This window comes from Pelodiscus sinensis, chromosome 19 (assembly GCF_052426305.1).
Source record: "Pelodiscus sinensis isolate ZL-2025 chromosome 19, ASM5242630v1, whole genome shotgun sequence".
Lineage (NCBI taxonomy): Eukaryota > Metazoa > Chordata > Testudines > Trionychidae > Pelodiscus > Pelodiscus sinensis.
The window spans coordinates 21,231,962-21,285,122 of NC_143070.1; the positions used below are offsets into that span (position 1 = coordinate 21,231,962).

Below are 53,161 nucleotides of genomic sequence, written 5' to 3' on the forward strand. Positions count from 1 at the left end.
TGGGAGTCAGTGTAGATAGTAGCAGATGCTCCTGCAGCAATATGACAAGCCCTTGTGAGAGCCGTTAATTCCGCTACCTGTGCGGAAGAAACAGCAGGCAGAGGGGCAGATTCTATGACATCCCAGACAGTACAAACTGCATAGCCTGCTACTAAAACTCCACTAGAATTATAAAAGCAAGAACTGTTTGTATACAGTATAAAATCAGGGTTATCCAAAGGCATTTCAGACAGGTCTGGTCTTGGAGAGGTGACGGCTTGCACAACTTGCAAACAGTCATGAGGCTCCCCCTCATGGGGTGCAGGGAGCAGTGTAGCGGGATTTAAAGAGTCACAGCGAATTACAGAGACATTGGGAGAAGCAAAGAGAAGCCGTTCATATTTAACAAGATGGGCATTAGAAAGGTGCTGGGTTTTTCCCTTTTAAAAGTAATGCTGACACCGAATGAGGAACAGCCAGTGTTAATGGAGATTGTAAAACCAAAGGTTCTGCTTGCTCTAAAATCCATGCTGCTGCCGCAATGGCACGGAGGCACGGTGGAAATAAGGCCGCAACAGGGTCAAGATAAGTGCTGTAATAAGGGCAGTATTTATCACCATGTTTCTGCACTAGTACACCCAAAGCACATCCTTCTTTTTCATGACAGAACAAAGTGAAATGACGGGAGTAATCGGGCAAGCCCAGAGCTGGAGCAGAAGCTAGTGCTTGTTTCAGAGACGAGAATGCAGTGTCTTGCTGAGATCCCCACGGTATAGGGGAAGGGGTCGCATTACAGGTGAGCTCCTGGAGCGGTTTGGCTAGCTGAGAAAAGTTAGGAATCCATTGTCTGCAGTAGCCAGCCATACCGAGGAAAGAGCGGACTTGGGAGGGGGTAGTGGGTTTAGGGGAAGAAAGGATTGCCTGGATTCTATCAGCAGAGAGGTGACGGCTCCCTGCCGAGAGGTCATGGCCCAAATACCGAACCCTGGGCTTGCAGAGCTGAAGTTTTCATTTAGACACTTTATGACCCTTATCAGCTAAAGCAGTGAGAAGTACAACAGAATCTGTTCTGCAGGCCTCAAGGGAAGTGCTACAAAGAAGCAAATCATCTACCTATTGAATAAGAGTAGAGCCAGAAGGGAATGTAATGTCAGAGAGATCCTGCCATAGAATTTGTGAAAAGTAGGTGAGAGAATCTCTAAACCCTTGTGGCAGAACGGTCCAACAGTATTGCTGTCCTTTATAAGTAAAAGCAGTAAGATATTGGCAATCAGGGTGGAGGGGAACACTGAAAAAAGCGGAGGAGAGATCAACGACGGTAAAATGGGTGGAATCAGGTGGGATAGAGGAGAGAATAGTGGTCGGGTTAGGCACAACAGGAAATTGAGAAATGACAATAGCGTTGATAGCTCGAAGGTCCTGGACGAAACGATAGGTGTCTCTTCCTGGTTTCTTTATAGGCAGTATAGGAGTATTACACTCACTTGTACAGCGAACAAGAACACCTTGTGCCAAGAGATCAGAAATAACAGGCTGAATTCCTGCCTCAGCTGCAGGATTCAGTGGGTATTGAGTAATACGGGGCAGACGCTTAGTTTTGTCAACAGAAATGTAAACGGGATCTACTGATATCCTGCCCACTTCATTTGGGGTGCTGGCCCACAAACAGTTGGGGACCTGGGACAAAAGATCAGCATCTGAATCAGGAATTAAGGGAAATAGTACGGTGTCAGGACCCTGCAGCAGGTCCTCCACCTCCTGTCGGGTCTGTGCAGGCACTTCAAGATAAACCCCATCAGAAGTACAGAAAATAGTACAACACAATCTGTACAATAAATCTCTTCCTAATAGATTCACAGGGGAAGTAGGACTTGTCGTACCTCGGTGTTCTGTACCTCGGTACCTTCGGTGGTCTGGACTGTCAGTGTCAGCGTCGTCTGGTCAGGGTTGTCCTGGCGCGCTCCTGACAGGACCTCTACTCCGTTGTTAAACTTTCAGCTGCGTGCGTAACAATCGGTACTCCCTTTATCTAGAGTGTTAGACCCCGTGCACTTAGGTCAACACAAGAGATCTCTGAGAGGCCCCGGAAACCACAGATGCAGGCAAGGTTTGAAATCAATCGAGCAGGTTTATTGTCAAATGCGAAGCTCTACCAGTTGGTAACAGAGATCAGTACAATGTTACACCACTGGGCACTGTGAAAGTAGAAAGAATTATACTGTAAAAAAAAGATGAATTGTGCTGTAATAACTGAATAAGTTGAAGGAATTCTGTTTGTCTTTTTAAGAGAAAGAAGAAAAGTATGTTAATGTTGATTGTAGGTATGCAGATCAAGGTGCTAGCCAATTTGGGCCTGAGTTTAACAGGAAAAGAAACATTAAGTGTTAGGAAACAATTCCAGATAATCAGGGAGATATAGCCAGGAGATTGCTGTGTGCTTAATATTGAAATGAAAAGTACTTGAGTAGCCTCACACTAATTATGTGAAGTTTTGCCCCCCTTTTAATCCTGTTAATTTTGGCTTCCTTTTAACTGTATAAAATCAAGGGGTTTAAACCTTGTAGGGTACTCACATTTTCTCCATGCATTTTAGCAAAGCTTTGCTGAAATAAACAGAGCAGTCTGCCAAATCTGTGAGTCCTGTCTGACTTTGACAGCACTATGGCCCGCGTTGACAAGGTACCAACACCGGGCAGGCCTATTGCCATATAACAGATATTAACAGCAGTTAGTCAAAGTTAAGCTACTGTGCACTCTGTAAGTTTAGGCAATGACACCTGCCGTTCAGGCGCCTAGTGCACCCCCCCCAAGGTCGGCCGGAGAGCACCCTCTGCGGTGTCCTTTTATAGACAGGTACAAACAACTTACATCATTTCTTTACGCACCAGGTTACCACCCTCTGTTGCCTAGTTACCACCCCTCACCTTACGGAAGGGGGGCTTACTTACTATCCTTCATGCTGTCAATTTCGACCCGGTCCTGAACCTAGGTCGGTATGTGCATTAGTTTTTAGGGAGTTTTTGTACCAAGACATTTCTATTAAGATGTTCCAATACTCCCCTTTGGCTCACAGTCTGTACCCAGTGCCTCCCTGTGTCCTTCCATGCTCGACCTAACTTACACAATCGCACAGTTATCAATAGGGCCTCTTTCTTGGCTCCTGTTACTGAACCAAAGTCTTGCTCACTAGATTGCAGGCCTGTTGCTGTTTTCATGTTACAGGCCTCTTATTTAGGCCTGCTGACTCCATGTTACTGAGCCTCAATTTACTACATTCCCCCACTTTTTGTCCTTTTATGGGGAGGATGTTTACCCATCGTCCCGGAAAAGCATAATGCATGAACTCAAGGTGACCCAGTGGGCTAAACACTGTCATGTGGACACCTTTGTTGTACCGTTCACACACTCATGCCCCATCTGTCCCTTAGTCTGCACATTCCCTCCTACGACTGATGGACAGATTATATTTTCCCAATCTGTTAGGTCTCTTATGGTGGGCCTGGGAATGTTAGGCCCGAGACCACAATTGGTGGGGTTTTTTGTACGAGGGTTTAGCTAATTAACTTCTTAATGATTTACTGATTACATAGATAACATATATATGTGTACAAGTCTGCTCTCTACACACTACTATATATCATTTTAAGTAAACATCAACAAATATACTATATTTTCTAATCCCTTCACCTTGATTACTTCATCACTATGGCCACACCTTCAATGATACCATTCTTACTCTGCAAGATGTCGTCGTATGGCATTATTCATAGCCACTTCCATTCCTCTCTTGACTCTCCTTTGCAAATTCATATCTTTAACCCGATTACACATGTAACAGCACATTCCCAATAGAACTACAACTGTTACGGCCTGGGTTACCATTAATAGTAGGCTTAATGTTCTAACTATTGGATGGAGAGTCACCTCTTCTGGTATTGCCCACCAAGGTGTTTCCAGTTCTTTTTGTACCTCATCTATTTCCTCACTCTGCTGTTGTATCAATTTAGCAATGGGTATCAAAGCTTCCTTATTTCGGCTTACTAACTCATGGATATCTAGTTGCAAGTGTTCCACTGGGGGAAATAGTTGGGTTAATAAGTTTTTTATAGCTCCAGGTGGAGCAATGGTTTTGTTGATAGTATCTATTTTGCTGGTTGGCCAGAAAGCATGGGGGCCTACTTGCATCGTGCCCACAACAGGCACACAAAACCCCGTATCCTCTGCAAAGCAAATATTTCTAGGAATAGTGAAGTTGGAGTACCCCAGGGCACATACTAGGTCATGGACTCGAACCACTTCAGCCACTAGCTCCTTATGGACTAATCTAGCCCATCCATCCTGTGTGTTATTATTTCTGCTTGTGGCATAGCATTCACACAGCCACCATCCCTTATGCTTTGTGCAGCAAGCTTGATTAATTTCCAAGCCTCCTTCCGTTACCAAACGCACAGTGGGATAGTGCTGTATGTAGGTGTCATTGACAAAAGTGCACACACTATTTGCATAGTAAACCTTCATCGGGTCCTGTGTCCACCGTGGGACTGCCATCATGAGGTGTACTGTTTTATCCTCCTCATGGTCAATTCTGGGTACTTTATCAAATTTAGCCAACTTTAAAAAGGCTGGGACTATTTCATGGATCCCTTGCTTTTGTATTTGTTTGAGGATGGTGATGCGATCTAAAATCCGTGGCCAATTTTGTAACTGCACTTGCAGTAAACTTTCCTTAATTATTTCTAGTATGCGGTCGCCATAGGCCACACATGCAACCGTCAATGAAACATCATTGTTTTGGATACTATTAATGATTGACACAATAGTATTGTTAAGGTGATTGAATCCTTGTGCAATGAGGTGCATGTTATCAATAGTAATGGCGTGTTGTTCTAACAGCAAACTACTGATACCTCCACCTGTTTTTACTGCCTGACCAATTCCATTTACCACAGGACTTAGGAGAAAGGAATGAAATAGGTCCTAGTACCAGAGGCACGGGTTTAGAAACAGGGCGAGGCACGACTTTATTAGAAATACCAACTGCATTAACAACCTAGTTAGAAATGGGAATAGAGAAAGAAGACGCTTGGAGGGTGGACCTGCTAGCACCTGTGTCCATTAAAGCCTGGGTGTTTTGTCCAGCAACCTGGCAAATGAGGGTGCCATCAGAATTTAGGGGAATAAGCAGAGACAAAAGGGTGAAGTTGCAATCCTCCTTTGGGCACCCCTATTGACTCTCAGCCGTTGCCAATGTAAACTGACCCTGCGGGGGTCTGAAAGCTAAAGGCTCTGGCTGCCTGGGGCGGTTCGAGCACTGACTTTTCCAGTGTCCTGGCTGTTTGCAATAGTGACAAGTGTTTGCATTTATCCTGGGGTTGCCACAGCCGGCAGAATTTCCAGACCAGGGTGAGCCCCGTGACTGTCGTTCTATGGGACGCTCCCGACCCCTGCCTGTTTTAGTAGGCAGTGATTGCAGAACCATAAGCTTAGGTTCTTTGTCCTGCTTAGCCTTTATGCACTGTCTGCAGTGGTTTGCCACTGCCAGAAGCTCCTCTAAGGGTTTAGTTTCCCATCAAATAGTTATCTGTTTTAACAGGGTCTGGATAGCTGGATCCAGTCCAGTAACAAAAGCGGCACCCAGCGCCTGCTTGGCAGTGTCAGCTGGGTTTTCAATGCCAGAGTGCCTTTCAAACACTTTAGTAAGCCTTTCCAAATAGGCACCTGGTGATTCATTTTCTTCCTGTTTGCAGGTGCTAATTTTAACCCAATTTGGAAGTTTGTTAAAGACTTGAAGGATACTATCAAGCAGTCCATTTCTAGCTCGGGTGAGAGCTTCTTCATTAGCTGCTAAATCTGGGTCTCCTGAAATAGGTCCAGGTGGCCAGCCTGCCTTCTTTAAAATCTTTTTACGCTTATCATGAGGCAGAATCACCCTCAAAAGCAGATCAAGGTCTTGCCAGTTAGGATCATAAGATCGTATTACTAGTGCCAATTCTGTTTTAAATTTTACCAGGTCCTCTTCTACTGAGGGAAAATCTTTGGCCATGGCATGTAATTCGGTTTTGGTCCAGGGTTGGTAAACCCGCATACACCCTCCTTGTGGGTTTGGGACTTCCCGTAAAGGATAAGCGGCGACGGGGCTATTATTCCCCACCTCAATACGTGTTACTGATAGTTGTCCCTTAGGAGTTGCTGGCTGGAGGAGAATAGTGCTTCCCCCAGAAATCTGATATGTAATGGGGAACACCCCTGTTCCCTGTTTTTCCTTCTCAGTCACAGCCTGGCTTCCTGAAGCTACTTGGAGCTTGGGAGCTGGAGGTGGGGCTGGGAATGGCGGGGGATTCCATGCGGGGCACAGGACATCATTCATGTCATGCTGTGAATCGGGGTTTGGGAGACAAGGATACAATTGCCCAATAGGTGGTGCACTAGGTTTAGTTATCACTGCTTTTGATTGAGTGCCAGCCTCTTTCAGCAGTTTAATCTGTGTTTGCAGTTTTTCCTGAGTATCTTTGAAGCTTCTTAATTGAGATTCTTTCTGCCTTTTAAAAGTTTCTTCATACCATGGTAGATAGGCAGACCATTGCAGATCGGGAGTTTTCGCTCCACAACCCTCAAGAGCCTCCCTTAAATGTAAAATTTTAGTTACATCAAAAGTCCCTTTCAATGGGAATTGCAATTTTGGGTCATTTTGAGTATACAAATTCCACTTATCTAGAAACTTGCAAGTATTTTTCCCTTAGTGGGTATACATAAAGAAAGCTGGACTGTCCTTAGAAGGCATTGGAATTCCTGTAGACTGACCTACCCCCATTTTCTGCACGCGCTTAAACAGATTCTGTAAGGCACCGAACTAAAAGTCCGCCTGCTTACACCTTCTGCGAGTCACCGAATTAAGAGAAATCCGCCTGCTTGCACTGGTCCCCCCCCTTTTGTTGCAAGGCACTGGACTCAAGGTCCACCTGGCTCACAGGGGTTTCCGGCACCCGTCCCAGCCTGGCAGAACACCACGTCCTGGTGCCTGGAGACAACCTGGTGGAATGGGGTACTATGGCCTGGGGTTAGCCTCAGAGGTCGGTACTACGCGCACAAATAACAGAGAGAGACAACAAAGCTTCCCCACAGTTCCGTGTGCCGAGAGAGAGTAATGGCACCACACCAGCTTTTAGTGTCCGAACACAAAGGGTCCAGTGCATGGCTGCCTCACTAGAGACACTGGTGTGCCCTTCTGGAACTGTGACACATAAGACAGGCCTAATAAACAAAGACAGACACAGACAAACAAAATGTTAGCCGCTCCACAAAATTGAATTCCGTAGCCCCCCTTACCCTAATGGCCGGCCGTCACTCCAAATCCCAAGCCTTCACCAGGACATTTCGTAACAGGTATCCCCTTTACCTTCTATTGAGCGCTCTGAGAGGTTTGGAAGTGGAGTGCCAGTCCATCCATACAGGCAAGTGGCGCGTTAGGAATCTCGGTGGGACCTCCAAATTGTCGAAGCAAAAACACGCTCCTCTCTGGTTAGGCGGCTAACAACTGATAGCTTTATTGATCAGTAAAGCAAAGTGAGCCAAACGTGGTCCCAGCAAAGTCGGGCCCAGTAAAGTTGCTTAATACAATCAATCCTAGTATCTTTATACCCTTAACCAAACAGTCTGACGTCAGGGCATCCAATTACAGAAATAATCAATTAAACTAGGAAAAACAAAGCCTTATCAACAAGATGGCGGACAGGTACGAGGGAGTACCTCTCCTCTCTGAACCAGCCCAATTAACACATTCCAATAGCACATCTGTCTTGGCCTGGCGCATGGGGTGATAGAAAGTTCACTCTGGCCTATGTGCAAAGACAAAAAGCTGAAATGGTTTCTGTTATACAAGATGGCTTCTAGCTAAACATAAAATAGCTTCTACAGCTTCTACACAAGTAACATTTGACATTTTAGTGTACCATTAACTTTTATTATCACTAGACATTATTATTTATTGATGTTGTGGTAGAAGAGCTAATGTCCTTTCTAAAGATGAATCAACGTAAAGGCTGACAAAGATTGTGGGGATGGGGTACAGCATGTAACTAGAATGGCTGTGATACTGCCTTGGCAAAATAAGGTTCTATGTACAAATCATCCAAAACAGGTCAGTACAAATCATCCAAACTCCCCATAGGTAAGACGGGGAATGGCTGTGAGATAAAAATAAGTACAGGCAGTCCCCGAGTTACGTGGATCCGACTTATGTCAGATCCGCAGTTACGAACGGGGTTTGCTCTGCGTCTCCCTGGTCTGCTGGAGACCAGCAGACCAGGGAGACGGGGAGCAAAGTCTCCGAGGACGCCGGCAGCAGGACAGCCACAGCGCGTCTGGGGTGTCCCGCTGCCAGCGTACTCCGCGGCTTTGCTCCATGTCTCCCTGGTCTGCTGGTCTGCTGGAGCAAAGCCTCTGAGGACACCGGCAGCGGGACCGCGGTGCGTCTCGGTCCGCCACCCGCGTCTCCCTGGTCTGCTTGGGGGGCGGGCGCAGCTAGTATGCCCCCCCACAGCAGACCAGGCTTTTCTCCGGATGCCTGTGGTAGAGCAGCTGGGGCGCTGCCAGTTGGTCCCACAGCGCCGCTCTAGGCGCTACTGGACCAACTCAGCAGCACCCCAGCTGCTCTGCCCCAGGCGTTCCCCAAGTTGCTCTGCCCCGGGCTTCCTGGAATCAGCCGCTGATCAGTTTCAGCAGCAGCTGACTTGGGGATGCCTGGGGTTCTTAAGTTGAATCTGTATGTAAGTCAGAACTGGTGGTCAGTTTCAGCAGCGGCTGAATCTGGACGCCAGTTCTGACTTACATACAGATTCAACTTAAGAACAAACCTACAGTCCCTATCTTGTACGTAACCCGGGGACTGCCTGTAATGCAACTAGAAATATGATTTCAAAGTTAAACTGACACAAATGCTAATGGGTCACTAATTCATCTAGTTTTAGCAATTTTTAAAATTTTTCTTATAATGCTTATACGTTTGATGCACTTAAAACAATGGTGAGCTGTCTAAATGTCCCTGTTATGGTACATTAACTTTTCGTCCCATTGTGATTAGCAAAACTGGAAACATACTGTTACTTGGCCTTGACTCTCAAAATCCTAGCTCTGTAATATTTCGTTTTTGGCTACCAATGGCTGGACATACAAAATAGCTACAGCAATGTCAGAGGTTTAATTTTCCCACAATAATGACAGCTTACATTGCTTAACAGCCTTTAATAAGTGACCTCGTCAAAGGTTCTTTGAAAGTTGAAATAAACTGTAGCCACCAAGAGGAACATTAGCCATCAAGTCTGACACCCTCTGTGACACAAGATATTACACTTAGCCCAGATACCCAGGCACAAAACTCTGTTTCCCCACAGCATGTTTAATAGAAAGTCACCCAGCATGGAGTTGAAGACATCAAGAGATGGAAAATCCACGACTTCCTGTGGCCATTGGTTTCTGTGGCTCATCATCATTTCTAACAAACATTTGTGCCTCCTGTGTAGCCTGAAACTGTCTGGCTTCAGCTTTCAGTTATTGATTCTCACTGAGCTGTATCCAGTAGATAAGTGGTTTCAACCTTTTCAATACCCCAGGTCGGCAAACCCGTTCACAAATTTTTGGCAGATGGGCAATATTTTATTTGCATATTTGTATTGAAATAAATATGCAAATGAAATGTTGCCAATGCATAATGAATCAGTTTGCCTAGATTGTCTTTAATTTTTTTTTTATTTTAGTGTTGCCAGTCTTTCTAAAAGCACACCAAAAGGCTGAAAATAAACTTCAGCTAGCAATGTAGGAGAAAAATTGGATGATTAAGTACGATTCAAGTCAGCTGCTAAATGGTAGTCATCCAATCTTTCTCCTACATTGCTAGTTAAACACTTTGGCTACGTCTAGACTGGCATGATTTTCCGCAAATGCTTTTAATGGAAAAGTTTTCCGTTAAAAGCATTTGCTGAAAAGAGCATCTAGATTGGCATGGACGCTTTTCCGCAAAAGCACTTTTTGCAGAAAAGCGTCCGTGCCAATATAGACGCGCTTTTCCACAAAAAAACCCTGATTGCCATTTTCACCATCGGGGCTTTTTTGTGCAAAACAAATCTGAGATGTCTACACTGGCCTTTTTGCGCAAAAGCTTTGGGCAAAAGGATTTTGCCCCAACGAGAGCAGCATAGTATTTCCGCAAGAAGCACTGATTTCACACAGTAGGAAGTCAGTGTTCTTGCGGAAATTCAAGTGGCCAGTGTAGACAGCTGGCAAGTTTTTCTGCAAAAGCAGCTGCTTTAGTGGAAAAACTTGCCAGTCTAGACACAGCCTTTATTTTCAGACTTTTGGTGTGCTTTTAGAAAGACTGTTTCAAAAAACTTTTTTAAAATTGTCATTTTGTTGGGGGGGGGGGGCAGCCTGTTAGGAAGCTGCGAGCCAGGGTTGGGGGGAATGCGGCCTAGCAAGGGGGAGGAGGGAACTGGTGAAGAGGGGAGACTGTAAGCCAGAGCTGCCAAGGGGCGGCCTGCCCGGAAACCCAGGGGAGCCAGGATAGGGGCAGGGGCTGGAACGCTGGATGCAGCTGGCCCCGCACACGCGGCTCCCGTGCTGCTACCCCGTGCTCGGTCCGGCTGCGGAGGCAGCAGCGTGTGAGCGTCAGGCCCGCACCGGGAGGCGGGCGGAGACACTAAGCCTCCAGCCCCGCCCCCAGCAGCACCCGGCGTGGGGAGTCGCTGTCTCCTGACCCCGCCCGGCCCGGGTGCTGGTGCTGCGGGGAGGCTCCTGCAGGGCCCGGGACGCTCAGTGTCACTCCGCCCGGTCTGTGCGCGGCTGGGGAACGGGGCTTGGCGGCGGGGAACATGCGCCTGTTCCGCCCACTCCCCGCACGGGCCCCCTGTTGCTGCAAGTCCCGGCCCGACACAGAACCGCTTCGCGTCCGTGTGTCGGTTTGCTTGGGGCCCGGCCGGGCGGGGGCGTAGCCAGGCAACTCCGGGTCTAAGCTAAACCCCTGGCGGTGATCCGAGACCCGAGTCACAGACCGCCTGCGTAGGTCTGACCCCCCCCCCGCCGGGTTTTCATTGTGTCCCTGCCCCTGCTCAGGCCCGCCCCGTCCACTGCGACTTGGCCGCGCGCAAGCCGAGGGAGAGAGACGCTCCTCCCCCGCGGTCACTGCGCGTGCGCCGGGCGCCCTGAGGTGCGCATTCCGAGGAAGCTGTTGGAGCCGTTACTTGGTGCGCGGCTCGTTCTGAGAAGCGCGGGGTAGCGGGGTCGGAGGAGCCGAGCCGGTGCGGTGCCTGATGGGCGGAGGCGATAAATCGGCGGGGGAGGTTTTCCCCGGGGACCCAAATCACGGGCCGCGTGGGGGGAGGGAGAGTAGAGGCCACGTGTGGAGAGCTGCTCCCAGGATAAAAGTGCGGCGGGCGGGGGAGTGGCGGTGACTTGTTTCCCGGGCTCTAGTGCGCTGGGGATGCAGGGCGGGTCGCGGGTCTTTCTCCGCAGGGGCCGCGTAACCTTTGTTTGTGGCGGGAAGCTGATGCATGAAATTTCAGGGGGTAAAGTCTGTGCAGGAGCCAAACCGCCCGTTTTTGGGTGGGGAGATCCCACAACTGGCTGCAGGGCCCAGAGAGGAGTTAAAGAGCAAAACTTGGGCAAGCAGCAGGGTTAAAGAGGATCTGGACCCTGCCAGGAAAAAATACCGTCCTATGTGTCCTATGGACATTTCCAGTGTTTGTAAAAATATGTGAGAGGGGTCAGGGAGAAAACCCTCTTCCAGGATGAGGGGGGGGGGGTGGCAGCACCCACTTCCCAGGGCTGTGTTGGTGGCCAGTGTCTGGAGAAGGTGCCTCTTCCTTTCCTGATGGGTGGGCATTGCCTAAGGGGGTGAGATTGAGTGGCTGATGGCTGCCTGGGAGAGCTGTTGTTTTGCTTCCTGCCCAGCCCTCTAGTTAATGAACAGACATCATGGGCTAAAGGGACAGGGCTGGATTTAAGCCTGGCTGCAGGGTCCTGGCTTGTTATTAAAAATGGGTGAATTATCCCGTATCTTCGGTCTCCCTCCCTATCAGTGCTGGTGGGTCCTGCTGCTGCTAGGTCCCTGCTCCCCAACCGCCCATCTGCCAACAGGGAATGGAGGGAGGCAGTTGCTGCTCCCCCAGCTCATCCATCTGCATAGCCTTTGCTGTGTATCCGCATCAGCCAGCAAAGTGCCCCTTATTCCCCACACCCCATTCCTGTCTGGCACTGACCACGCTGTCAGCAGCAACTACTGGTCTATGGGAGCAGGTGCCAGCCTGCAGCCAGTGTCGTCTTCCCTCTGCTGCCTGCCCATTGGCCTTGTGCATCCTCTCCTTCCTGCTATCCCCACTCTGACCTGCCCCTTCCTGCCCTGTAGCCCCCTGCTCCTCCATATCCCCCTGCAGGGTGCAGTGCAGCCCTGCCCATGTGCTGCCCCAGGGAGATGTGATTCCAGGTCCCAGGAGAGGGGAGTGTGTTCTCCCTCCTTGCCAGATGGGGCTCCGAGGAGAGTGCCAGGGTCAGCTCTAGGGATGTAATAGTCAATTAACTGATAAGCAAAAGCTTATAGGTTAATTCTGTAGACTAAATGCATTTCCCCCCTCCCCCACACACATACTTGCCAGTACATTTTTTAGCAGACTGACCAGCCGTGTGGCTCAGTCCTGGATTGAATGGGTTTGGGATCTCCCCCTGCTCTGGCTCTACATTGAAAGTGTACTAAGAGCCGGGTGGGCAGGCAGCCCAGCTCAGTTCTGGTTCATACCGAGTCCAGGAGCTCAGACCTCCTGTAGATAGTGCATGCTGCCACCTCGAGCTACTGCCACTTTATCAGAGGTAACAGCACAGGGTGACAGGCAGCTTGTCTGTGAGGGGAATGCTTCTTAAACTGGCACCCTGCACTGCTGCCTCTGATATAGAGACAGCAGCACAGCATGGCTGGAGGCTCCTCAAGAGACAGGCTGGAGCACACTGGCTGCTGGCCCTGCCCCTGCCCCTAGGGACTATAGGGTAGTTGATTAACCAGTAAGAATTCTTAAGATTACTGAACCAATAAAATTCAGTTTATTCAATTCACCAATACTTAACATCCCTAGTCAGCTCTGTCAGACACCCAGACATGTGAGAAAGGTGTAGGGAGTGTTCCCTTGCCCTTTTGAACCCTAAAGCTTTAAAGATAAGAAGGCTTCAGCTACACAGTCATTATGCTTAACAGGGATTTGATGTTAATTTGAACCTTTGTGCTGCTCAGTTCTGATGGACTGCTTCTGAGCTCAGTTGAATAAGCATCATTTTACCAAGTGTCCAGTATCCAAAATAGGGAAATACAGTCACCCTCAGCCTGGTGCTTTTTCATATCACCGGCCACTTGGGTAGATTTTGCTTCCTGAATGTTCATCAGAGGCCAGGTTATTAAATGTGAAAGCACTGAGATACTTTAGAAAATCATTTTGTACTTACAAACTTATTACAAAAATCTGTATTTCTGTAAGTAATTCCCCATCCTGCAACCACTGAAATACCCACCTCATGTTTCTATTACTTAATTGAATATACAAATTAATATCTGTACTTCTAATGAGACATTTTGGTGTCTCAGTTTCTCTGTGTGCTACATCTAGTGTTACAATATATTCCAATGCTGCTCTTCACTCTGAGGCTCTGTCTACACTGCAGGCTTCTTGAGCAAGAACTGTTTTGCGCAAGGGTTCTTGTGCAAAATTCTTGTGCGAGGGTACGTCCACACTGCCATGTGCTCTTGTGCAAGAGATGGGTATTTTCGCAAGAGCACCCATGGCAGTGTGGACACACTCTTGCACAAGAAAGCTCTAATGCGCATTTCAGTCATAGGGCTTTCTTGCGCAAGAAACCCCTTTTCCCTGTCCGCACTGCCTCCTTGTGAAAGAGTGCTTGCACAAGAGGGTTTATTCCTAATGGGGCGGGGAATAACTCTTGTGGAAGAAGCCCTGTTTTTCAATGCTTTACTGTAAATTTACTTGCACAGTAAATTTACCCACTGCTCTGTTTCCAAATCCAGGTATTTTCAAATCAAATTTTTTTGCAAGGGTTCAGTGTAGAGATGTAAGGGACTAGTCGAGTCGTCACCTACGTGACCAGCATATGCTTATTGGGTAGTCAAGTCACTACTCAGCTAGTCACTTCCCTCCCGCCTCGCAATGGGGGAACAATGCTGGAGCTGGGGGGAGCCAGCTTGAGTGGCAGCGGGGAGGCAGAGGCAGAGTGGACAATGGGCATGAGCCAGGAATCAGCTGTTCTGGCTCGAGCCAGGAATCAGCTGTTCTGGCTCATGCCTGGTCCCAGATGCTGCAACTCTGCTGTTGAAAGAGAGGGGCTCTCACTCCATTTAAAAAGAATCACAGTGTCTGGGACCTGGCATTAGCCAGGACAGCTGATTTGCGGCTCACACCTGGTTCCCCACTATGCCTCTGTCTTTTAAATGTAGTAAGAGCCAGTGCAGGGCAGGGGAGAATGCCCCCCCCCCCCCCAGGCTATCGGGAAGAGGCTGAAGAGGGGAACAGGGTGTGTGAGGTGTGGGCAGGAGAGGGGTGAAGGAAGCGCTGAGGGACATGGAGGATTCAGGGGTGACTTATGGGGTGGATATGTGCATGGGTGCAATGGAAACGAAGCTTTGTGGAGGGGTCATAGGGAGAGAAAGGGAGGAGAGGCAGGGGGATGACTGTGGGAGCAAGAGCAGCCTGGCTGGGGAATGAAGAGACATAGGTTGTACAGAAAGAGATGGGGGAGATACAATGGCAGCTCCTCCACTTCATAGGGCAGGAGGGGAGAGGTCAGAGGAGACTTGTGATAGCAATAGGGGGCACCAGCTCCTGTGCCCCTGAAAATATTTCAGTTAGTAAATAGGGAGCCCCAAATGTCCTCTGATCCTATGGGTGCCCCTCCCTCTGCAGGCACCAGTCACCCACCCAGCAGCGAGAGGGGCATTCTTTCTCTGAATTTTTTTTAAAATGTAGATATTGGTAAATTTCAATCCATTACGGACAGGCATCATTTCATTTTCATGTTCGATATTTTCATATTAAATATGCAGAGAAAATGTTCCTGGTCTGCTTAAGACTGTGCTACAAATAAATTCAGGAAAATGAGGCACTTTAGCTTCAGGAACCAAAATTTGGACATCTACATCCATGTTCATGCAGCATAATTAGTGGTTTGCTTCTTGAAAGCATTGTGTGTTCAGAACTAAACCCCATTGTTACAGGTGCAGTAATCTTGAAACTCAAGACAGGTATTGAGATAAATAAATTTGGATTTGGAGTCTAACTTGAGAGTGCTGTTAATGGAATATTTAGACTCAGCATTTACCCAAAATGGCAGAATCTAGTGTGTGTCATCAGGGACAGAGTCTAGGGTGTGGAAAGGAAGCAAGCCATTTCTGAAATTTCTCCAATTACTCTTCTCCACCTGCCAGGCTGAAGAACACCTATGTCTGTCTCCAGCTCAGCACCTGCGCTGCAGATCCAGGAACAGGAGATAGTCGTGGTGGAGCCGGTGAGCTTTGAGGAGGTGGCTGTGTGTTTCTCTGAGGAGGAATGGGCTCTGCTGGATCCAGGCCAGAGAGCCCTCTACAGGGATGTGATGCAGGAGAATTATGAGGCTGTGGACTGGCTGGGTAAGGATTCCTGTCCATTTGGGTAACAGAAGTTGGGTGGGCTCTGAAGCTGCTGGGTTGAATTTGGCACAGATTCCCTTATTGTCCCCACCCCCAATGTCAGGAGTATCTGCTCCAATAATCCTGGCTCCTGTGTAAGAGACACTCCCTTTCATGCCCCCTCCCAGGGAAAGCAGTGGTGCCGTTCTTCCCACAGTCAAGGTCTCCATGTTCTTCCCACTATCTTTCCCCTGTTGTATCTTGGCTGGAAGTATGAGTGAAAGGGCCCAGGTAGGAATAGCAGGTACCAGAGTTGTGGGGCTGGGTGTGGCTGCTGTTAACGCCTGCAGGGTCCCCTTGTGCTGTGGTGCTGAGTCCCTAGAAGGAAGGCGCAGACTCAGAGTCCTTTCCTGCTTCTGGTAGATTGTGTGCAGCCCAGAGGGGCACCAAATGGCAGGCCCGACTGGCCACAAGAGGCAGACAGAAACCATAGAAGGGCTGCTGCTGCTGGCAGAGGAGAACTGAGGCTGCAGAGAGGGAGCTGAGCTGCAGCAACATCCACAAGCAGCAGAGAAGCAGCACAGCTCATCTCCCCCCTGGCAGGTCACTGGCACAGCCTGGCACTTCCCTGCCTGGCTGCAGGAGCAGCTCCCCTCTTGCTCCCATTCGGAACTGACTGTGCTACCCACAGAAATTACGTGTCCGTGGGAACAGTTGTAAGGTAGGAGCTCATGAATATTTCCCTCTGTTGCCTGCCCATCAGCCTTTGCATCCTTCCCCTTTTGCTGGCCCTATCTGTTCATGACCTGTAGCCCCCCTGCTCCTCCATATTCCCCTGCAGGGTATGGCCCTGCCCATATGCTGCCCAAGGAAGATGTGATTCCAGGTACCAGGAGAGGGGTGTGTGTCCTCTCTCCTTGCCAGACTGAGCTCAGAGGAGAACCCCAGGGTCAGCTCTAGCCATGTAATAGTGTAGTCAATTAACTGATAAGCAAAAGCTCATAGGTTAATTCTATAGACTACATGCATTCTCCGCCACCCACTTGCCAATAAATTGTTTTAGCAGGCTGGCCAGCAAACCAGCTCTGTCCCAGCTTGAAATGGGTCTGCGGGTCTGCAGCTCTGCATATAAAGTGTATTAGGAGGTGAGTGGGCAGGCAGCTCAGCTCAGTTCTAACTTGGACCGGGTCCAGGAGCTCAGACCTTGTCTCTAGAAAGAGGCTACTGCCACCCCGTGCCACTGCCTCTTTATCAGAGGTAGCAGCACAAGGCTACAGGCAGCTGATCTGCGAGGGGAGCTGGTTTCTAAACTGGTCCCCCACACAGACCAGGTCCTGCCTGACACTCAGAGCATGGAGTTGCAGGGGTATCCTCAGGAGTGAACCTGGAGCACACTGGCTGCCAGCCCTGCCGCAATAAGAATTCTTGAGGTTACTCGATTAGTCAATTAACTGATCTTTAACATCCCTAGTCAGCTCTTCCAGACACCCAAGCATGTGAGAGGGATGGAGAGGATGTCTCCTTTGCCTTTTTGAAACCTTGAGTCTTAAAGATAAGAAGGCTACAGCTATACAGTCATTATGCTTAACAGGGAACCTTTGTGCTGCTTAGTTCTGATGAATTGCCACTGAGCTCAACTGAATACGAGTTGTTTTACCAGGTGTCCAGTATCCAAAATAGGGAAATACAGTCGCCCTCAGCCTGGTGCTTTTTCACATCACCAGCCAGTTGGATAGATTTTGCTTCTTGAATGTTCACCAGAAGCCAGGTTATTTGTGAAAGCACCGAGATACTTTAGAAAATCATTTTGAACTTGCAAACTTAATACCAACATCTGTATTTCTTTAAGTAATTCCCCATCTTGCAACCACTGAAGTACCCACATTTTGCTGCTATTACTTAATTGTATATACAAATATTTGGCATTTGAACTTCTAATGACATATTTTGGTGTCTTAGTTTCTCTGTGTGCTACATCTAATGTTACAATATATTCCAATGGTGCTCTTCATTCTGACAGTCCCACTGCTCTCTGTTTCCAAATCCTGTTTTTAATTTTTTTTTTTGCAAGGGTGCAGAGTAGAGATGTACGGGACTAGACAAGTCATTGTCTACTTGACCAGCATATGCTTATTGGATAGTCAAATCACTACTCAATCAGTCATTTCCCTCCCACCTTGCAATGGGGGAACAATGCCAGAGATGGGGTGAGCCAGCCTGAGTGTCGGGGGGGAGACAGAGGCACAGCAGAAAATGGATGTCAGCCAGGAATCAGCTGTCCCAGCTCATGCCTAGTCCCAGATGCTGCAACTCTGCTCTTTAAAGGGAGGGGCTGTCACTCTGTTTAAAAAGAGGTGCAGTGTCTGGGACCTTGTCTTAGCCAGGACAGCTGATTCCTGGCTCATACCTGGTTCCCCACTATGCCTCTGTCTTTTAAATGTAGGGGCAATTGGGAAGGGGCTAAAGAGGGAAACAGGGATGTGTGCGATGGGGGCAGGAGAGAAATTAAGGAGGCACTGAAGGGATATGGGGGATTCAGGGGAGACATGGGGTGGATGGGTGCAGGGGGGCAATGGAATGAAACTAAGGAGTGGGTCACAGGGAAGATGTGGGGAGAAGAAGCAGGAGGGTGACTGTGGGAGCAAGAGCAGCCTGGCTGGGGAATGGAGAGACACAGGTTGTACAGAAAGAGATGGGGGAGATACAATGGCAGCTCCCCCACCTCATGGGGCAGGAGGGGAGAGGTCAGAGGTGACTTGTGGTAGCAATAGGGGGCACCAGCTCTTGTGCCCCTGACAATATTTCAGTTACTAAATAGGGCACCCCAAATGTCTCCTGATCCCATGGGTGCCCCTCCTTCTGCAGACACCAGTCACCCACCCAGCAGCGAGAGGGGAATTCTTTCTCTGTTTTTTTTTTTTAAATGTAGATATTGGTAAACTTTGATCAATTACAGACAGGCAACATTTCATTTGAACATTCGGTGCTTACATATTAAATATTCAGAGAAAATGTTCCTGGTCTGCTTGAGCCTATGCTACAAATAAATGGAGGAAAATGAGACACTTGAGCTGCAGGAACCTAAATGTGGACACCTAAATCCATGCTCATGTAGCATAATTAGTGGTTTGTTTCTTGAAAGCACTGGGTGTTCAGAACTGAATCCCATTGTTTCCCATTGAAGCTCAAGCCAGATGTTGAGAGACATGAATGGGAGAGACTGTGGGTTTGGGATCTAACTCGTGTGTGGTGTTTATGGATTAGCTAGACTCAGCAATTGCCCACAATGGCAGAGTCTAGCATGTGTGTCATCAGGGGCAGAGTCTGGGCAGAATGGGAGTGTGGAAAGGAATAAAGCCTTGCCTCAAATGTCTCCATTTGCCTTCTCTCCCTGCCAGGCTGCAGAACACCCATGTCTGTCTCCAGCTTAGCCTCTCGCCTACAGAGTGAGGCACAGGAAATGGCTGTAGTGGAGTCAGTGACCTTTGAGGAGGTGGCTGTGTGTTTCTCTCAGGAGGAATGGGCTCTGCTGGACCTGGACCAGAGGGCCCTCTACTGGGATGTGATGCATAAGAATTATGAGACTGTGAGCTGGCTGGGTAAGGATTCCTGTCCCTTCGGGTAACAGAAGTTGGGTGGGCTCTGAAGCAGCTGGGTTGAATTTGGTACAGGGTCCCTCATTGCCCCTACCCCTAATGTCAGGAGTATATGCCCCAATAATTCTGCTTCTTGTGTGAGACACTTCGCTCCATGCTCCCTCCCAGGGGAAGGAGGTTCAGGGACATAACAATGGTGCTGCTCTTCCCACAGCCAGGGTCTCCTTGTGCTTCCCACCATCTTTCCCATGTTTTTGCCTTGGCCAGAGGTGTCACTGGAAGGACCCAGGTAGGAATAGCAGATACCAAAGTTGTGGGGCTGGGTGCGGTTGATTTTAGCACCTGCAGGGTCCCCTTGTACTATTGTGCTGAGTCCCTATAAGGAAGTCCTTTCCTGCCTCTGGTAGATTCTGTGCAGCCCAGAAGGGGACCAAATGGCAGGCCCGATTGGCCACAAGAGGAAGTTGGGAAACCACACAAAGGTTGCTGCTGCCAGAGTAGAATGAAGGCTGTAGAGGGGGAGCTGAGCTGCAGCAATACCCACAAACAGCAGAGAAGCCATACAGCCCATCACCCTGGCTGGCCGTTGGAACAGCCCGGAAGTACCCTGGCCGCAGGAGTGACAGCTGTTGTGGGCAGCTGGCAGGGCTCTCACAGGCAGTTGGGATCGGAGGTCTCAAGTATAGGCAGTGCCTGAAGCAGCCAGTCAAGGGTCCATTTTGTGCTCAAGCAACTTCCCCTGCCTCCTGGGTCAAGTAGAGCACCTAAACCAAAGAGCAGGATGAGCTGAGCCCTCCAGCCAGGAGCTTTATGGACAGAGCCCTTGGTGCTCTAGAGCTCTCCTGGGTCCTTTCCCTCTCAGCTTTAGTAACCTACCATGTGGCAGCTGCAGTCTGAGCCCTGCCAGCCCTCCCTAGATCTCCCCTTCTGAGCAGTGTGTTCTTGCCCTGGGGCAGGGGGATGGAACAGGCCATGAGGGAGACTTAGTTGTACCCTAGAGAGTGCATCAGAGTGCTTAGCTCCCCTGGGGAATCAGCTGGACCATTACTGAGGTGGGGGGGGGGATGCATCTTTACTGCAGGTGAGTGTGTCCTGGAATCTTGTACCAGCCAGAGCCTAGTCTCTGCAAGGTGGGGAAGGAGCCTCTCAGTGGGCAACTCAGATCCTGGCTATAGAAGCAGTAATGGCACAGACCTTAATGAACAAGGTCAACTCTTGTTTAATTGCTCCCCAAACAGGATTTCCAGACTCCAAAGCTCATGTGATCTCTTGCGTGGAGCAAGGGCAAGAGCTGTGTATCACAAGTCTCCAGTGCTGTGGGGAAGGGGAGATCATCAGTGACAACCACGCAGGTGAGCAATCAGCAATCAGCTAAACTGATAGAGAAACTAATTTCTGTGTCCTCATAGCAGATTTCATTTGTGCATTTCCATCAAGTCTGACAGGTCCTTCAGCCTATCTTTAACTCGAGTCAGGGTGCTGGGTGGGAGAACGCTTATGGAGAAGGAGGATGAACTCAGCTCATGATTATTCAATCTTTCCAGCTCTTTCTTGGGTGTGTTCCCCCTTCTCTATTTCTCTTCTAGGGTTTCCTTTCAGCTCAGAAAAGGGAATAATTTCTCTGAATTCTCTGTCCTAGCAGGTGAAGGCAGTCTGAGTGAGAACCATGAGAACAGTCTTCAGCAGGAAAGACCAGAGCGAATGGCTCCATGTGGGATTTTGTTGGGAAGATCTGAAGGGCATATTTCTCAGAGTCTGGAGGAAGGAGAGACCTGTGAGAGTCAGTGTAGCCCACAAAAGCAGCAGAGAAACTGTCCAGGAGAGAGACTGGGTAAATCCATTCGCAGAAGCAGAAGGTTGAAAACAAACAGAGAAATGAGTCAACAGAAAATCCCCCGTCAACAGTTGCCCTGTGCTAGTAATGACTCTGCAACTTTTATTAAACATGGACGAGTCCACCCAGGAGAGAAACCCTTCAAATGCTCTACCTGTGGGAAAAGCTTCAGTCTGCACTCAAATCTTCCTGGACATAAGAGAGACCACACAAGGGAGAAATTCTTCAGGTGCCCAGGCTGTGGGGAAAGCATTATTCAGAGTTCAAACCTTGTTAATCATGGGAAGACTGATGCATTAAAAAAACCTTTCAAGTGCTCTGACTGTGAGAAGAGCTTCAGTCGGAGGTCATACCTTGTTATCCATAGGAGAGCCCACACAGGAGAGAAACATTTTAGCTGCTCTCACTGTAGAAAAAGTTTCAGTTCCAACTCACACCTTAACACACATTGGAAAAACCACAAAGAAGAAAAAACCTTCACCTGCGCTGACTGCACAAAAAACTTCAAGGACAGGTCACACCTTGGTATCCATAAAAGAAATCACACAGGGGATAAACCCTTCAGGTGCTCTGACTGCGGGAAAAGATTTAGTCGAAGGTCAAATCTTCTTACCCACAGGAGGACCCACACAGGAGAGAAACCCTTTAGCTGCTCTGACTGTGGAAAATGCTTCAGTCACAGGTCATATTTTGTTATCCATAGGAGATCTCACACAGGAGAGAAACCCTTTAGCTGTTCTGACTGTGGGAAAAGCTTCAGTGAGAGTTCAACGCTTGTGGCACATAGGAGAATCCACACAGGGGAGAAACCCTTCACCTGCTCTGACTGTGGGAAATGCTTCAGTCAGCGGTCACACGTTGTTAGACATAGGAGAGCCCACACACGAGAGAAACCCTTCAGCTGCTCTAAATGTGGGAAATGTTTTAAGCAGAGCGCACACCTTATTAGACATAGGAGAACCCACACAGGAGAGAAACCTTTGAGCTGCTCTGACTGTGGGAAAAAGTTTAGTCGAAGGTCAAATCTTCTTACCCACAGGAGGACCCACACAGGAGAAAAACCCTTCAGCTGTTCTGACTGCGGGAAATGCTTCAGTCAGAGGTCATATCTTGTTAGACATAGGAGAATCCACACACAAGAGAAACCCTTTAGCTGTTCTGACTGTGGGAAAAGCTTCAGTGAGAGTTCAATACTTGTTGCACATCGGAGAACCCACACAGGGGAGAAACCCTTCACCTGCTCTGACTGTGGGAAATGCTTCAGTCAGAGGTCACACCTTGTTAGACATAGGATAACCCACACACAAGAGAAGCCCTTTAGCTGTTCTGACTGTGGGAAATGCTTCAATCAGAAGTCACACCTTGTTAGACATAGGAGAACACACACAAGGGAGAAACCTGTGAGCTTAGGGATGGCCAACCCATTTAACAAACCAAACAGCTGCAGAGAAAATGCGAAGAGCTGTGCCAGACTTGTTGAGCAAAAAAAAAGAAGCTGCCCCTTTAAGAAACAAGCCTAGGCTTGGCTGACTTGTATGCCATTTTGGATCAGTGCCCTGCTGAGCCACGGGCTGTTTACAGGGGCACAGAAGTGGCTTCATGAGCCACACTTTTGGGGGAGAAGAGCCACATGTGGCCACCCCTGCTTTAGCTGCTCTCCCTGTGGGAAAAGCTGTGAGTGCAATCCTTATTGCACATAGGAGAACCCACACAGGAGAGAAACCCTGAACTGCCCTAACTGTGGGAAAAGCTTCAATCAGTGGTCACACCGTTTTAAACATAGAACACACACAGCGGAGAAACCCTATAATAGAGGTGAGCCAAAGCTTCTCAAGGGGCAGAATCCAGCCCATGAAGTGTGTTGATCCTGCTGGGAGGCAGTGCTAGGCCCTGCCCTCTAATGGACATATACTGTGAGGGAAGGTGCTCAGCCCCACCCCTTTTTCCACTGTGCAGCCACTGGAGAAGAGACAGCACTGGGGCTGAGGCTCCACCACATGACTTGTGGCTATCCCCAGAGGATTGAGGCACCACTGCCACTGCACCTCTGGCCTCCAAGTCTGGCTCATGGCCACAGCCATACAATCTTGTGCCTCTGGGCCTTGTGGCCATGGCAGAGGCACCTCTAGGGCTTGCCCCAGGCCTTGTGACTGCACCAGACACAGTTCCAACTTTCGAGGCTGGTCCTGGACTGCGTGGCTGCTGCAGTGTGACTGGAGATATTGCTGCAAAGGGGCGCGAAGCCAGATAGTGTTATCCCCACAGCCTCTTGACTGCAATCCCCTCATTTGTCTCCCCGCCAACACTCCCAGCTTGCTCTGACACCCTCTCTTGTTCTTGCACCTTCTCTCATGACCACACACTGTCCCTTCCTTTGCTCCTGCCACTTGGACAGACACCCTACTCCTAGTCTGCTTTTGCACTCCAGCTCACTCCCAGCTCCTTCCTGAAGACCCCACCCATTTCTTGAGGCCCTGCTCTGTACAGATATTTCCAGAGACTACCTGTTGCTAATGGAAACTCATGAGTTCATTATATAATTATAGCTGAGCCATTTTGCTAGGGATGCAGCTGGGGAGTTGTATTTAAATTATTTCACACATTAAGCATTTTAACTTTCTCATGTTTATCAAAATTCATTTTAAATAAAATATTTGTCCAACACACACACATTCAATGTTTTCTTTCTTTATTGCAGGGGTGGAGAACCCTTTTTTGGTTGGGAGCCACTAACCCATAGAAAAATCATTTGGAGAACACACAAGTGAGAAGGGAAAAAACTCCTCCCCAAACCTCCAACCCTCAATGATGTGGCCCTTTACTACTCAGACACCTCAGTCTTCTTGTGCTCACAAGGGAAGGGATGGGAGTACTGAGGTTCAGGGCTTCCTATAGGCCAGATATGCTTACCTGGGGTTCCTGAGTTAGTGGATTTTGTGGACTTCCTTAGGCTCTGGAGTGGAGACAAAAATGTGCTGACCTGCTTGTGTGCTGGGCTAGTGCTATGTGTGCCACAGCGTTTTGTCCAGGGCCGCGCACCATGTCCAGGTCCTGTAGCTGCTCCCCCACATACCTGAGGAGGGCCTCCAAGAAGCCCGGAGGCAGCTGCAGAAAGTGCTATATGATTTGTAGCAAAAACTCTGGGAGGCAGCTCCTGCTCCAAAGCAGAGAGTGCTGTGGTGTCTTGAGTCAGGGCAACCAGAGCAAGAAGTGAAAGTGCTTTGCTGTCCCTCAGAGAGGTAGGCAAGGAAGCAGGGAAACCTGAGAACCAGTTGTCCAGGGGCGTCCCTTTAAGTACAAGGCTCAGATAATCTCCAACAGCACCCACACAAGGAAGCTGCTGACCTGATGCCATGCATGAGCTGGCTCTGGGTGGCCTTAAATGTAATTCAGCGTCCAGTCAGTATGGACATGCTATTTCAAAATAGCAAAGTGCTATCTTGAAACACATTTTGGTTATGTCTACACTGCAGGCTTGCGCAAAAACTATTTTGTGCAAGAGTTTCTGTGCAAATGGTCTTGTGCAAGAGCATGTCCACACTGCCATGTGCTCTTGCACAAGAGAAGTGCTTTTGCGCAAGAGCATCCATGGCAGTGTGCATACTGTCTTCCACAGAAAAGCTGTCATGATCATGAGGGTTAGCCAGCAGCCTGGGGACTAAGGGGTTAACTATACCTAAGCCAGGTAGAGTTGGCCAATAGTAATGCAGGTAGGAATTTCAAACTGGGACAAAGGAAATTTTGATATCTCCCTCCTTTGTCCCTGGGCAGTTTCTCTCCAGCTACTGAGGGAGACAGACAGAATATCTCCCTCAAAGAATAGACTCTTCACCCTTCTATAAGTAGGGGAAAGTTTAGATAAATCTGTTAGGTTTTATGGTTTGGGAAATGAGATCTGATGTCTGTGCATTTAGAAATGGGTTTTCCTCTCCTTTGTAATTAAGCCCCTGGCCCATGGTGGGGTTCCCCCTGCCCCCTCCCCCTGGCTGTGTCTACACTGGCCACTTATTCCAGAAAAGCAGCTGCTTTTCTGGAATAACTTGCCAGCTGTCTACACTGGCCACTTGCTTTTCTGGAAAAGCAATGATGATCTAATGTAATCAGCCTTTTCCTGAAGCAGCAGTTCCATGGGTGGCCAGGGAGGCCTCTTCTGTGTCCCAGATAAACTTAGGAAAATGTGAGCAAAGTGCACAGCAAGGCACCACTGGGAGTTGCACCCAGGATCTTATGTTTGCAAGGCAGATGCTTTAGCCAACTAAGCCATGGTGCCCTCCCCAGACAGGGTTGTAAAACTGTTCTGGTTTATGGTCCAGGACAACATCTTTGACTCCCAAAGTGCAAACATTCCCCATTTCCTTCCAGCCCTGGCTATGTCTGGCTCCCTGGGCACAGAAAGTTGTAGCTCAGTGGGCAGAAGCTCTAACATGCACATCTCCCCCAGCTGCTGAGACTGTAGAGTTGGCCTTGAGGTTGGGCGGAGGGAGAAGTGCAGCAAACATTGATCATCTGGATTGTAAACCCCTGTGTCTCAAGGTTTGGGTTGGAGTTCTCAGGTGAGGGCTTGGCCTCCTTCTGTTTGGTCCCTTCCTGAGGGCACAGAATTAACGAGAGAACTCCTTCCCTCAGCAGCAATCTAAGTTGGCCAAAGAGTTAATGACAAAATTTTTTGTCCACATTTAAGTATAGGCGAAGATAGTAGCACAGGTGTAGCTGTGGTGTATGGGTTATTGTGCTTGCCTAAGAAGTAAAAAGTCCCTGGTTCAAAGCCAGGCAGAAACAGAGTGGGTTCTTTTATTGCAGCTTCCCCTTGGTGTCCAGGTAAGTGCTGGCTCCTGCTGCCTGCCCTGTGCCTGGGATGAGCCCAACTTCCATATGCAGAGGGGGGGTAAAAACATCAGCTGAGAATGCTCCTTGGTGCCAGCCTGGGGAAACGAGATGAGTCAGGCTGGGAGGCTTGTGGCTTGGGCTCCCCTGTCCTGGGAGGCTGGTGTCTGGAGCTGACTCTTCCTGATGCCTCCCTTGTGTGACTTGCCCAAGGAAGAACCGAGGCAGGAATGGAGCAGAGGAGGAAAGCCAAGCTGAGGGGGACAAGGCAGAAGCTGAACACCTCAGTGTTTTCTCTGCCAAAGCCTGTGGGGTGGAGCTGGCCGCAGGGAGGCTGAGTCCTATGCCTGTCTCAGGGCATCCCAGGGATGGCTCCTTGCAGCCCAGGAGAAGAAGGGGGTTCTGGGTAGAAGGAAAACATGAAAAGCTGGGTCCCAGTGGGCATGAGCTGGGGCACCAGTTTGGCCTAGTGCAGGGAGAGTGTGCTAGGCTTGACATACTGTCTAATTGTATGTCCCAGAGTGTAAGGGTCAACACTCAGGGCTGTGAATCTTGCAATCTGAGTTCAAATGTCAATGAGACCTTCTGAGCTTGGGCTGTTTGGCTGAAAAACCCTTCCACTTCATGTGCTTTGGCCTCCTTTTCTTCATGCTCCCCAGAGAGAAATCTATGCTGCGTGTCAGATGCCTCCTGAAGCTTAGTCTCATGGCTGGGATGGGCTGGGGTCCTAGAACTTACAGCCTGGCTAGAGACAGAAGGGGGCTGAGGTTGTGTCTCTTGCTGCTTTCCCTCATGCTCTCATGTCTGGTCCCAGCAGCTGCCAGGCTCTGCCTAGTGCCCCCATGGTTTTAAAACAGTGGTTCCCAAACTTTTCAGCATCACTCCCTGTTTCTGATTTTTGAGAAACCCTCACGCCTCCCCACCTCTTCTTTACCATCATCCAACCCTCCTTTTAACAAAAAATCAAATAGTAATTTAAAATTAAGAATAAACACAAAAACTTGGTATACAAATTATTTAAAGTTAAAAATAAGCAAAAATAGTTTTTCTTGGCACAAAAAGTTAATACAAATGTAATTTTACATAAGATATAGCAGAAACTAAATTAATTGAATGTAAACAATGGTGCTGCACTTTCTTGACAAATTGGGAAATCCTAGGTTTGAAATAAGGGAATGAGGGATTTGGGTGTGGGAAAGGGTATGAGCTGCAAGCTCTGGGAGGGAATTTAGGTGCAGGAGGTGGAGAAGGGGATGCTGGCTTGGGGAGGGGGCTCCATGCTGGAGAGTGTTAGGGTCAGGTGGAGGGTTGGGGTGCTGAGCAAGCCACAGGACTGTGGCTATGAAGGTCAGAAGTTTGGGTTGGGGTGCATGAGGGACTCAAGGCAGGGAGGCTGAGAGTAGGATGGGCTTAGGACACAGATTTACAGTGTGTGGATGGTTCAGGAGTGTTGTGGCAAAAGACTGGGGATGTGGGGGTGCAGGAGTTTGTGGATAAGAGGCTCAGGACAGGGGGTTCCAGTGTATGATAGGCTCAGGTTTGGGATCTGGGGTGTGTGTGCAGGAGTGTTATGATACTGTGGCCAGATGAAAGCTTGGCACCAACTGGGGGTTTGTTGGCCAGGCTTCATTTTTAAATAAAATATGTCAAACACAACATGTTTCAGCATTGTCTATTTATGAGAGGGGTGGGGAACCTGTTTTGGGTCAGGGGCCACTGACCCACAGAAGAATCATCTGGGGACCACATAAGTGAGATGCAATAAAAGAACTCCTAAAAATAACCCTGTCGTACCTCAGTGTCTTGTACCTCGGTACCTTAGGTGGTCTGAACTGTCAGCGTCGTCTGGTCAGGGTCGTTCTAGTGTGCTCCTGACAGGACCTCTACTCCATCGGCGATGATGAACTTTCGGCTGCATGCGTAACAATCGGTAATCCCTTTATCTAGAGTGTTAGACCCCGTGCACTTGGGTCAACACAGGAGATCTCTGAAAGGCCCCAGAAATGACAGATGCAGGCAAGGTTTGAAATCAATTGAGCAGGTTTATTGTCAAATGCGAAGCTCTACCAGTTGGTAACAGAGATCAGTACAATGTCACACCACTGGGCACTATGGCCCATGTTGACAAGGTGCCAACACTGGGTGGGCCTATTGCCATATAACAGATATTAACAGCAGTTAGTCAAAGTTAAGCTACTGTGCATTCTGTAAGTTTAGGCAATTTCACCTGCCATTCAGGCGCCTAGTGTGCCCCCCCCACTCCAAGGTCAGCCGGAGAGCACCCTTTGTGGTGTCCTTTTATAGACAAATATAAACAACTTACATCACATCTTTACGTACCAGGTTGCCACCCTCTGTTGCTTAGTTACCACCCCTCACCTTACAGAAGGGGGCTTACTTACTATCCTTCATGCTGTCAATTCCGACCTGGTCCTGAACCTAGGTCAGTATGTGCATTAGTTTTTAGGGAGTCTTTGTACCAAGACATTTCTTATTAAGAAGTTCTGTTATACCCCTTTGGATTACAGTTTGTGCCCCAGTGCCTCTGTTGGGGAAATCTCGCTCCCCTGGGGTACAGAGTCCCCAGAAGGGTCTGAGGCTGGAGGTCAAAGCAGTGAGGCAGGAGAGAAATCTAGAAGGAAAACTTTATTATGAATGCATGCATGCAGGCTAACAGCTACCAGAGTGAGAGCAGCAGCAGCCCTGAGAGACAGTTTCAGGGATTCTTTATACAGTATGTTCAGACAGTTTAGTTGTTGATTGTTTTCTTTAACTTATCAAAGTCTCAGCCGAAGTACTCTGAGACATTTCTGTTCACACCAGGAGTGCTAGAAGTAAGTTTTACAGAACAAAGGCACAAGAACCTGAGTGAGGAGTCTACAAGGCAAACTGTGACAAAGATAAGAGTTTACATGACAATTTGTGACAGACTAGGAGTCTCCATGAACTTGAGATAGGCATTGTAAGGGTCTTGATTAGAGTTAAGATGATTTCTCTCTGTTACAGGAAGAGAGGTTTGGAAAACTTTTAACCCTTACAGCAGTTTTCTTTTAGAGAGTTTTGATTTCCTCCAGTGTCCCCCCTTAGAAACAATTGGAGTTATTTGATTTTTCTCCCACATCTCCCTGTGTCCTTCCATGCTCTACCTAACTTACACAAACACACAATTATCAATAGGGCCTCTTTCTTGGCTCCTGTGTTCCTGAACCACAGTCTTGCTCACTAGATTGCAGGCCTGTTGCTGTTGTTATGTTACAGGCCTCTGTTTAGGCCTGCTGACTCCATGTTACCAACCCTCAACTTACTAAACCCCAATTGCTCACCTGTGTGGTGGTAACTGATACACCTCCCTCTCCTGGCACTCCAGCCCCATGGTGGCGGGGAGGGTAGGTAGGACTGAGGTTCAAGACCTCAGGCCAGATTAACTCTTCTGGAGTTCCAGGGGTAAGTGGAATTTGTAGAACCCCAGAATTTGTGGGCCAGAGAACAGTGTGTGCCTGTGAGCAGGGTGTGAAATCCAGGCTCACTATCCCAGCCCTAGTTCCAGTGGGTTGGTGCCCACAGACTGCTTCTGAAGGGTTGCCCAGGAGAAAGGGAATTTCCTTTCCAGGCAATGGCCTCCAGGCTGGGAATGGGAGGGGAGGAATGGTCCATCTCTAGACGTGGGCAGGATTCATTGGGCTCCTGGTGCACAATGGAAGTTAAAAGCCACCTGCCTGGGCATGGGCTGGGCACCTTGGTCCTCCAACTCAGCCTGCTGCTCTGCCAGCTGAGCTAGTGAGGAGCCTTAAGGATCCCAGCCCGTCCCCCCAGAGCCAGCAGGCAGGGACACAAAAGGTGAAAAAGGCCTAAAACCCAGCTTCTTAAAGAACTTTTATGTTCTTGTGTTCTTAAGTGATCCCTCTCCTGTCGCCCATTGCCAGCTTCTGGCAAACACCGGCTGAGGGCACCTTCCCTGTCCATGGTGGTTAAAAGCCATTGATTAACCTTTCCTGCATCAAATTATTCAGTTCTTGTCTGAACCCTCTTGTAGACTTCACCCTCACAATCTCCTCTGGCAAGGCGTTCCACTGGGTGACTATGAGTTCAGTGCAAAAATGCTTCCTTTTGGTTTGTTTTTAACTTGGTTCCTTACCAGTTTCATTCTGTCAGCCTGGTTCTTGAGTAGGAGAGAAAACATTTTCTTATTTACTTTCTGCACCCCTGACATCATCACATAATCCCCCGTCCCATTGCCCCTTAGTCGTCCCTTTCCCAAATTGAGAAGAAGACGTTCCATGAACTTCTCTATCGGGGCAGCCAGGAGGAAGCCAGAGACTCTTCCTATGAGATGCCCTGCCTCCTTCTGCCCCCTTTCCAAGCACCTGGCAGTCAGTGCATCACACCGGGGTTGGGAACCAAGCAGTAAAGGGGCGGCTGAACCCTCCGCCACAGGTCCCTGTACGCCGGGAATTTGCGTGGCCCCGCGGGGAGAATTTCAGACTCAACCACCTGGTGAGTGGAGCAGCATGGCACCGTGTGGCAGCCCTGCACTAACCAGGGGCTTCTCCCAGTGGGCTCTGGGCACTGTCGCTGGATGTTGGGGGGCCTGGTGGGGGAATAGAAGTGGGGGAGCATAGGAGCTGCTTTAAAAAAGCCTCTGCAGCTGGCCAGGCAGCTGTGTCCCCTGCCCTTCCCCTTCCCTCTCCCCAGCAGCAGCCCTGTTCTGTTGGGTTGCTTTAAAAAAAGGCTCCTCTGCCCCCCTCCCCATCTCCCACCAGGTAACTCCAGCTGCTTGGCTCCTGTTTAGAGCACCAGGCAGGAAGCGCAAATAAGAGAGAGCAACCCAGAGCTAACAATGACTCTGTGCTAACTGGGTGCTGCCGGGCTGAAGCTCTCTGTCCGCCTGTGTGAGTCAGGGTACATCTCACTGCACAGCTACTTCAGGATAACAGCACCTGCATCTACACCCACCACCTGTTATTTTGAAATATTTTTTGACATAACAGGTGCACCATTTCATCATCCTGTAAACCTTTTGCACGAGGGATGACATGAAAAAGCACGTTACTTTGAACTTTGGCACTGTGTAGATATGCCAAATTTCAAAATAAGCTGTTTCAAAATAAATTCTAAATAAGATATGCAATTTGCACTACGCAAATAAAGCATGGTATTTCTAGTTGAGGGTGCTGTGTACGTGCACCCTCAGACACTGCTGAGGTGCACAAATACAAATAACTGAATAAAATCTGCAGAAGGATTTCATCCTTCAGCCTTCCCACAGAGCTGAACTGCCCCAGCTTTGAAGAAGGAAAGATTTGTGGTATGGAACAACTGAAAGATTTAAAATCCTGTTTCCTAGATAAGAGGGAACAATATGGATTCAAACAGTGCTCTGCATCAAGACCATTAAATAACAGAATATTTAATTTCCAGCATAAAATGTAACAACTATTTCATTTCATGTAGTGATATGTATCACCATATCTTGTTTGCTAAATCAAGAAGATGGACAATTTTGTTTTATGCCTCAAAGGAACAGATCCATGTAAGATACCAAATGGCTACTGAATGTTTTGCAGTGTTAATGTTCTTTTTATTTGATTTCATATTAAATAAATGAAGTCACATACCTTGTTAACTATCCCTTGTTTCAGTATTTTACCTTGTATAAAATTATAAAACTATATTTAGCTAAACTATTTATGAGTAACTGGCAGGTACCATAGTAGCACACATCCACGCAAGCACAAACGACCTCACTAGTGGTGCACATTATGAAACTCACTCCGCCCATGGATGGAAAATCTCAGAGGGAACACGGCCCTCCACCCATCTTCTTCCTCCCATTGGCAGCCACAGTCCTTTTAGCCACTGGGACACTCCGGGAAGAGAGGCAGGAATGGGGCTAAGTGTGAGTCAGGTTAAGGGGGGCAGGCAAAGTTCATCTTGCCTTACAGGGCCACAGGCAACAACATCTCTCATGTGTACTGCTGCAGAGAAAAACATGCCTGAGAAAAATGTTAGCTTTAGCTAGCCAGAGGCAGTTGCCAAAGTAGCTCACCTGGGTGCATGTTAGACTGAAGATATAAAAGTCCCTGGTTCAGTTCTGGGCTTTAACGGCAGCCTTTTTCCATGTGGCTTAGTCTGTTTTGGCATCTCTAGTAAGGAAACATCTTCAGTCAGAGTTCAAAGGCTGTACCTAGAGCACAGGAATGACATCATAGAGAGGATGGTATTTCAGGGTTAGAAACTGAGAGAAGGGATTTCATGCCACCTCAGAGATTGTTGACACAGTAGAACAGGGCTCTTGGTTTTAGCTGCTCCCAGCCTTGCTTTTCTGATTTTAATTCTATGCCCCCATGAAGGAACATTAACAGAGCCTGCCTCTGACTAATTTTGACTGGGTGTTAGCCAGGGCAAGTGAGATGAGTCAAGCCAGGCACAGGTGGGAGGAGGCTTGTGACTAATTTTGAGGCTTCCCCATAGTGAGGACATGCTATTTCTATTTTTGTAGATTGGAAGTTATTAAGTCAATTTAAGCACTTTCAAAATAATTTCCAAGTGTAGACATGCCCTTATAGTCCTGGTCACCAAGGGGAGCGGCAATAAGAGCCTGATTTTGAATCAGGGATCTTTTGTATGTGAGGCAAACATGATAACCACTACACCACAGAAACATACTTATGGTTGTCTTCTGCTATAGTTAAACTTGGACAAATATTCTGTTACTAACTCTTTGGCCAAGGCCTCGGGGGAAGAGGCCAAGCACGAGCAGGGAACAAGGCCCCCCTCCCCCCGCGCACACACATGCTACTTCTCTAGACCTTTGCTTCTAACATTGGGGGGGGGGGGGTGCACGTGCCTGCAGAGGGGTGACCCTCATCACATCCCCAGCATTTCCCCGCTGCATGGATGGACCTTTGGGGGCAGGCCCAGACTCCCCAGCCTGTCACCGACCTTCTGTCACACTGCAGGGTGGAGCAGCCCCCAGGAGTAGGGTTGAGCCATGGGGTGCTGGGTGAGAAGCAGGGGCTGTGGGAGCTGAGAGTTGCCTGAGACCCAGCGTGAGGCACCATCCCAGCCATTTCTCTAACAGAAGCAGAAGGGGATGGGCAGCGGGGAGAGGGGCCAGAAATTATCTCAGGCTTTATGTAGCTTGTTCCCCTGGTGATGTGTGTGGCCAAAACACAGGCCTGCCTGCAAGCAGGATGTAAACCTGCAGAGGGAACCCTATTGGGGTGTTAGCCCAACACCTTAACCACTTGGCCATCACAGCTGCTCGCTGAACAATGCCCCAGGGCCAGAGAAACTGGTAAATAATCCCAGTGCCCAGGCATAACATCACCTGCCTCACAGAATTCACACAGCAAACCTGGCTCCCAGTACACAGGGGGAGTTTGGGGGGCTCGTTGCTGGGCCATGGGGTGAAGCATCAAACCAGCCCCCTACTGTGGGGCCTGTGAGTGTTGCTGTACCTGCTGTACAGACAGGGCCATGGAGACAGGGAGAGGTTCACTGAATGGGCCAAGGTCACCCAGCGAGTTAGAGCCCAGCTCTGCCCCAGCTCCCTGCCCCACCCACCGACATGCTGACTCCCTTGCTGCCATGAGGCTGTTTGCATTGGCCTCTTCTCTCTGTAGCCAGGGCTCAGCCAGGACTGAGATTGCTGCCCGGGAGCAACTTCCTGGCAGCTCCAGGGGCATGTCCGGGCTGGGCCAGGCTGCAATGAAATCAGGGCCAGGCCTCCGCCAGCTCAGAGTGACTGGGACACAGGGAGATGGCCCTGCACAGACCAGGGACCACAGTGACCAGGTGTCCCATTTGGAACCAAGGCCCACAGTGCACAGGGAGAGGGGGCTGGGGATTCTGGGGGTGGTCCAGGGGCAGGGAGTGGGAGTGGGGGTGGTAGTGGGATTCCCATGAGTGGGGGCCAAGGAGAAGGGGCTGGGGGCTGGACAGGAAGCAGGGGCCAGGGATGGTGGTCACAGGGCCAAGAGCATGGCAGGATGGGTAGCAACCTGGGGTCCCAAAGGGGCAGTCAGAGACCTTGGCGTAGAGGGGTTCAGTATGACTTGGGGATCCTAGGAGGCAGTGCAGGTGTGTGTTCAGGGGGGCTGGATAGAGGGTGGGGCCCCAGGGAGACAGAGGGAGGGACCAAGCCACACCTGGCTCTTTGGGGAGGGGAACAGCCTCCTCACCTTGCCTCCCCAACCCAGCTCTCCGTACTGGGGGAGGAGTAGGAGGTGGGATGGAGAAGGAGGCAGTGAGAGGGATGGGACAGGATGTAGAATGGGGAGGGATGCAGTGAGGGGATGGAGTAAAAGGTGAGTTAGGGAGGGATGCAGTAGGTAGGATGGGGCAGGAGGTGGGAATGGGAGGGGGTGGGGTGCTGTGAGAGAGGTGGGATGTAGTGGGGGTGGGAAGGGGATGAGCCTTCTGAACACTCACATTTGCTATTTCAGGGACTGGCAAACTTTTAGTCCTAAGAGCTACACTGGGACCAGAAATTGTGTGTGAGGGCGGGTAGGGAAGGCTGGGAGAGGCTCTGCCTCCTCTCCCCAAGCCAGACATGGCCTGGTCCATCCCCCATCCCTCTCCTTGCACTCCAGGTCCCCCCATCCACACCCAATCTGCTCCCCACACCTGAACAGCTCCCCTGCCCTTGGCCCCATGACTTCACCACGCAGAGCAGCAAGGTTGGCTGTGGGGCAGCCACGCCAGCCAGGCTCTAGGGGAACTGAGTGTGGGGAGGGGGGCAGGAGGGGAGGGTCCGGGGGTGCCTCCCTGGAGAGCCTGGTCAGTGGTCAGGCCTGCTCCCCGCACTGCTCAGGACTGGTTCCTGCCCTGCCCTGGCCCATCTAATGGGGCCACACCTGCGGGCAGGGGATGGGGACCACATGCTCCCCCACCCCCAGCTGCCCCAATGTTAAGAGCTGAACATGATGGCTCAGGGGCTTCCCTGCGGGTTGCACAGGGACTGGCAGGGAGCCTGTGGAGCCATAAACCAGACATTCAACAGCCTGGCGCCTCCAGGAGCCTGTTGGGCCAAGGGGTTTGAGTCCTAAACCAGACATCTGCCTCCCTCCCCATCCCATCATAGCACCCTCCACACCCACAGAACTTCTACCCCCCCAGCTAGGGAGACCCTGCCTCAGTTCCCCCACCTGGCACAGACAGGAGGGGATGAGGATCCCCCATCCCAGGTGCTACGCTGGGAGCTGAAGCTCTGTGGTGGGTCCCACCCCCTCCTCTGCCCACTCCAGGTATGTGAGGCCCCAGCCTGGCTCCTTGGCCCAGGGGGCAGCGAGGGTGCCTGGGCCGCCTGGCCCCAGAAGAGGGGTTCCTAGACCAAGCTGAGCACCTGCCTGCAGCATGGAATTAGGAACCAAGCTCCATGAGAGTGGGGGTTAGGCCACATGCTCTGTGGGGGTCTCCCATACGCTGGCTCTGGTGGCTCCCTGCTCACACGCTGGTGTGTGTGGGTCCCATTCTGAGGGGGCGTCTCTCCCCTTTCTCTGCCCAGGGAGCCCATGGGCAGGTGGGTCCCGGCACATGTCCTGTGACTGTGCAGGCGCTGGTCAGTGAGGTGCCTGGCGATCGGTCTCAGCACCTCAGGGCTGGTGAATGTGGCCACTGGGCCTTTCCTCTCAGCTGCGCATGGGTGGTTATTCCCTTCTGCAGCCTCTGGGGAGCCCAGCACCGGCGCAACTCTGGCTCCCTGTGATGGTCAGTGTGCTGTGTGCATCGCATGGCCACTCTCCACAGACATGCAGGGCCTGTGTGATGCTGTTCCCCCTCCTTTCCCCTGTGCCACCTCATGCTCACGCCCCAGACTTCCCTGGGCACTGGCATAAGCCGGGCCGGCAGCCAGCTGGCTCCCCTGGGCATCCATGCGGTTAAAACAGATATTGGACCGGCAGAAACGGGGGCTGGACTCTGGGAAATGCTGGGTGGTGGCTGCAGGTGCTGATCCCCTGGGACTGGCTGTGCCTGTGGTGCTGGGCGAGAGTTCGGTGTTTCTCAGGGGCTGGACAAGGGTTTGTTGTGATACCGGGACCAGCCCAAAGCCAGGAAAGGACTAGAGCTCTCTCTCTCTCTCTGTATGTGTGTGGGTTTGGGAGCGGGGGATCTCCTGCCTGGCACAAGAAGCTCCAGACACCAGACAAGCCATGACGGAGCAAAAGACTCTATTGGTTGCTCCCTTCCTCAACCTGCCCTTGAAGAGGAGCCAGGCCACAAACCCTCTTATCAGTGTGAACTCTGGGGGAGGGAAGGACAAGCCAGGGCAGAAAGAACTTTCTCTCTCCCAGGCGTAGATGCTGGCGGTGGGGCAGGGAGTGAGGGGGATGGTGGTGGAGGGAGGGTTAGGTACAAACTGAGGAATCTGCAGCTGGTGGGCTGGTGCTACAGGACACACTGAGCTGGTTCACCAGAGGCGCCTCTATTCCCTTGGGCCAGGCAGGAGCGCACCATGTGCATGAGTGTGTGTGTCTGGCTGGTGTGTTCGCTCTGTGAGTAACTCTCATTCCCTTCTCTTGGCCAGTAAATCGTTCATGACTGTGCTATAGGACTGGCTGCAGGCGCTGGGTTTGCTTTCAGCCCGGAGGTGCCAGTGACTTGGGGCAAACACTCCTTTGGGACAGGCAGAAACCAGAGTGTTGTGGGGCTTGGGGAGCAGGGTGCCTGTCACTCAGGCTGTCCTCCTGGGGTAGGGAGGGATGGGGAGGGTTCCCTATAATTGGTTCCATCGGTGTGGAATAAATGTCATTCTGTGCACAGATGCAAGTGCAGATATGCACCATCTGTAGAAACACAGGCTGCCAGCTGTGGGGGCTCTGCTAATCAATTGGGCGGCACCTGAATCTCTCCTGAGTGGCTGCCCAAGTGCTCAGCTTACAGGGAACACTATGTCCCCAGCCTATGTCCCCACCCCCACCCAGGGCAGGTGGAGAGTCTGAGGCTCCCCACAACTGCCTCTGTGGTTCTTACCCCATTCACGTCACAGTAAGAGCTGTCTGGGCAGTGGGGGGATCCATGGACCCTCCATCTGCCCTGGGCAGAGGCTGCTACAGCTGGCCCAACAGCCAAGGGCAGTTTTCGAGCCCCCCCCTCACCAGGGGATGGTCCTGTGATGGCCCCAGCTGCATTGGCACCCCAAGGCTTCTCCTATCTGTGCAGGGCTCCAGCTTCTGGCCAGGGTGGGATGCAGAGCCCAGGGGGAATGGGGAGGGGCAGGAGAGTCTGGGGAGAAAGAGTCCAGGCCAGACTTTTCCACATTCAACAGTGGGAGAGGCCTTTGGCCTCCTGTTCTGGAGCCCCCGAGGGGGATTGGCAAAGGCAGAGGTCGCTGATTGTGAGAGGCGTATCCCGAATCCATGGGAACACTGCACCCCTGCCCTAGGGGCTGGTGACAGGTGGGGGTGGGGGCAGCAGCACATGAGGCTGAGAATGGGAATGTCCCAGCCACCAGGACCACCCAGCCCTGGAGGAAAAGCTAGAGAGAGGTAGGAGGGGGGACTGACAGATCCCCCCCCCCCCCCGCCATCCCAGCCTGTACCCTGGGCCAGTCAGAGCGGAGAGGGGCCGCACTGGGGTGGGAACGTCCCAGCGCACTGCCCAGGGGCTGCAGGGAGAAGCGGAGCCGGCGGGGTGTGTGTAGGGGGGGCGGGGGAATCATTCTGGGTGGGGGGCAGACTGAGCAGCCCCACCACTGGCTGTTGCGGGTTGGTCCTGCGAATGCCCCGCCCCTCCCACGGGCCGGGCCAGGCTCCCTGTGGCGGAAGCAACGTCGGGCCGGGGGAGCCTCGCCCCTCGGGACTGGGGCGTGGCCAGGAAGCTCCCGGTCTAAGCTAAGCCCTGCTGCTGGACAACGATCAGTCACTAGCCTTCTGCGCATGCGAGGTATGATCGGGCCTCTCCATTCCGAACGGCCGGGGCCGGGTTTTCGTGCTTCCCCGCCCCTTACTCCCCGCCCCTGCTCAGGCCCCGCCCACTCCGCGGCGGCCCGCAGCAGCGTCTGACTGCGCGAGCCAGTAGACTGAGGCAGCGAACTTCGCTGCGGTTACTGCGCATGCGCCGCGCACCCTTCGGCAGTCCTTGGCGCCCTTACTCGCGGCACTGCGTCGGGGGAGCAGAGCGAGGTGAGGGGGGGGATGGGTAGTTAACGCTGTGGGCGGGGCTCTGAGTTGCCCGGGTGAGGGGCGGGGGGGTTGTTTGTTTCTCTCCGTAGCGCCTCATTGGCTCCCGGGCGCTCTCCTGCTGCTCTCGGCGGCTGAGAGAGAGAGAGAGAGAGAGAGAGAGAGAGCCCTGCGTTGCGCATGCGCGAGTTTCGCGATCGGGCCTGACGGCTGCCGGAGGCCCCGCCCCTCGCTCCTTATCCCCCTCCTCCCCGCCTTCCCCCCCCCCCTGCGTGGCTGCGGGGCCTGGCTCCGCTGGGGGGCGGCCTTGTCTGTGGAGCGGCCGCTGCTGGGTGCGCGGCTGCGCTTGGGTCCGGGGGCTCACACAGGCGGGGGGGGCTGCAGCTCGGCTTGTGGGAGTTGGGGGATGGGCACAGCTGGGCTGGGGGGAGGGGCTGTGACCCACCATCCTGTGCTGCTTGTGGGTCCGGCTTTAGGTATTGGGGCCCGCTGGGGCGCTGCTCCGGCTGGGCAGGGACCTTGCCTCAGGCTGGCTCGCTGCTCCCTCCTCTGTTGTTGAATTATGCACATTCAGCGCAGTGCAGGGCGGCCCATCTTTCTCTGGCTGTTGCTACTTTCAGATGCTCATACTGGGCTGCGGAGCTGGGGTGGCTGAGAGCTGGGTTCGAGCTGGGGACACACGCAGGTGTTGTGAGAGGGGACTGCAGAGTGTAGGGAGGGATTTGAACTCAGGATGAGGAGGGAGCCCTGGCATGAATGGCTCAGAGACAGGATTCTGGCTGGGGCAGGTGGCTGAGGGCGCTCAATGGAGGACCTGTCATGCGCAATGGGTGAGCAAAGCTTTTGGGGGGGTGAGTTTTTAATTTTGATTTTTTTTATCATTAGTGCTGGTGCCTCACGGACACACACTCTGGACCTGCCCATGCATTGATAAGCTCGGGAAACTGAACTACCCCTGTTCTCCAGCCCAGAAGCAGCCATGGCTGCAGAGAGCCCTGTGGAAAGTCTCTGGGAGAAAGCGATGCATCCTGTCTGTCTGGAGGATTTCACAGCCCCTGTCACTCTGGAGTGTGGGCACAATGTCTACCAGGACTGCCTCAGCCCTCAGTGCAGAGACACTGTGCAGCAGGGACCCCTCCAGTCTAACAGGGAGCTGGCAAAAGTGGTGGAACTAGTCAAGCCGCTGAGTTTCCAGGCAGCAAAGAGAGCAAAATGTGACAGGGTGTGCAGTAAGCACCAGGAGGCTCTGAAGCTCTTCCATGAAGAGGATCAAACTCCCATCTGTGTGGTGTGTGACAGATCCCAGGCTCACACGGTGGTGCCCATAAAGGAAGCTGCCCAGGAGTACAAGGTACAGAGTTGCTGTCCAGTGTAATGGGAAATAACGTTGGGTTTTAATTACAGCCTAATTTTACTGACTGTTCCCTGGTACAGGTATGACACAGCTCTGTAAAGCCTTCATGGTACAAGAAAAATTAAATGTTCTGTGTGTGTGGCAACTTATAACAAGTCTTTACAGATACCCAATGTGGGGAAACATTTCTCTGAGACTCGGAATTGTGAGACCCAGCCCTCTTTGGTGACAGGAAGGGTTTTTGTAGGAGGAAAGGTGTTAACAATCAGGGTACATCTAGACTACATGGCTCCGTCGACGGAGCCATGTAGATTTGTTTGTTCGGAAAAGGGAAATGAAGCCACGATTTAAATAATCGTGGCTTCATTTAAATTTAAATGGCTGCCGCGCTGAGCCGACAAACAGCTGATCTGCTGTTTGTCGGCTCAGCGCGGCAGCCATTTAAATTTAAATGAAGCCACGAGTATTTAAATCACGGCTTCATTTCCCTTTGCCGATCAGCCTAATCTACATGGCTCCATCGACGGAGCCATGTAGTTTAGACACACCCTTAGAGAGGTTTAGATCACAGGAGCTGAAGGCCAGTCTATGGGAGTGAGCTGCCTTGGGACTGGAGAAGAGTTTACAAGCTGTTACTGATTGGATAAGGAGCAGTAATAATTTGTCATTTGCCTTGTAGACCTGCAATGGCATCTGGGTCCTGTACAACACCCATCAAGTGACAATCCCTGCCCTGAGCAGGTCACACTCCCATTAGACAAACAATAGGAAGGGAATGTGGAGAAGGAAGTTGCTCGTGATCACCAAGCCCATCAGTGATAGAATTTAGCCCGAACACTGGACTCTCCAGGCTTAGTCCATGGCTACACTAAGCACCAGGCTACACTTCCTCTGCCTCTGAGCATCAGTGAAAAGTGATAAAGTTTGTCCCTTAGCAGGGAAAGATGCCTTGCTAAAGGCCGCATGCCCAACAGGGAGAGGAGGTTTTTCACTAGGATGCTGAACTCCTGAGCTGCTCCATGAGGGTTTAAACTCAGATGCTGCAGCCAGTGCTAGAGGAGGTGACTGGGCTGGACAGCAGGGCTCCAGGCAGTGCAGGTCCAAGCCAGTCACCACTGGGATTTTACTGGGTTGTAGCAAGAGTTCAATCTGATTAACTGATGAGATAATGCTTATCGGTGCCAGTTACCACTTAAACTCCACCGCCCCGGCTCACTTACTCCTGGCAGCTAACATTAGTCTTCAGCTGCCGAGAGTCCCTGTTGGCTGGCAGCCCTTGTGGCCATCCCTGGAAGACCTCATGAGAGATCCCCGACCCCAGGAGAGCCCACATCTGTTACCAGCCATGACTGTCAGCCGGTTAAAAAGACTGTAACTGATTAAATTGTAATCGGTTATGTGATTGGTATTTTTAACCCCTTTTGCCTCCCTAATGCCCACTTGCGTCATTCTTTACGGAGGTGCCACCACCAATCTGTCCCTCGCTCTCACAGCCATCCTGTTTCATCTGCTGTCTCCTCCTGTCTCTTTTTCAATGGACAAAGCCACGTCCAGGGCTTGGTGCCTACCTGACAGGAACAGAGCTCTACAAAACTGGGTCTGTGCTGCTTAAAGGCAGACAAATGGGCTCCCAAAATCTCATGGGGTTTGCCTTGGTGCTTATTTCTGTTTCTTCAGGAAAATTTGGCAGCCCATTTGAAGGCTCTGAGGGAAGAGAGAGAAAAGCTGCTGGAATGGAAAGCGACAGCAGAGGGGAAAAGCCAGGAGTATCTGGTGAGTGCTTGTGGCTATGGACCGGCAGGGACTGACTGGCAGTGGGAGGGCTGTGTTATGAAGCCAGCTCCTGTGTGGTCTTAGAATCAGAGAGGTGGAAGAGATCTCAGGAGATCAAGTCCAGCCTCCTGTCCAAGGCAGGACCAATCCCAAGTAAATCAACTAAGCCAGGACTTTGTCAAACCAAGACTTAAAAATCTCTAGAGATGGAGATTCCACCACCTCCATAGGTAACCCATTCCAGTGCTTCACCACCCTCCTAGTGAAATAGTTTTTCCTAATATCCAACCTAGACCTTCTCCACTGTAACTTAAGACCATTGCTCTTTTTTATGCCATCCATCACTACTGAGAACAACCTTTCTCCATTCTTTTTGGAACCTCCCTTCAGGAAGTTGAAGGCTGCTATCAAATCCCCCCTCACTCTTCTCTTCTGCAGACTAAACAAACCCAAATCCCTCAGTCTCTCCTTATAGGTCACGTACTCCAGTTCACTCATCATTTTGGCTACCCTCCGCTGGACCTTCTCCAACGTGTCCACATTCTTTCTGTAGTGAGAGGCCCAGAACTGGACACAATACTCCAGATGTGGCCTCACCAGAGCCGAATAAATGGAAATAGTTACTTGTCTAGATTTGCTGGCAATGATCCTCCTAATATGCCATTAGCTCTCTTGGCTCCAAGAGCACACTGTTGACTCATATCCAGCTTCTCAACCACTGTAATCCGCAGGTCCTTTTCTACAGAACTGTTATTTAGCCATTCGGTCCCCAGCCGTAACAATGCTTGGGATTCTTCTGTCCCAAGTGTAGGGCTCTACACTTGTTCTTGTTGAACCTCGTCATATTTATTTTGTCCTAGTCTCCTAATCTGTCTAGGTCACTCTGGACCCTATCCCTGTCCTCCAGCATATCTACCTTCTCCCTAGCTTAGTGTCATCTGCAGACTTTCTGAGGGTGCAATCCATCCCCCCATTCAGGTCATTAATAAAGAGGTTGAAAAAAAACGGCCCTAGAACTGATCCTTGGAGCAATCCGCTAGAAACTGACCACCAACCTGACATCGAGCCGTTGATCACTACTCATTGATCCTGACAGTCTAGCTAGCTTTCTATCTGCCTTCCAGTCCATTTCTTCCATCCATACTCCCTTAACTTGCTGACAAGAATATTGTGGAAGACTGTATCATAAGCTTTGTTAAAGTCAATGCATATCATGTCCACTGACTTTTCCTTTATGAGGTTGGGCTTCTTGATGTTTCTCCTGGATCATGGATTGCTGGGTTAGATCGATGCATAGACCGGCTCTGACCTTCCAGGTCAGAGGATGAGTTACTGTCTAGTTCTTGTGACTTTCCCAGAAATCCTTCCCAAGGGAATTGAACGTCCCTGTGAAGGGCTGTCTGCTGAGTCTACTCACTTTATTTCTTTTTCTTTCCTCAGTATCTCTGTCACGTTGCTGCTGAGTCCTGCCTCCTCCTGCTCTGGGTCTGAATTGCCAGTACCCATAAATAACAGAAGATGCTGCCTGGGGCAGACATGGGGACATCCTTTTCAGAGGGATACGGGCCAAAGAAAATGCTGAGAGGGACGCCTCTGCCTAATACCCACAGAATACAGTCAAATGTCATAAATTTTAGGGTTTTCCAAGAAGTTATCCGTGGTGTGCACTAATCTCCCCATGAAAGGGCCTGGGCTCCATCCATGTCCCTGACCAACCCTTTCCCTGTTTTCATACAGAAACAGACACAAGCAAAGAGGCAGAAGATTGTGGCTGAGTTTCAGCAGCTACAGCAGTTCCTGGAGGAACAAGAGCAACTCCTGCTGGCTCAGCTGGAGAAGCTGGATGAGGACATTGGGAGGCTCCAAACTGATGCTGACAGGAAACTCTCCACACAGATTTCCTGTCTCAGCAAGCAGATCGGTGAGCTGGAGGGGAAGTGTCAGAAGCCAGTGAGTGAATTCCTGCAGGTGAGACTGAGGGAGAATCATCCCAGCTCCCCACACAAGGAAGAGAGGCTCCTAAACAACAAGCGCTGGGGTCCAGCCGTCAGATCTGGGTCTGATCTCTGTGCTTTGCAGAGTCACAGGCCCAGACCTATCAGAGATGGCAAAGCACCATTAGCGCATGGAATCTATGGCCCTGGGGCCAGGTCAGGGCATCTCTTCCCCATATTTGCAAAATGTCTTCCCTGTGTGTGTCCAGTACGGCTGAGATGCTTTTCTGTCTCTTTTCCCTAGGATGTCAGAAACACCTTGAACAGGTACGTGGCTCGCACTTCTGTCATGCTGCACAGCACAGGGAAAGAGCTTGATGCTGATGTTAGGACCACGTCTTCCCCAGGGCTCCACAGCCAGATGTTGATACAAATGTCTCTGACTCACTTAATTCTGAGGCTCTCACCCTTGCACCACAGACTCTGGAATTCTCCATTCAGGGGCACAATCTGACTTCACATATTTCCTAGAACTGTCACCTCCCTGGGGACTGGCTGCCTCAGGACTGTGGGGCTGGAATATGGGTCTGTCACTAGTGGGCATATTTAGGCCAGGGCAGCAGGCACCCAAAGTCTGTCCTACCTGAGGGCTGTTTGGAGAAGTATGGGGAAGGAGCTGGGGAGGGGGAAGCTGGTGTCTCAGTCTAGTTCCTAGTGGGCAGATTCCTGCAGTCCTTCACCTGGGAACCTCCAGTCCCTCAGCACCAAGGAGTGAAGGATTGGTCATCAAGACTCAATTCCACTTTTGTCCCCAGCTGGTCTCTCCAGGCCAGAGGTGAAGAACAGCAATGGGACCTTTTGGGGGAAGGTTGCACAGCCATGGGCTGTGTTGCTCCTGCTCTCAGGCTGGGAGAATTGGAGGAATTCTAACTCCAGGCTGGTTAGAGTGAGACTCACTAGCCAGATCTTATCATCTGTAAATGGAATTGTTTCTGTGCAGGTGTGAGACAGGACAGTTCCAGCCACCAGAGGAGATTTCCCCGGAACTGGAAGAGCAAGTCAGTGGTTTCTCCCAGAAAATGATTATGCTGTCGGAGACTCTGAGGGAATTCAAAGGTATCTAGGAGGGATGGCGTAAGGGAAAGTTGTTTAAGTATCACAAACTATTGAATCTGGCCTCTGAAGCCAACCTTCACTTGCCTCAATTCCCACATGGAGAATGACAGCCCCATCATGCTGCTCTCCTTAGAGACGCTGAGCAAACAGACCCAACTGCTTGCAAATAGACCACGTGTTTGCAAACTGTGAAACTCCAGTTAGTGTCAAGAGATCAAAATAGATAAAGTTAATGTCATGGCAGCGTCTTCCCCTAGCACAGATCTAGGTTATGGCAAGAGGCAGTAAGTGACTGAGAAACCAGGTGGGAAGGGATGAGGAGGAAAAAGTAAATCTCACTTACATCTTGTCTCTTCTGGGATGGGTGTGAGGCTGCAGGGATGTTGGCTCCATTGCTGGGAGGTGCACAGTGAGAGGACACAGACTGTTTCAGATCTTTCCATATTAAACACCTGAGTGGGTCTCGGTCTGGTCTCCGATACACTGGAAACGCAGAGTTCAGCATGGAAACATGGTCATAAATAGGAGAGCCTGGAATCTCATCTCTCTTATCCATTCCCCCCACCAGACACTCTGCCCTCTGCACTGGAGAGAGCAAGAGGAAAATCCCTGGGAGTTTTCAGACAAGGTGAGTTTGGAAGTGGAGATTGTTTAAATGAGAAAATTCTAGTGAAGACATCTTCATAGAATTGTCATTAAAGTTACAACTAAATTCAGTGACTATGGCACGCACAGCCCTAAATCTCACCCACTTATCAGTGAGGAGACCCAGGGGCACTGTATGGGGACCTGTGGACACTTTGAGAAACACTGATCTATGGGGTGTGATGCTGAAAGGGTGAAGTTAAAGCACACAACGGATGGCACCTTCGGGCTCAGATTTTACTGCTCAGTTGATTGCCATATGGGGTTGGTTTCAAACAACTAGGCTGAAAGGTTGAGAGCTGACTGGCTTCCATGGTATCAGTTTGTTGATGGCGAGAAACTGGTGGATCCCTAAGAGCTGTTTTAATCTAGGATAGGCCTGGGCAAAATACAGCCCATGGGCTGGAACCACCCTGCCAGCCATTCTTCCGTGCTTGCCACTCCCCATCTGCAAGCCACACAGCAAGCAACAGTGAGCCCGGGAAGCGGGGAGAGGGGATGGCTTCAGGTGCTGCTTCCACCCCCAGGACAATCTCATTGGCCAGTTTCTGGCCAGAAAGGAAGCACCGTTCCACATCCTCTCCTACTCAGTTATTCATACGCCCACGTGGCCTCACAGCCTGTTCAAGGGTTGGTTAGGCTCCCTCCCTGTCTGAGAGAGGTGCTTGGCTGCTGGACACGAGTCACTCAGGTAAGTCTCCTGACCAGAGCTTGCCTCTGGCACCCCAACCTCTCCCTTCCTTTCCTAATTCTCTGCTCCCCATGCCACATACCCCGACTTTGTCCTCTTCCTGTATTTATACATACAAGAGCTCTCAGTGGTAAGAAACCTTGAACCCCTTATTATATGTCCACTCAGCCACTTCTCTAATGTTATTTTAAATATTTAATGAGTAATTGGTTGATCCAGTGCCCCAGGTCACATCTGCCTCCTTCACCCAAACTCCTTCCATGACCCCTCTCTCACTCCTGCATCCCAAACCCTTACCCCAAGCTGTCTTCACCCAATGTCCATTCCAGACCCTGCATTTCCTGCCTAATGTCTTGGAAGCGTGCAGGTCTCAGCCACTTTCCAAAATCTTAAGTGAAAGCTGCAACTGGAGAATTTCAGGCTAGAAAAGAGGCACAAATGTTTCATAGGGAAGAGGATTAGCCACGGGCGAGTAGATTACAGTAATTGTTGACCCCTGTGCATCTGAGTACTTGTATTAACTTCATTGATTCTCTGTTGTGGAAAGGGTTTATAAAGTCTGTCAGATGAGAGAACCAAAGTTTGTGCTGCAAATCAATCAATGAAGACTAGGGATTATAAATATAGCAGCCTAAATTAAATTTAATCTACGTCCATGTTCAGACAGGTAAATATGTGGCTTGTTAGCGGAAACACTGGGTGCTGAAAACTAAATCCCATTGTTGCAGGGGTACTAATGTAACTCAAGCCATGTACTGAGAGAAATAAATATGGCTTTGGAATCTAACTTTGGTGTGATGTTTATGGAATATCTAGATTCATCATTTGCCCCAAAAAGCAGAGTCTAGCATGTTTGTCACCAGGGACAGAGTCTGGGCAGATTTGGGGTGTGGAAAGGATTAAAGCCCTTTCTGAAATATCTCCATTTGCCTTTCTCTCCCTACTAGGCTGTAGAACACCCATGTCTATCTCCAGCTCAGCCCCTAGACTGCAGAGCCAGGGACAGGAAATGGCCATGGTGGAGCCAGTGACCTTCGAGGAGGTGGCTGTATATTTCTCTGAGGATGAATGGGCTCTGCTGGACCTGAGCCAGAGAGCCCTCTACAGGGATGTGATGCAGGAGAATTATGAGGCTGTGAGCTGGCTGGGTAAGGATTCCTGTCCCTTTGGGTAACAGAAGCTGGGTGGGCTCTGGAGCAGTTGGGTTGGGTTTGGTTCAGGATCTCTCATTGCCTGCATCTACAATATCAGGAGTATCTGCCTCTGTAGTCCTGGCTCCTGCATGAGAGACTGTCCCCTCCATGCCCCTTCCCAGGGGAAGCATGTTCAGGGACATCACAGTGGTGCTGCTCTTCTCACAGCTAAGGTCTCATTGTGCTTCCCATCATTTTGCCCATGTTGTGCTTTGGCCAGAGGTGTCAGTGGAAGGGCCCAGGCAGGAACAGCAGGCACTAGAGTTGTGGGGCTGAGTGCGATGGCTGTTACTGCCTGCAGGGTCCCCTTGTGCTATTGTGCTGAGCCCCTGGAAGGAAGGATTCAGAGTCCTTTCCTGCCTGTGGTAGTCTGTGCAGTGCAGAGGGGCACCAAATGGGAGGCCTGGCTGGCCACAAGAGGAAGGCTGGAAAACCACATGATTTCTGCTGGCAGAGTAGATCCAAGGCTGCAGAGGGGGAGCTGAGCTGCAGGAACACACACGAGCAGCAGAGAAGCAGCACAGCCCGTCTCCACTTTTGCTAGCCCCAGAAACAGCCCAACACTGCTCTGTCTGGGCAGCTGACAGGGCCCACCCAGAGACCGTCAGTCAGGATCAGGAATATGGAGCATAGACAGGGCCTGAAACAGCCAACCAAGGATTCATTTTTCTGCTCAGACAACTTCTCCTACCTTCTTCTGGCCCAAGCAGAGCATCTGTGCCCCTAGAGCAGGGCAAGTCTAGCTCCCAGCCAAGAGCTTTGTGGACAGAGCCCTTAGGGGTCCTGAGCTCTGCTGGATCCTTTCCCTCTCAGCCCTAGTGATCGAACATGGCAGCTCAAATCTGAGCACTGGCTGAGGGTATCTGTCAGTCCTGAAAGACTTCGAGCACTCTGCTTATGATCAGCATGTTCCTGTCCTACCAAGTATGGAATGGGCCCTAAGGGAGACTGAGTTGTACCCTGAAGAGTGCAGCAGAGTACTCAGTTCCCCTGGGGAGTCAGCTCAGCCATTCCCGAGGAAGCCGGGGATGCACTTTTACCTGCAAGGTGGGGAAGGAGCCTCTCTGAGTGAGAGACTCAGATCCTGGCTCTGGAAGCAGTAATGGCACAAACCTTAATGAACAAGATGAGCACTTGGTTAATTGCTTACGGAATAGGATTTCCAGTCTCCAAAACCCATGTGCTCTCCTGGGTAGAGAAAGGGGAAGAGCTGCAGATCCCGGATTTCCAAAGCTGTGAGGAAGGGGAGATCATCAGTGACACTCACACAGGTGAGAAAATCAGCTAAACTCACTCAGAAACCAATTTCTGTGTTCTCGTAGCAGATGTCAGTTGCATGTTTTCATCAAGTCTGACTGACCCTTCAGCCTGTTTTTATCTCCAGTCTGAGGGTGCTGAGTGGGGAAAGGGTTATGGGGGAGCAGGGTGAACTCAGCTGATGATTATTGAACCTTTCCAGCCATTCTTTGGGTGCGTCCCATTTTCTATTGCTGTTCAGAATTTTTCTTTCAGCTCAGCACAGAGAATGACTCCTTTCTCTATCCCAGCAGGTGTTGGGATGCTGAATGAGAACAGTGAGAGGACTCTTCAGCAGAATGGACCTGAACGAGTGGCTCCATGTGGGGTGTTAGTGGGAAGATTTGAAGGTCATGTTTCTCAGAATCCTGAGCAAGGAGAGACCTGTGAGAGTCAGCATAGCCTACAAAGGCAGCAGGGAAACCATCCAGGAGTGAGACAGAGTAAATCCAGTCAAAGGAGAAGAAGGTTGAAAACAAACACAGAAACGATTCAAAAGAAAATCTCTCATCAACAGTCATCGTGCACTTGCAGTGACTATACAACTCTTATTAAACATGAAAGAGCCCAAACAGAAGAGAAACCCTTCAAATGCTCTGATTGTGGGAAAAGCTTCAGTTGGAGGTCAAACCTTTTTATCCATAGGAGAGCCCACACAGGAGAGAAACCTTTTAGTTGCTCTGCCTGTGGGAAAAGCTTCAGTCAGCGGTCACACCTTGACAGCCATAGGAGAACCCACACAGGAGAACAACCCTTCGGCTGCTCTGTTTGTCGGAAAGGTTTCAGTCACAACAAAAGCCTGATTAATCATCAGAAAACCCACACAGGGGAGAAACCCTTCAGCTGCTCTGCCTGTGGGAAAACCTTCAGTCAGAGGTCACACCTTGATAGCCATAGGCGAGTCCACACAGGAGAGAAACCTTTCAGTTGTTCTGACTGTGGGAAAAGCTTCAGTCAGAGGTCACATCTTGTTACCCATAGGAGAGCCCACACAGGAGAGAAACCCTTCAGCTGCTCTGACTGTGGGAAAAGCTTCAGTCAGCATGCAAGCCTTGTTAGACATAGGAGATCTCATACAGGAGAGAAACCCTTCAGCTGCTCTGACTGTGGGAAAAGCTTCAGTCGGAGCTCAAGCCTTGTTAGACATAGGAGATCCCACACAGGAGAGAAACCCTTCAGCTGCTCTGACTGTGGAAAAAGCTTCAGTCGGAGCTCAAGCTTCGTTACCCATAGGAGAGCCCATACAGTAGAGAGAACCTTTAGCTGCTCTGACTGTGGGAAAAGCTTCAGTCGGAGCTCAAGCCTTGTTAGACATAGGAGATCTCATACAGGAGAGAAACTCTTTAGGTGCTCTGACTGTGGGAAAAGCTTCAGTCGGAGCTCAAGTCTTGTTAGACATAGGAGAACCCACACGGGAGAATCCTTTCAGCTGCTCTGACTGGGAAAAGTTTTAGTTGTAGGTCACATCTTGTTATCCAGAACCCACACAGAGAAACCCTTTAACTGCTCTGATGGTTGGAAATGCTATAGTGAGAGTTCAAGCCTTGTTGCACACAAGGGAGAAGCCCTATCATAGTGGTGAGCAAAATTTTCTCTATGGGCAGAATCCAGCCCACCTAAGGCTTTGATCCTATCCACAAGGTAGTGCTTGGCCCCACCTCCAAATGGGCATGTGCTGAGAGGGAAGGAGCTGAGCTCTGTCTCCTCTTCCCACTGTGTAGCCCAGTGTTTCCCAATCAGTGTTCCATGGAACCCTGGGATTCTGCAGACCATCATCAGGGGTTCCGCGAGAAATTGTGGAATAAATAAATAACAATTTTGAAATACTGCGAACAATTCTAAATATCCTTCAAAATATTGTGGGAATATTTGTCCAGCAATTGGCAATACTGAAGTAATCTTTGTACTCTACCAACTGCCTTTTTGTTTTGGTCAGTTCGTATCTAAAATTATATTTAGTTGTATTGTGCCTTCCCTTCTGTTTCCCAGAATTCTCTGAGTTTCTAGTCTTTTCTAGTGCACGTTATGGTCGTTCGCTGTTTTGTAGATTTGTAGTCTTTGTGCAGTTTTGTAATTAACATTTTTACAGAAACTGTGGTTGTTTTCGTGTATCTAAAATCTCACCTACGTAACAGTATTTTCATATGGCCGTCAAATAAAAAAAATGTGGAAGTATATGAAAAGGAGAGTGAAGGAGAGAACAGTGTAAATGAATCAAAATGATCAGAGCCAAGTATGAGTGAAACAGGAAGAGAAGTGACTGATATTTAAAAAATTCACCTTTATAATGACAGTTACTAGGCCATGGGTTTTACGTGGACTGGAGATGAAAATTGCCCCGTTCCATTATGCGTTGTTTGCGGGGGGAAAACTAACACAGCTATGGCCCTGGCTAAGTTAAATGTACACTTCACTACTAATCACAGCCATTTGTCAAATAAAAGAGTTGATTACTTTCAACAACTTGGATTCATAAAGAAAACAACAAAGTTTTTTTAGAAGAAGCTAACTATCAGTGGAAAGGCTCAAGAAGTAAGCTATTTAGTAGCTGAGCTAGTTGCTCGAAAAATGAAAAGTCACACTATTGCTGAAAGCCTAGTAACGTCTGCTTGTAAAATAATAGTGAGTACAATGATAGGCGAAGAGGCTGAAAGTGAAATTGACAAAGTTCCTGGTTTTAATAGTACTATTGGTAGGCATGTGGATGACATGTCACATGATATTGAAGAATACCTTGTCTGAAATACTAAAAAATACTAACTTTGCTCTCTAAGTTGAGTCAACAGACATAACAAGTAAAGCTCAGCTGTTAGCATTCATACAATTTGAAAGCGAAGGTGAAATAATGGAAAATTTTTGTTGTTGTAAAGAGCTGCCAGAAACAACCAAAGATCAAGACCTTTTCAACATCTTGTCTTATTTGGAATTCTGTAGTTTGTCATGGAGCCAGTGCAGTGGAATTTGCACTGATGATGCTCCCTTAATGATCAGCTTAATAAAAGACTGTTACACTCGTCAAAGAAAAACCCTCATAACGACCCACTGCTTCCTCCACCAGGAAGTTCTTGTTTCAAAACCTATTGGGAAGGATTTAAAACAAGTCCTTAATGTATCTGTGAACATAGTCAATTTTATAAAGCAGCACCCTCTTAAGTCACGCCTGTTTGCAAAGCTGTGTGAAAATATGCAAAAAGACCATGTGACTCTCCTTCTACACACCGATATTAGATGGCTTTTAAGACGGACCGTTTTAACAAAGGTATTTGAGCTGTGAGAGGAACTACTGCTTTTCTTCAAAGATAATAAAGCTAGTTTTTCTAACTTTCTTGAAGATACAAAATGGCTACTGAAACTAGCCTACTTAGCAGATATTTATCGGCACTTAAACACCTTGAACACCACCATGCAGGGCTCAAAAGAATACATTCTAACTTCCACAGACAAACTTCTTGCATTCAAGAATAAACTCAAGGTTTGGAAAAGACACCTTTCAAGTGGAAATATTGAAAAGTTTCCCTCCTACTTCAGTGTCAAACAGATTATAAAGAAGTCATCCCATTAATTACCAGTCATTTGGAATCCCTGACAGAAAAGCTTGACCAATACTTTCCTCCTTTGTCATCAGAAATATATGACTGTTTTAGGAACCCTTTTGTTGAGTTCTCATAAAATTTACACAGTCTGCAAGAACAACAACTGACTGAACTACAGTGTAATTGAATTTTAAAGATATAATTAAATGAAGTGCCACTTGATGTGTTTTGGATTTCAATAAGAAGAGTATTCTGTGATCTCAGTAAAAGCAGTGAACATCTTACTCCAGTTTTCAACTTCTTACCTCTGTGAACAAGCTTTCTCATGTTTTACAAACATTAAAAGCAAAGAAAGCAATCATCTGCTGTCTGTTTAGAAAGCACTCCGAGTGTGTTTGTCAAAAAATTGGCCAAGAATTCAACATTTGTGCAAAAAGAAACCCCAAATCATAGTACCATACAGCTGGAAGAGACCTTAGAAGGTCAGTGAGTCCAGCCCCCTGCTCTAGGTAGGACCAATCCCAATTAAATCAACCCAGCCAGGGCTTTGTCAAGCCGAGACTTAAAAATCTCTTGGAATGGAGACTCCACTACTTCCCTAGGTAACACATTCCAGTGCTTCACCACTCTCGTAGTGATCTGGACCCATGGCCAAGAAACACTGGATGCATTCCACAGCGACTTACACCCCACCATCAATTCCACAGAGACTTACACCCCCATCAACAACCTACACCCCACCATCAGTCTCAGCCTGGACCATTGTACACGAGAGATCAATTTCCTTGACACCACAGTACAAATCACCAATGGTAAATTAGACACCACTCTCTACAGAAAACCCATTGACTCCTACAGTTACCTACATGCCTCCAGCTCCCATCCAGGACACACCATATGATCCATCATCTATAGCCAAGCCTTTAGATACAATCGCATCTGCTCTAACCCCACTAACAGAGACCAGAAACTTCAGGATCTCTACTAAGCTTTTATAAACCTCAATTACCAACCCGGAGAAATAAAAAAACAAATTGAAAGAGCCAGACAAATACCCAGAAACCATCTACTTAAAGACAGACCCAAGAAAATCAACAATAGAACACCACTTGTCATCACCTATAGCCCCCAACTTAAACCCCTCCAATGCATTCTCAGTAAACTACAACCCATACTGGAACAGGATAATACCCTCTGAGAGGTTCTGGGAGACAGACTCATAGTCTCCTATAGACAACCGTCTAACCTCAGGATGATTCTTACCAACAACCACAGGACCTACCACACTAATACTAACCCTGGAACTTTCCCTTGCAACAAACCCCGGTGCAATTTTGTAATTGGCACGGTTAGGTCCAGTAATGGTGTCAGCAGAGTAAATATGTGGACAAAGCTGTCCACATATTTACTCTACTGACACCATTATTGGACCTAACCGTGCCAATTACAAAATCAAGAACACATAATCCTGTTCATCCAGAAATATAATTTATGCCACTATGTGCATAAAGTGTCCATCTGCTATGTATATTGGACAAACTTCTCAGACACTTCACCAAAGAATCAATGTACATAAAACAGACATCAGTCTCTCTCATAAAGAGAAAACTGTTGCTTGTCATTTT

General features: G+C 49.6%; 1 protein-coding gene and 1 non-coding gene across 2 annotated transcripts; one reads left to right on the forward strand and one right to left on the reverse strand.

Annotated features, from left to right (window-relative positions):
* Window positions 1–10,811: 10,811 nt before the first annotated feature.
* On the forward strand, window positions 10,812–52,871 carry LOC142818147 (uncharacterized). Its single transcript, XM_089771519.1, has 14 exons — window positions 10,812–11,213; window positions 15,446–15,646; window positions 19,024–19,224; window positions 20,460–20,573; window positions 20,861–22,572; window positions 38,936–39,352; window positions 41,033–41,128; window positions 42,866–43,096; window positions 43,367–43,389; window positions 44,063–44,178; window positions 44,747–44,806; window positions 46,462–46,662; window positions 47,865–47,978; window positions 48,255–52,871. Exons 2-14 carry the CDS (start codon window positions 15,460–15,462, stop codon window positions 49,439–49,441), a joined length of 4,659 nt encoding a protein of 1,552 aa, XP_089627645.1. The 5' UTR covers window positions 10,812–11,213; window positions 15,446–15,459; the 3' UTR covers window positions 49,442–52,871.
* On the reverse strand, window positions 25,252–25,325 carry TRNAA-UGC (transfer RNA alanine (anticodon UGC)). The gene has a single exon. It is a non-coding gene; the product is annotated as a tRNA-Ala (tRNA).
* Window positions 52,872–53,161: the final 290 nt, after the last annotated feature.

Coding starts and splice junctions, on each gene's coding strand:
- LOC142818147 (XM_089771519.1), top strand. CDS start 15,460: ATGTCTGTCTCCAGCTCAGCACCTGCGCTGCAGATCCAGGAACAGGAG. Junction 22,573..38,935: donor GCCCCTTTAAGAAACAAGCC/TAGGCTTGGCTG, acceptor ATGCATTGATAA/GCTCGGGAAACTGAACTACC. Junction 43,390..44,062: donor GTCAGAAACACCTTGAACAG/GTACGTGGCTCG, acceptor GTTTCTGTGCAG/GTGTGAGACAGGACAGTTCC.